This window comes from Carettochelys insculpta, chromosome 15, assembly GCF_033958435.1.
Source record: "Carettochelys insculpta isolate YL-2023 chromosome 15, ASM3395843v1, whole genome shotgun sequence".
Lineage (NCBI taxonomy): Eukaryota > Metazoa > Chordata > Testudines > Carettochelyidae > Carettochelys > Carettochelys insculpta.
Window position 1 is genome coordinate 30302818 of NC_134151.1, and position 62267 is coordinate 30365084.

At 43.1% G+C, this 62267-nt stretch overlaps 1 protein-coding gene across 4 annotated transcripts; it reads right to left on the reverse strand.

Moving 5' to 3' along the window:
• Nucleotides 1–3839: 3839 nt before the first annotated feature.
• MAPK9 (mitogen-activated protein kinase 9) lies at nt 3840–59503 on the reverse strand. Of its 4 annotated transcripts, none has more exons than XM_075009986.1 (12): nt 59388–59503; nt 53465–53639; nt 39092–39221; nt 37438–37496; nt 36322–36460; nt 34656–34821; nt 32980–33051; nt 26897–27079; nt 25591–25715; nt 24933–24996; nt 23748–23819; nt 3840–8657 (listed from the first exon to the last, which is right to left on the reverse strand). In XM_075009986.1, the coding sequence occupies exons 2-12, from the start codon at nt 53584–53586 to the stop codon at nt 8515–8517; spliced, it is 1275 nt and encodes a 424-aa protein (XP_074866087.1). In that variant the 5' UTR covers nt 53587–53639; nt 59388–59503; the 3' UTR covers nt 3840–8514. The 4 variants fall into 4 exon arrangements, with proteins under 4 accessions (XP_074866087.1, XP_074866089.1, XP_074866090.1 ...); XM_075009987.1 differs by having other exon boundaries at nt 8515–8662; XM_075009988.1 differs by lacking the exons at nt 53465–53639; nt 59388–59503 and adding an exon at nt 52784–52937.
• Nucleotides 59504–62267: the final 2764 nt, after the last annotated feature.

Genomic DNA, 62267 nt, shown 5'->3' on the forward strand with positions numbered 1-62267 from the left:
GATCTGTAATCTGTAAAAAATGTTTTACTGTACTTGAAACCAAAATCCAGCATGAAACAAAATAGACATTGCTGTTACACAGAACATTTTTCTATTGCACAAATGTCAAGAATGAGATACGGCAATCAAAGCCAAATTTATTAGGCAGAATAGGCCACTTTATGTATCTGTATAGTTAGATTTAAAAGCACATCTCTTCTGAAATCACATACCATAATGTAACAAAAATAAAGGCCATAAACTCTGAACAAAGTTTTATGCTAGGACTTGATGCTATTTTTCATGATAAGTGGTAAACCTACAGGAAGGACTTAGAGCATATAAATTTTGGTGGAAAAGAACACAAATGAACAAGACTTCTGAAAAAAATTCTCAGCAAGCAAAGTTCCAAAATTTGATAAGGCAAATTGTAAAACATCTACATTATGACACCTTATATAGAATGTTCTCATCAAAATTACACCTGCTGTACCTAAAGTAAACACAAACAATTTCATAAATATAAACACATTATGCTTGTGACCGAAATCAGGAAAATCCAGGAAATTCTGTTAAAGCTGATACAGTATTTCATTTTCAAAGCATTCAGTCACATTATAGACTGAATTTCCTGGACTCAACAGTTTGTATTTAAAGTTGTGAAAAAAAACAAACCATGGTAATGTACTTGCATTTGATGTCTATTTCTTTCTTGCTCAAAATGTCACTCAGATGGAAGCTATTAAAATCCTTGTAATTTATATCAACAGACTAGAAAGGCATCATTGTATGGGATAAATCATATTATAGTAACTTGGTGTCCGTCTCTATTTAAGCACACCTCTTACATGAAAGACTGGTACAACTCTTTTTTAAAAGTGCTATGTATGGATAACAAGAGATTTACAGAGTTCTGTTTTAAAAAGTATTTTATTGATCCAATAAATTTATGTCTTCAAAGAGGTATTAACTTATATAATGAAAATGTAAATAATAATTTTTCTGAATTTCATCTGAAAAAGTTCAAGATGCACGAGTCAGTCTAAACTTTTAACCATTCGAAAAAAATATCAAAAAAGTGACAACATTGTTATTCTGCCAATTTTGTTAAAAAATTAGCACCAATCCAAGCATGTGAAATTCACAAAATATTGCACACATGACCTTTAAGTTACTAATATTTTCCTTAGAAGACAGCAGTGAACACGTGCAGTGTGTTAATGTAAAGTTCTAAGATTTTGACTTCTTTTCCAAAAGACATGGAGGTAACAAATTCTCTCATCAGTGCTTCAACTATCATGCCTTCAACAGGGCACGTGAGAACAGAAAATAAGGTTGTGGCTGATTATTTTTCCTCAGATGATGATTCTCTAAACCCCGTTCCCCATTGGAAGCATTAGTACCACTCTCCACAGAATTTCTTTGAAGCAGGAATGATGCCTGCATGTGTTTGCACTGCACAATAAATCCTTGATGCTGATTAGAATGTATAGACATTACCATAAAGTAACTCTCCGTATGCACTAAGAGACTGGTTTCAACAAACAGCCTGCTGTTCTTAGTTCATCCTGCTCTTATAACCAAGAAAGTATAATATTTAAATAACCAGTGGCTAAGCAACAATGCTGCTAATCAAACCATTTTAGATTTGGGGAAATGGGTATCTTCTGACATTTTACAGTGTGTTAAAGTTTAATCTATTAAAAAAGCAAACCCAAATTTTTAAATCTCTGAAATACTTTATGTTTAAAGTACAATGTTGAGTCAACCTTCACCACAGGATCACAAAGAGCAATATTAATTGCAACATATTAAACAGTTTTAACATGCAAAACAACATAAACAGAATAAGGTTGTGTTCAGAAGAATCCTAAAGTGCTTCAACGCTGCTATTAAAACTGTTCCTCTTGTGCAAACCTGCAAGCACCTTTTCAAAAATGAAGCAGCGTGTCTGAATAAAAATCTTAAATATTAAATACATATTCAATATTCTGCTTTTGAATTTCACGACCCAATCAATTTACCACATACTCAGTAAGAGAGCCCACAAGAGAATCTTCTGCTTTGATCTGGTATTTGATCTCGTTAAATATATATGTTCTGATTATAAACAAACACTGCAGGCTTGCAGGATTTAAATCCCCATGAAGAATTATAGCTACAAAAATAAACGTTGTCATCTTAGATAAACATTTGTTGCCTCTCCATTTTCCTCTAATGCAAATATCAAGAGGAAAGCCTGCATACTTAAAGCACATTAACATCATTTAGCTCAAGAGATTCTCAGCATGCCTAGGTGGGCATAAGAACAGGTTTCAGTTGACAGATTTGTGCAATAATGCGTATTTAGAACATCACTATAAGTTATAGCTGGGTCTACACTACAGAAGTTTGTCGACGGAAGAGGCCTTCTGTTGACAAAACTAGGCAGCGTCCACGCTACAAATGTGTTGTCGAGAATCTGTGGACATAACAAGCAGTTTTCCCCACAGAATTCTGTCTTGACCATATGAGGCGTAGCACCTCTGTCAACAGATTCTGTCCACAAAAAAATAGTATAGACGCTGCAGGGGGCCCTCTGTTGACAAAGAAGGCTTCCGGTTCACTGGGCTGCCCTGTCTGCAGAGCTTTCAGCTGGATGTTCTGTCAACAGAGTACTGGGCAGTCTGGCTGCTCTCTGTCAACAGAGGGCATTGACAGGAAGAATCTTTATGAGGCACAGACATGTTCTGTAGACAGAGACTCTGCTGGGAAAATATCGGTCAACAGAACTCTGTCCATCACATAAACTGTCTATATTACAATCTAAAATAATATTTATAAGATAATGAATCAGAATACATTTACTTCTGCCTCACCCCCAATATCAAATGAACTCAAGGACATTCACAGAAAAGTAATGAAACAAGATCAGGTAATCAGCCATATGAAAATAATTTAAGTCCAAATTCTTCATTTGGATGCAAGTGCACGTAACACAGTAACTTAAAATGGGAGCCAAAGAGTGCACGTCCAAGGAAGGAATCTGGATTCAAGTACCCAGCATCACTATGTTTAGCATCAAGCCTTGATAGAATCCATTTTATATATAAGTAACATTTACAGACAAAGGCTGCTCCATGTTTCTTCACTTAAGAAGAACTTCTACTCTAAATTTCACAATTCAAATGAAACACTACAATACCAACTATATTGCTGGAATGCTGAACTTATCTGCCAACTTGATACTAAGTTCAGTAAAGATTTGTCTGCACTTGAACACCAGAGGAATTTTCTAGGAATTTACAATGCATACCAAATCACTACAGTGCACTTCTGCCATAGGCTATGACTAGATTAGAGGGTTCTGTCAGCAAAACAGCTGTTCTGTCAACAAAACACAAGGAGCATGCAGATTCCCAAGGGCATTCTACAGACAGTAAATCAACAGAATGCAGCACTTTTGTCAACAGCTGTACCCTGCTCACCACAAGAAAGAACGCCTCCATCAACAGATATCTGTTGATAAAAACCAGGTCTGGACATTTCAGGGGGTTTTCTGTCAACAGAAAGAGTTTCTGGGACACTGGGCAACCCTGTCTGTTGTGCTTCCAGTTTGCTGTTTTACCGAAAGAGCAGCCAGGCTCTTTCAATCCACCATGCGGTCTGGCTGCAATCTGACTCAAGAAGTTTTGTCAGAAGACACCTTCCGACAAAAAACTTCTGCCAACAAATCCCTCTAGTCTAGACATAGCCGTACTGATATGGGTCACTCCCTCCACTATTGCACAATGGACATATAAAGCTGTATTTTGAAGTTCTCAGCTCTATCCTATTTCTAAAATCGTAAATTTGACAAGAGTCAAGTAAAACTAGATCCAAAAAGAAAACTGGTTTATTATTAGGTAGAGGTCCATCTGAAAGCTTTATTTTAGAATTATTACTAAATTAAAGGAGGAATCCCTTTTTATGTAATTTTGAATAAACACCCACAGACTTAAGATTTAAAAGACCACCCCCACCACCCAATAACAATCTAGACCCTAAGGCCGTTTCTACACAGACCACTTCCTTCGGGAAATTTTTGGGAAGAAGGGGACTCCAAGAGGACTTCCTTCCAGAAGCACCCCCCCCCAGTGGCCGCGCTTCTATACGGCATTTTGGAGTCCGGAAGAACATCTTCCAGACTCCAAATCACGTGACATTATGCTAATGAGGCACGGGGAATTTGCATCCACACCTCATTAGCATCTTTCACTCCCTGTATTAGCATGCCACTTCCAAAGGAAGTGGCCTGGGTAGAAACGGCCTAAGAGGTTTAGATCTTCACAACCAACCAGTCAACAATTTCTAACTGAGTTTGAGCTTATCGAGCTTGTATTCTTTGGTAAGGAATTTTAAAGTCTTACCAGAAATCAGATATAACAAACTTCAAAGGCTTGCATTTCAGAGTGGTTAGACTGGTATATTTTATGTGATCTGTGCAGACAAACCTTATTTTGACAGGGTTCTTTTAAACCTAACGAAAGACAATCTTTCATATCAAAGTGTCTTCCCAAAGCACATTCTACAGACTTCTCACTCAGCTTTCAAAATGGCTGGTTTCTGAATTTAGTCACGTTTTGCGGAAAAGTTATATGCATACAATTAAAATGAAATCATCCTTTTAAAACACTCCATATCTGCAATGCCATTCAGTTACTCAGTGTTTACGTAAAGTGGGTTTTAAATATAATCTGAATATTAACCATTATCTCCTTCTCCTTTCAAGTGAGCAGTTAAATATAAAAACCGTAACTGTGTGTTTACAGAATCAGTTGGGTAGCACCCTCTCTCTCTCTCGCATGCACGCACACACGCACGCATTTTTATAAGTGCTAAACACGAGGCACAGAAAACTGGTCAACTGCATCACTTCATATGTATGATCAACATTGGAAATAAAAATTATTCTATTGCACTGTAAACTTAAATTCTAAATTTTAAACTACTCAAGATTACACAGGGAAGTACCAGTTTTCACATCAGAGATAGGGTTCTTATATAACATCAGAGATGGTGTGATAGCAAAATCAATTTTTGTATATTGGACACAGCTTGATTTGCACATAGTCAGGACTGCAACTGCATATTCAAAAATACATGAAGTGCATGTCTATTTTTCACACGTAAATACCCCAGTTTGTTTCTGCAAGTATGCACAGAAGTAGGCATACTGTTTAGCATGCATTTTTGTGGATACAGCTACACATCCAACTTCTCAATGTCAAGATGTAAGATGTAATTCAGTTTATAGGCAACTGTTTCTTTTCATTCTGAATTATAATATGCAAGCTTCTTATTTTTCATGCATGTTACCAATAAAGTTACAGATCTGCAGTCACAAGAGACTGCTTCTGTTAAAACAAGTGTTAAAAATCCTATCCATCATCATTATTATAATGAAAAAGATTACAGGGAAACAGGGTCACTTACTTAAAAACTCAGCTGCTTTTTATTCTAAGAGCACATTTTCAAGATTAGCCTATAAATCACTAAAAAGGTTATCCCCAGAAATTAATAATGGATATCAAAATATTCAGCAAGAACTTTTGCAAACAGAACAAGACCAATACTAGCAGGCAATAACTTACTAATAACTCATTTATTTTAACACTAAGATAACTTAATTGCATGTGCTGTGCACCAGTTCTGTGATATGCATCAGATTGCTATAGAATAGATATTTCAGCCCTTTATGACACAGGTATATAGTGGGAAAGTAATTCTTAAGAGCTCTTAGTGGTAGGATGCATCATTTTGCACATTTGTCCTATGATTTCAAATTTGTATGAAAATACTACATCCAAGATTTTAAAAAATAATTAGTGATTCTGGGTATTAAAAGCAGCCTGATTCTCAAGCTTCTAAAAAATCATTGTCACTTTTGAAAGTCTTCACCTGCATAGCTAAGCCTACATGCAATGAACAATGTGATGCTCTTTCTGGAACAAAATAGCAGTTTTTGGATCAACACACGAGAAAAGAGAGAGAGCGCTCTTTCAATTTTTCCTGTGAAGCAAATAGGGTGAATTTTTAAGATCACCAGAGTTTATTCTAAGCATTAGGTATCTTTGAACATTAACACCTCCGAACATCCAGAGATAAAGAGTATATACAATTCCATTGTGTAAGAACACAATGAGCATTTTACCATAGGTTTGCTCTAATGACAAAATAAATCAAATTTTGCACATTCCACCTGAAACACATGATAAATAATAATATATCTGTATTGTGAATTAAACAAAACTTTAAACAATGCTTGTTTAAAAAAAAAATCAAAATTAAGGTGCCAGATATGAACTCTAAAGATTTACTTTCTACAGCTTACATCATTAAGATAGTTTTGTCCAATTTTCCTGCCAAACTTTGCTGTTCTGAAAATTTCAAAGCTGCAGCAAATTAAAGTATTTAAAAACATTTATGGGGACACACTGCATTAACAAGAGAATTTCCACCTTTTAGAACATAACCAAGAGCATACAAAATCATAGACAATTCTTTTTCCTTTCCCAAATACTATATTGGCCAATTCAGCTTAATAAAACGGTTCAGTGAGAAAAGAGACACAGATAAATGTCACTAGGAAAGCAGTATGTTTTGCCTCATCTTTGACATTTTTTCATTATTATTTTAGTCATATAGTTTAACCATAACACACATGCACACAAAGATCCTTTAGGAAAGCATTTCTTACGTTTGTGCTTTCCAAAGCAAACGTGCTTTTATATGTTTGCAAATGCACAATTGTGTAATATTTGATAACTTAAGCACTACTGTACTGCACACACAATTTCTAATAATTCAAAATATTGTGCAATATAGAGGCAACATCTGTATTATTTAAATCTGATAGCTTTATTGATCAGCGTCTATTAAAACTGAAAAAGAGCTTCTTTGCTAACAGCCTCGCGGTTCCTAGGCAGCAACTTGATAAAAAATGTACATAGAATGCTTTTTGACAAAGAAAGATCTTTTTTTAATATGGAAGTAGAGTGTAGCTCTATGAATATAAGAAATACTTAAGAAAATAAGCTGTCAAATCAGTCAAAAGACTATCAAAATTTAGAAGTGTTCACATTAAAGAATGGTTCCATAAACAAGTAAAAACCAAAAACAGGGCAGTTATTCCAATGGGTACTTAGGCTATGTCTAAACTAGAGGGCAAGGCAGTTCTGCCGGCAAAAATCCATGGAGTACCCAGACTTCCAAGGCATTCTGTCAACAGTAAGTTGACAGAATGCAGCACTTCTGTCAACAGCTGTACCCTGCTCGACATGAGGAAGAATGCCTCTGTTGATAAAGTATCTGTCGACAGAAAGCCAGTCTGGACATTCCAAGGGGTCCCTCTGTTGACAGAAGGGCTTCTGGCACACCGGGCACAACCCTGTCTGCTGTGCTTCTGGTTGGCTGTTTTGCTGATAGAGTGGCTGGGAAGTCAGGCTGCTCTCTGTTGACAGAGCACATGCTCGTAAAGCAGTCCACTTGAAGTTTGCCCCCGATATGTTGACAGAAGTTTTGTCAGAAGATATCTTCTGTTGACAAATCCCTGTAATCTAGATCACAGCCTTAGGTTTCAAGTTCTCCCTATGGCCTTTGCACTTCATTAGATTTTGAAACTGAGACACAAGAATTAACGGAGAAAGCTCCAAAAGCGTAATTTTTGTTCTTCAAAGAAAACATAGGGAAAGGGTGGATTCTAAACATTTTTATTCACAAAAAAGACTAAAACAATGTATTAGCCATAAAATAAGGAAATAATTTAGCACTTCATCTCATTCAAAGAGATATGTTGCTTCAACAAACTAACCCATTCCATCTATTTCCACTAAAACTACTGAAAGGAAAAGACATTCAGAGAAGCATAGTTGCATTCATATGTAAAATATGAAATGAGGGCTATGCTATTTGATGTTCACAAGTTTGTTTCTTCTACAAGAAGATATACAGAATTATTTGGAGATGAGGAGGGAAAGGGCTCAATGGGAAAAAAGTGCTATGTGGAAGAACAATTGCTCCTTGAATACAGTACTAAATGTCTAATATGTAAAGTAACACTCACAAACAACATACTGGAGCTAAACAGCACAAACTTCTGCAGTCATATTTATGAAAATTATACTGACACTATACATTCAAGAAACCCAGTACAGGGTAAGGCAAAAATGTATTGACCATGTGTGTGACAGAAGTCTACTAAATGACACAAAAGCCCCATGAACTCACTCAGAAGGACTTAGTTATCCGGCACATATCTATTGTAACTGCTCACCTGAATAGGCTTAAACAAAAAAGCCTACAGTCGTGTCTAAACCGTAGTTTTTTTCCCCATTAGATATTGTTTTGCTTTCATTCTACAATATTAAGCAGGGAATTTTATTACAACTGAGTAAAACAGGCATTATTTTAGTAGAACATGCAGAACATGGAGTTTCTCTACTTGGTTCCATTAACTTACAAGCAATTCAGGCCAAAGAAACAAGGTTTTTTCCCCAATACTGCAATACAGGCTGATCAACGGCATCCTTCAAGGGGTCCTGTCAAGGCATCAAGGCTGCTGTCTGTATCTGAAGCCAATGTTTGCTCTGTTGACATGGATGAAATGTCATTGATAGATGATGACTGGGAAGGGCTGGTGTTGCTATTCACTGCTGCATCTGTGCTAAGTAAACCAAAGCATAATAAAATCTGAGGCAAGACATTACTGCAAATACAGATAATACATCTTTTGGATTCTTTACATCTCCTTCCACAGAGTACACAATTCATTACAATTCTATTTATTTAGGGACCTTCTGAGTTAACTCAAACCTTGAGCTCCAATATTTGTGCAAGATACATCTAACACTGCACGCATTCTTCCTCCAAAACAAATACAGTAAACCCTCAATTTAACAGACCCCAATATAATGGACTTCAGAAATAACGGATGCTGTCTGCCAGTCCCCTCCACCCCAACCTAAATAAATGCCAGAGACTCACCGGAGCTGCTGCTGGAGAGGCTGGGGCCACTGGGGCTGGAGAGGCCACGGCAGTAGCTGGGGCCACCAGAGCAGGAGTGGGAGGGGGGCTGTGGCTGAGCGCAGGAGCTCTCCTCCTCCAGCCCTGTGTGCATGGAGCATATCAGCACCTGGTCACCACTGCCTGCAATGGCACTGAGCAGCGGCCACGGTGTCAGAGACTGCAGCCCACTGGCAGGCTGAGGGTGGCCACGTTCTAGCTTCAAGCAGTCAGCTCGGAGCCAGGGGCTGGAGGAGCTGCAGCGCTAAAAGGAGCCAGGCCAGCATTCAGCTCCTCTCCTGGTAATTGGGAGAGGAAGATGGAGGTGTGAGAGGAAGAATGGGGTAGGAGTGGGGAAGGGGAGAGGGGGGAGAGAGGACAGAAGCAAGTGATTGGCTGATAAGGTTAGTGCTTCATCCCACAGTATAACCATCTGGATATAATGGACATTAGGAATTAAACACCCCGCCCCCCTGCATTAGTCCATTAAATCGAGGGTTTACTGTACTGTACTTTTCTTAAAAAACAAACACACAACAAGAAAAAATAAAGAAAAAACACAGATTATCATGTCTGAACAAAATCAGAAGAGCACATAGGTCTGCATCTAGTTCTGATAAGCAGATTTTAGTTTTGCATTTCCACAATAGTGTTATAAATAGTAGGAAACATTGTTCCATGCCCTTATGACATCTCATTTTGTCAATTTTATGTGAACAACATATAACTTTATTCCTGGAGAAGAAGGGAAGATCTCCATTTCACTCTCTTAACAGTAATGGTTTTTGCATTATGTAGTCAGATCAAGTAAATTTAGTATTAGTCAGTATAGTCAAAGCACACAACAGGTAACCAAGACCTCCAAGAACATATGGGTTTACTTATTTTTACAGCCACATAACACAGAACATGGTAACCTCTTTAAGGAGATGCGCTACTGGTTACTAAAGCTTGGTCCTCCAAACAGAACAAATTCTTTGATATGGAGTACTCCAGAGACAGCATGCATGCATGCAATGGGTCATGTGACCAAAAAAGGGGAATGTCATACGGCTATGCCAGGACTATAAAAGAATCAGGACATGCTCAAAAAGAGCTTTGTGTGGAAAAAGTAACTTCAGAGTTGGTTAGGAGGCATAAAACATCTGACAAAGCAGGTCTTTGCCCATGAAAACTTATGCTCCAAAAAGAGAAGTTACTCACCTGTGGTAACGATGGTTCTTCGAGATGTGTCCCCGTGGGTGCTCCACAATAGGTGTCAGGCTCGCCCGGCGCCGCAGATCGGAATTCTTCTAGCAGTTTCTATTGGATCGTGCATGCGCTGACGCGCGCCGCTCCCTTGCGCACCCCCAGCCATGTGCGCGATTCAGTCCCCGCCAGTTCCTTGACCAACCGCCTCGGATGCTCCTGAAAAACATCAGACAGAGATTCCGAAGTGGGGAGGATGGGCGGGTGGTGGAGCACCCACGGGGACACATCTGGAAGAACCATCGTTACTACAGGTGAGTAACTTCTCTTTCTTCTTCGAGTGGTCCCCGTGGATGCTCCACAATAGGTGACTACCCAGCAGTAACCCAAGTAAGGAGGTGGGTAATCGATTCACGTGCAGCTTGCCCCCGAGAGGACTGCTGTCGACAGACGGGTATCCTCCTCAAATACCCGATGTAAGGCATAATGCTTGGCGAAGGTGTCACAGGATGACCAGGTCGCCGCTCTACATATGTCTTTTAACACGATGCCCTTGAAGAAGGCTGTTGATGCCGCCACCACCCTGGTGGAGTGAGCCCTAGGCGGGGCCAGCAAAGGGGTCTTTCGAAGCTCGTAGCACATTTTTATACAGGACACAATGTGCTTCGAAATTCTCTGTGAAGAGAGGCCTTCCCCTTTTGACCTGGGAGTGAGAGACACGAGAAGCCTGTCCGTTTTCCGGAAGGACTTAGTTCTCTCTATGTAGAAGGCCAACGCCCTTCTCACATCTAGGAGATGTAGGCGTGCCTCCTTGCTGGAGCTGTGAGGCTTTGGGTAAAACGAGGGTAAAACTATTGGTTCGTTAAGATGGAACTCCGAAGAAACTTTTGGAACGAAGGCTGGGTGTAACCGTAAGGTTACCGCCCCCTTTGAGAATACTGTGCAGGGTAGCGTTGCCATCACTGCTGCGAGCTTGCTCACCCTGCGGGCTGATGTAATCGCAAGGAGGAAGGTTGTTTTCACGGTAAGGAGTCGGAGTGGTACCGTGGCTAATGGTTCGAAGGGTGGTCCCGATAGCGTGCTGAGCACCAAGTCCAAACTCCACGACGGTGGAAGCAGTTTTCGAGGAGGGTACAGGTTTACCAGCCCCTTCAAGAACCTTGTGACGATAGGGTGGGCGAATACAGTGGGCCCTTCTTCTGTATGCCGAAAAGCTGATATAGCAGTGAGGTGGACCTTTAGTGAGGATAGAGAAAGCCCGTCTCGTTTGAGGTCCAATAGGTATTCTAGTATTATGGTTATAGGAACGTCAAGGGGAGCTAACTGCTTGGCAGAACACCAGGCTGTAAATCGAGTCCATTTCTGTTCATAAGTCCTCCTGGTAGAGGTCCTTTGGCTACACTCCAGGACTTGTTGTACTCCCTCTGTACACATGCTCTCTAAGGCGCTGAGTCATGGATTAACCATGCTTGTAGATGCAGACCCTGAGGGTGCGGGTGCACTATGGACCCCTGAGCCTGCGTGAGAAAGTCCGGCGCCACCGGTAGGGGAAGTGGTGGGCGATCTGACATGCGCAGAAGCAAGGGAAACCACTGTTGCCGGTCCCAAGTTGGGACTATGAGTATCATGAGAGCTCTCCCCCTTCTGGCTTTCTGCAGAGCCTTGTGGGTAAGTGTTGTGGGGGGAAATGCGTAAAGTAGAGGGCCCTTCCATGAAATCATGCATGCGTTCCCCAGGGACCCCCGCCCTATTCCTGCTCTGGAGCAGTACTGGGGACACTTCTTCTTGTACTGGGTGGCAAACAAATCGACTTGGGGAAACCCCCATGTATGAAATATGCGCCGTAACAGGTTGGAGCGGATCTGCCATTCGTGCCTGAGTGCGAAGCACCTGCTCATCTGATCTGCCTTCACGTTGTGAGCGCCCGGCAAGTACGAGGCTTTCAATGTTATGTTGTTGGCGATGCACCAGTTCCACAATCGGACTGCTTCCGCACATAGCGCATGGGATCGTGCCCCTCCTTGTCGATTGATGTAGAACATAGTGGAGGTATTGTCGGTATTGATCCTAACTACTCTGCCATGCAGGTAGTCTCGAAAATGTCTGCACGCGTTGAACACTGCTCTGAGCTCCAGTATGTTTATGTGCAGTGTCTGTTCCACAGGGGACCATAGCCCTTGCGTCACCTTGCTGCCAATGTGCGCTCCCCATTCTATGTGGGAGGCGTTGGTAGTAAGAAAAATAGAAATTTGTGGTTGGTGAAAAGGCACCCCCACTAGCAGATTCTTGGGATTTTCCCACCACGCTAGGGATCTGCGCACCTCTGTCGTGGGTGACACTACCTTGTGGACAGTATGGGATGCCGGTTTGTAAACACTCGTCAGCCAATGCTGCAGGCTTCGCATGTGTAACCTGGCATTCTGTACCACAAATGTCGCTGCCACCATGTGGCCCAACAGCTGTAGGCACGTTAGGACCGGCACCGTGGGGCTGTACGTCATGACTTGCACCAGTGAGTTGATGGCGCGGAAGCGGGTGTCGGGCACGTATACTCTTGCTGTGATAGAGTTTATGCATGCCCCTATGAACTCTATATCTTGTGTGGGTTCGGTCTTTGACTTTGCGAGGTTGATAACTAGGCCCAGCGAAGTAAACGTGTCCACGGTGACACGTATCATGCGTAAGACCTCTGCTTTTGATGCCCCTTTCAGCAGGCAGTCGTCCAGATATGGGAAAATAAACACCCCCTGTCTGTGCAGGTAGGCTGATACCACCGCCAGGGTTTTGGTAAAAACTCTGGGAGCCGAGGATAGGCCGAACGGAAGAACCCTGTACTGGAAATGTTCCCTGCCGACCGTGAAGCGGAGGAAGCGTCTGTGTGCTGGGTGGATTGTTATATGAAAGTAAGCATCTTGTAAGTCGAGGGCTGCAAACCAGTCTCCATCGTCCAGTGCCGAAAGTATGGAGGCAACTGTGATCATCTGAAAGCGTTGCTTGCGCAAGTAACGACTGAGGCCCCGTAGATCCAAGATCGGCCTCCAGCCTCTTGTTTTCTTCTCTGTTAGGAAGTAGCATGAATAAAAACCTTTCCCCTGGAATTGCTCCGGCACTCTTTCCACCGCCCCTATGAACATAAGGTGATCCACCTCCTGCTTGAGCTTCGCCTCGTGGGCAGCGTCTCTGAGATGAGGCCTGGCGGGAGGCTTCGTCGGTGGAGGTGACTGGAAGGGGATCATGTAACCCGTGGCTATAATCTCTAGCACCCATCTGTCCATGGTGAACTTTTGCCATTCGGAGTGGAACGGTTTGAGGCGATGATGGAACATGAGATGAGAGTGGCATTGAGCGATGGTGTTGATAGTGCAGCCCCCGACATACCCGTCAAACTTGTTGTCTTTGGCCCTGCCCCAAGGGTGTACGGCTTTGTTGAGAACATCGCCTGGGAGTTCTGTACTGCTGCTGCTGTTGATGGCGCCCTTGGTTGTAGCCTCGCTGATATTGAACACGCTGTGGTTGGTAAGCGTAGCGTCTTTGCTGAGGATAAAATTTCTTCTTCTTGTATGGGGGAGTATAAATGTCCAAGGTTCTAAGTGTGGGCCTCGAGTCCTTGCTGGAGTGGAGGACCGAGTCAGTTGAGTCCACAAACAGCTTTTGTTTATCAAAGGGAAGATCCACGATCTTCGCCTGCAGGTCCCTGGGGATACCAGACATCTGGAGCCAGGATTCCCTATGCATGACCACTGGTGTAGTTGTTGAACGTGCCACTGTGTCCCCCGTGTCCAGGGCAATCTGGACTCCCGTCCACGACGCTGCATAGCCCTCTTGAACAATCGCCTTTAACACCAGCTTCTTGTCTTCCAGGAGTGAATCCATGAGGGAAGTAAGTCTGGAGTAATTGTCAAAGTTGTGGTTTGATAGGTGTGCCGCGTAATTTGCCACTCTCAATAATAGGGTAGAGGAGGAATATACCTTCCTGCCAAACAGCTCTAGCTTCTTAGCATCTTTATCCGATCCCTCCGATTTGTACTGAGACGCCTTCGACCTCTGCTGGAACGATTCGACCACCAAAGAATTTGGTTGTGGGTGACTAAAGAGGAACTCCATGCCCTTGGCTGGGACAAAGTACTTCTTATCCGCTCTCTTGTTCGTAGGCGGAATAGAGGCTGGGGTCTGCCATATGTTAGTGGGTGACTCCATAATGGCTTCGTCCAGCGGGATAGCGATTTTGGATGAAGCCAGGGGTCTCAAATTTTTCAGGAGTTTATGATGCTTCTCCTGCACCTCTGCTATTTGAATGTCCTGCATGAAAGCTACTCTTTTGAACAGTTCCTGGAATTGTTTAAGGTCATCTGGGGGGGGAGACATCCCCGGGGGCCATGGCTTCATCTGGGGAGGATGAGGAGGAACCACTGGGGTAAACCTCTCTCAAATCCTCTGGTTCCCGCGGTCGATGATATACTTGCTCCCTGGAGGATTGTGAAGGAAGGTCCCGGGATTCTGGACCTAACTCCCCCTGAGACAACCGTGTTCCCGTCCCAGAGCGAGAGTGTACACGGGGTATTGAGAAGCAGGGGAGGACCTGCCCCTGGATCTAGACCTGCAGTGTCTGTGTTTAGCATGATGAGGACGACCATAGCAGCATGGGCAAGGGCCCAGTGATGGAGACCTGGACCACGATCGGAGAGTGTAGCCATGATGTCTGGGAGAGCGGGACCTCCGCAACGACACAGATAGTGGTAAAGCTGGTTTGTGATAGTACTCAAGGGGATCCGTGCCCAGAAATGGTGAAGGTGGCCCAAGCCACGGCAAAATTAGTTGGAGGAACGGAGAGGGAGGTCCTAGATAAGCCGGTGGAGTCACAGCCCGCCAGTGTGGCGTGTGTATCTCGGGGGGAGGGCTAGGTGATAAGGGCAGCACAGCCCTGTCTGGAAATGGACTGCGGTGCTGAGCTTTTGCTTTTGCCTTGCCCCTCCCCTGCGGGGTGGGTGCCGCCCCTTCCCGTGCCGGGGATCTCGGCCCCGTTGTCGGCACCGTGCTCAGCACAGTCAGCTGCGGTGCCGCGCGGGTAGTTTCCTCCGGCACCGGTAGGCTCTGTGCCGGGTGCCCCTGCACCGTCAATGACGCGGGGGCTGGTGCCGCATGCATCGGCACCGCCGATTCTGGCGCTTGCCTCACTGGCGCTCGCGGCGCCTTGCGTGCCGTCTGTTGTGTAATCGGAGGCTCAGCCTCTGCCGCGTGTGCTGCTGTGCTGCTGCTTTCATGAGCTCGCAGATGGGGACTCTGCGTTCTGCTCGTCCTGCCCGCTGGGCCCTCCAGCAAGGATCGAGCCAGGGAGAATTTCCTCCTCTTCTGCACCAAGGGGGTCAAAGAGGCTGCCTTCCTCTTATGCAACCCAGAGGGCCCTTCTGCATGAGGCTTTTCCAGCGGTTCCGGCAGGAGAGCCTTATCAAACAAGAGCATTTTGAGCCTCATCTCTCTGTCTTTCCTGGCCCTGGGTGTAAGCTAAGCACAATGAGAACACTTCTGGTAACGTGTGATTCCCCCAGGCAGCGAATGCATTCGCTATGCCCATCGGAGGCCGGCACAGCTTCGCGGCATGACTCGCACTTCTTAAACCCCAAGGAGGCCATCGTGGTGAGTCTTTACTGTTAATAGGGTACTTAGCCTGTAATCAGTGCCTTTTTACCCCAAATAACAATCACCGGCCTGCAGAGCAGCAGATGGCTTAACTAGCCTTCTTGTCCACCCCTCTCTCCTTCGTTCCTCTTCTTTCTGTTAGCTGATATTCTCTCTCTCTCTCTCTTTTTTTTTTTAGTGACAAAACAAACACACTACACATAAAAACAACTATCTTATCTGACTCTGGCTTTAGCCTGAGCAGATTCCGTCTGCAGTCGATGGCGGTTGAGAAGGAACTGGCGTGGACCGGATCGCGCACATGGCCGGGGGCGTGCGAGGGAGCGGCGCGCGTCGGCGCATGCGCAATCCAATAGAAACTGCTAGAAGAATTCCGACCTGCGGTGCCGGGTGAGCCCGACACCTATTGTGGAGCACTCACGGGGACCACTCGAAGAAGAATATCTGTCAGTCTATAGGGTGCCACAGGACTTCTTGTTGCTTTTGCAGATACAGACTAACACGGCTACCCTTCTGATAGAACAAAATGGACACTATAGCCTGTAGGACACATGAGGCAACAGAGCCAGACTTCTGACTGAGAAGTCCAAACAGAAAGCAAAATCCTCTACACACACCACAGAGGAAGGTGAGTAGGTATCTCTTGCTGGAAGAAACTACACTAGAAGCCACTCAGATTTCCAAACAACAGTAAATTTGTGCATAAACTGCCTAAAAATATGATACGGTCACACTGATGACATAATTAGTTAGACAAAAATACAGTAAACCCTTGACTTAACAAGCCCCAATTTAACAGACTTCAGCAATGACGGACCGTCTATCAGTCCCTCACCCCCCAACTAAATAAATGCCACTGACTCATCAAAGTCACTAGGGCCACCAGACCCACTGGTATCACCACTGCTGGAGGGGCCACTGCAGTGGCCGGAGTTATCAGGGCTGCAGGAGCTGCCACAGCAGGTGGGGAAAGGGTGAGGGAGAGAGCTCTGCCTCCTCCCAGCAGGATGGGTGCCCAGACATGGACAGCTAGTGAGTGTCCTGCCAGCCAGAACCCTGGGACGAGGCATGCCTGCTCCAAGGAAATTTACTTTCTGCGGGAGTGCCCAGGCTTGGGTGGGAGATGAGTGACTCATGGCAGGCAAGCACAGAGGCTCTGCTCTGTAAATAGTCCCAAGTCTCAGATGGAGTACTTCCTAGTGCGCCTTGCAAGGTGCCTCTAGTCCTGCAGATTCAGATTTAATGGACTTTCAGCATTAATGGACACTCCTTACCCCCATTAGTCCGTTAAATCAAGGGCTCAGAGCAGTCAAGAAGCTGAAGCCTATTTCAGGGCTTGTAACCTATACAGCTCCTCCTGACCTTGTTAGATTTCTACATTACAGAAGTGTTATACTGAAGCAGCTTAAACTCATCCAAAAATTAAGCTTAAAAAGGTAAAAATCACTGGGGAAAAAAAATTCAGAGAACATTAAAAGATAGAGGATTACTTTCAATACAGTTGACACATTTTCAGAGAATAGCTCTTCATAAAGTGTTGAGGCAGAACACTGCCGGCAAAGTGCTATGTTTTGTCCATATACTATTGACAAAATGCATTTTGTATGTATGCACCACAAGTTTTGTCAACAAAACAGGAGTTTTGCTGGCAAAACTTGCTAGTGTAACTGTAACGGGCCTGTCTTAGAAAGCTGTAGTTTGTAAGTAAGTAAACCCAAAAGAAAGGTTACTCACCGTAGTAACGGTGGTTCTTCGAGATGTGTCCCCGTGGGTGCTCCACATTAGGTGTCGGGCTCGCCCGGCGTCGCAGATCGGATCTTCCAAGCAGTTTCTGCCGGACCGCGCATGCGCTGGTGCGCGCCGCTCCCCCCGCGCGCTCCCGGCCATGTGCGCGATCCGGTCCCCGCCAGTTCCTTGACCAACCGCCTCGGATGCTCCTGCAAAACACTAAACAGAGATCCGGAGCGGGGAGGATGGGCGGGTAGTGGAGCACCCACGGGGACACATCTCGAAGAACCACCGTTACTACGGTGAGTAACCTTTCTTTCTTCTTCGAGTGTCCCCGTGGGTGCTCCACATTAGGTGACTACCCAGCAGTAACCCAAGATAGGAGGTGGGTAATTGGATTATGTGCAGCTTGTCCCCGAGAGGACCGCTGCCAAGAGACGGGTATCCTCTTGGAATACCCTGTGAAGGGCGTAATGTTTGGCGAAGGTGTCACAGGATGACCAGGTCGCCACTCTGCAAATGTCTTTTAGCGCAACGCCCTTGAAAAAAGGCTGTTGATGCTGCCACCGCCCTAGTGGAATGAGCCCTGGGCGTGGCCAGTAAAGGAGTCTTTTTGAGTTTGTAGCACATTTTTATGCAAGATACGATGTGCTTAGAGATTCTCTGCGAAGAGAGACATTCTCCTTTTGATTTGGGAGCGATAGAGACTAGGAGCCTATCCGTTCTCCGGAAGGACTTGGTCCTGTCCATATAGAAAGCTAGCGCCTGCTCACGTCCAGGAGGTGTAGGCGCACCTCTTTGTTAGAGTTATGAGGCTTTGGATAAACAAGGGTAAACAATAGGTTCGTTAGTATGAAACTCAGAAAGAAACTTTAGGAACAAAGGCTGGATGCAGCCGTATGGTTACCGCCTCCTTGGAAAAACAGCACAGGGCAGCGTTGCCATAACTGCCTCAAGCTTGCTCACCCTGCGAGCTGACGTGATTGCGAGAAGAAAGGTCGTCTTCATCATAAGGAGGCGGAGGGAAACCGTGGCCAAAGGCTCAAACGGTGGTCCCCTTTTCACATTAAGCACCAGGTCCGAGTTCCACAGAGGTGGAAGCGGTTTCTGAGGGGGGTATAGGCTTACCAGCCCTTTGAAGAACCTGGTAACCATGGGATGGGCGAACACCGTGTGCCCTTCCTCTTCGTGTCTGAACACCAAAATGGCGGCCAGGTGGACCTGAAACGAGGATAGCGAGAGTCCTCCTCTCTTGAGGTCCAGTAAATACTCTAATATCACAGCCATAGGCACCGAAAGGGGGCTAGCTGTTTGGTAGAACACCATGCCATAAAGCGAGTCCATTTCTGCTTGAAGGTCTTCCTGGTGGAAGTCCTCCTGCTACTTTCTAGGACTTGCTGCACTTCCTCCGTACATGTGCTCTCTAGGGAGCTGAGCCATGGATTAACCACGTTTGTAGTCGCAGGCTTTGGGGGTGCGGATGCACTATGGACCCCTGGGCTGGCGTGAGCAGATCCCGCGCCACCGGAGGGGACATCGGTGGCCGGTCCGACATGCGCAGGAATAGGGGGAACCATTGCTGTCGATCCCACGTTGGGACTATCGGGATCATTCAGGTTCCTTCCCTCCTGGCTTTCTGCAACACTTTGTGGATGAGCACTGTGGGAGGGAAAGCGTAAAGCAGGGGGCCCCTCCATGAGATCGCGAAGGCATCCCTCAGGGACCCCCGTCCCAGTCCTGCCCTGGAGCAGAATCGTGGGCACTTCTTGTTGTGCTGAGTAGCAAACAGGGTCTATCTGGGGAAAAACCCCATGTGTGGAAAAATCGGTTGCAGCAGATCGGGACGGATCTGCCACTCGTGTGTGAGTGCAAAACGCCTGCTCAGCTGGTCTGCCTTCACATTGCGAGCGCCTGGTAAGTACGAGGCTTTCAAGGTTACATTGTTGGCGATGCAGCAGTTCCACAACCGGACTGCTTCTACACATAAGGCACGGGACCGAGCTCCTCCTTGCCGATTTATATAAAACATGGTGGAGGTATCGTCTGTACTGATCCCGACTACCTTGCCTTTCAGTTGGTCTCGAAAGTGTCTGCAGGCGTTGAACACTGCTTTGAGCTCCAGTATATTTGTGTGCAGTGACTGCTCCATAGAGGACCACAGCCCTTGCGTCACCTCTTCGCCCATGTGTGCTCCCCACCCTATGAGGGGGGCATCTGTAGTAAGAAAAACCAATACGTGTGGTTGGTGGAAGGGTACCCTTGTTAGCAGGTTCTCGGGGTTTACCCACCATTGCAGGGATTTGCGCACCTCCGTTGTGGGCGACGCCATCCTGTGAACAGTGTGTGCTGCCGGTTTGTATACGCTCGCCAGCCAATGCTGCATGCTGCGCATGTGTAACCTGGCGTTCTGTTCTATGAAACGTTGCTGCTGCCATGTGGCCCAGCAGCTGTAAGCACGTCAGAACCGGCACCATAGGGCTGAAGGTGAAGCCTTGCGCGAGGGAGCCGATGGCCCGAAAGCGAGTCTCTGGTAGATACGCCCTCGCTGTAATAGAATTTATGCGTGCCCTTACGAACTCTATGTCCTGTGTGGGGTCTGTCTTTGATTTTGTCAGATTGATAAGCAGGCCGAGCGAAGAGAACGTGCCTGCTGTGACACATATTATGCGTAGTACCTCCTCCTTTGAGGCCCCTTTGAGTAGGCAGTCATTCAGATACTGGAATATAAATACCCCCTGTCTGTGCAGGTAGGCTGACACCACTGCCAAGGTCTTGGTGAAGACTCTGGGGGCTGAGGAGAGCCCAAACGGTAGGACCTTGTAAGTCGAGGGCTGCGAACCAATCTCCATCGTCTAGTGCCGTAAGGATGGAGGCGTTTGTGATCATCCGAAAACGTTGCTTGCGCAGGTACCGGTGAGGCCTCGAAAATCTAAGATGGGCCTCCCCGTGAGGAAGTACCTCGAGTAGAACCCTCTCCCTTGCAGTTGCTCCGGCACTCTTTCCACTGCCCCTACGAGCATGAGATGGTCTACCTCCTGCTTGAGCCTCGCTACATGGGAGGTCTCCTGGAGGTGGGGCCCCGGGTGGAGGTCATGGCGGTGGGAGCAACTGGGAGGGGATGGCGTACCCCGTGGCTATGATCTCCAGCACCCATGTGTCTGTGGTGATCCTTTGCCACTGGTTATAAAATGGTCGGATGATGGCCTTGAGCACTGGTTTCGTGCCCTCTGGAAGCGAGTCCATGAGGGAGGTCAACCTAATGTGGTTGTTGAAATTATGGTTCACTAGATGCGCTGCGTAATTTGCCATTGGCAACAGTAGCGTGGAGGAGGAGTAGACCTTTCTGCCCAACAGCTCTAGCTTTTTGGCATGTTTGTTTATTCCCCCACGTTGCGACGACTCCACCACCAAAGAATTTGGTTGTGGGTGGCTGAACAGGAACTCCATGCCCTTCGTGGGCACGAAGTATTTTTTTTTTTTTTTTTTTTCGCTCTTTTGTGGACAGGCGGAATAGTCGCAGGAGTCTGCCATATCATAGTGGCAGACTCCAAGATTGCGTCATCAGCGGTATTGCTATTTTGGAGGAGGCCGGAGGTCTCAGATTTTTGAGGAGCTTATGGTGTTGCTCTTGCACCTTTGCTGTCTGGAAGCCTTGCGTGAAGGCCACCCTCGTAAAACAGCTCTTGGAACTGTCTGAGATCGTCCGGAGGATGGACGCCCCCCGGGGCCGTAGCCTCATCCGGGGAGGAAAGCGAGGAACCGCTGGGGTACGTCTTTCTGGACCCTTCCGGTTCCTGCTGATGATGGTACACCCTCTCACTAGAGGTGTGCGAGGAAAAATCTCGGGGTTCCATAACCAGTCCCCCCTGAGATGCTTAAGTCTCTGTCCCCGGTCACAATTGCCCTCGGGGGTACGAGATCGTTCGTAGGGATCTTTCCCTAGTAGATTGCCGATGGTGTCTATGCCCTGCGTGGTAGGGGCGACCACGGCAGTATAAGCACTGGTCTTGGGAAGGTGACCTAGACCACTCCCTTGGTGCATACCCTTTGCGTCTGGGGGAGGGAGACCGTCGAGACCCTGGAGAGAGCGACTTTGCCTAATAGTCCAGCGGTTCAAATCCCAGGAAGGGTGGAGGTGGTCCCAGCCAGGGTGAGGCTGGTTGCAGAAATGGAGAAGGGGGCTCCGGGTAGGCCAAGGGGGGGGGGACCCCTGCCTTCTAGTTGGAGTCTGCAACATAGCGGAGGGCTGTGAGAAAGCAACTACACAGCCCTGTGCGGAGAGGGGCTGCAATGCCTCCTCTTGTGTGCAGTCTTCCCCCTCCCTTGAGGAGGTAACTCCGCCCCTGACATACAGGGGATCCCGGCCCCGTCCGCACCGAGCTCGGCACACTCGAAGTCGGTGCCGCATGTGCGGTGTCCTTCGGTGCCGGCAGGCTGCGTGCCTGCGCGCTCTGCACCGCCGGTTTTCCGGGGGTCGGTGGTACCGGCGCTTGTTTAGCCGCCGCCCTGCCTGCGGTGCGGGGCGGCTGGCTGATTATCGAAGGGTGAGCCGCTTGCACGTGGCTCTCCATGCCGCCGCCGATCAGCTGTTGCTGCAGCTGGGGGCTGCTCGCTCCTCCCGTCCCGCTCGTTGTTGCTGCCGGCAGGGATCGGGCTGGGGGGCATACAGGGCATTCCGGCGTCCGCACCGAGCTCGGCACGCTCAAGGGCGGTGCCGCACGTGCGGTGTCCTCCAGTGCCGGCAGGCTACGTGCCTGCGCGCTCTGCACCGCCGGTTCCCCAGGGGTCGGTGCCGCTGCCCGCGGTGCCGCTGGTACCAGCGCTTGTTTAGCCGCCGCCCTGCCTGCGGTGCGGGGCGGCTGGCTGACTATCGGAGGCTGAGCTGCTTCCACGTGGCTCTCCGTGCCGCCGCCGATCAGCTGTTGCTGCGGCTGGGGGCTGCTCGCTCCTCCCGTCCCGCTCGCTGTTGCTGCCGGCAGGGATCGGGCTGGGGAGCATACAGGGGATTCCGGCCCCGTCCGCACCGAGCTCGGCACACTCGAGGGCGATGCCGCATGTGCGGTGTCCTCCGGTGCCGGCAGGCTGCGTGCCTGCGCGCTCTGCACCGCCGGTTTCCCGGGGGTCGGTGCCGCTGCCTGCGGTGCCGCCGGTACCGGCGTTTGCTTAGCCGCCGCCCTGCCTGCGGTGCGGGGCGGCTGGCTGAGTATTGGAGGCTGAGCCGTTTCCACGTGGCTCTCCGTGCCGCCGCCGATCAGCTGTTGCTGCGGCTGGGGGCTGCTTGCTCCTCCCATCCCGCTCGCTGTTGCTGCCGGCAGGGATCGGGATGGAGATACTTTCCTCCGTTTCTGCGCTGATGGAGTGAGGGAGGCAGCTTTCCTTTTAAGGGCCCCGGAGGGTCCCTCCTGCTGCGGCCGCTCCGGCGCTTCTGGCTGGAGGGCCTTATCAAGAAGCAGCATTTTTTTTTTTTTTTTTTAAAGCCTGAAGAGGACATTGTTGGTGAGTCTTTGAGTTTTTAAGTGGGTACTTAGCACCTTCTTTGTGCCGTTTTCCCCGTCCGATGGCCTGCCTTAGCAGGAGGGCTGATAGCCCTAGGTCCTGGCCTCCGGCGCTTGTTACTGGGACTGGCTGAGCTGTCCCTCTCCTAGCTTGTTCGTTGTTTTTTTTTTTTTTTTTTTTACAAAATAACAACTGGCTAGCTTATAGTAGCCTAAGTGCCTGAAAAAAAACTTTAAGAAAAAACAGATAAAGTCGTTGAATACACTACTTGGCCTTAGCCTAGTTGGATTCCGTCTGCAGCCGACGGCGGTTAAGAGGAACTGGCGGGGACCGGATCGCGCACATGGCCGGGAGCGCGCGGGGGAGCGGCGCGCACCGGCGCATGCGCGGTCCGGCAGAAACTGCTTGGAAGATCCGATCTGCGGCGCCAGGCGAGCCCGACACCTAATGTGGAGCACCCACGGGGACACTCGAAGAAGAAGCAATGTTTTTATACTCCTAGTCAGGGAAGAAGAGGAGCAGCATGTTTCCACAGTTCACTTCACAGCATGGCAAACTGTTGGTTTAAAAAAGCATCAGACACCAGAATGTTCTGGCATAATTGAACTGTTGATTCTGATTCATGTAATAAGAGCACCTCACCAAACATGTATCAGAGTTGCAAAAATATTTAAAAACTATTAAAACCAACGACTAACCTGAGGGCTGATCTTTTAACACCCCATTCTTGCTTCTTCCTTCCCAGTCCATTACTTCTTTGTATATTAATTCTTAAGGAAAATAAAAAGAGTGGATAGGGAAAAGATAATATTACACAAACAAACAAAAAAACCAAAAAGACAGACACTGTTTTCAGCCATTTGGTTGTATACTTTCAAAGGTGTATTTATAAGCTGTTTAGAAGTACAGTTTCCCAGGAGACAAACAACGGTTATAATTAACAGACTTTGCAAATTTACTTTTAAGAGCCTCAATATTTATCAAAATTTAAGAGACACGCATTAAAGGAAATACAATAGTTAATCCATAACAATAACTTACTATATGGCTTAACTACACTGAAATTACAAAAGGTCAGCAAAAAGTATGTCAGCTAAAAAAAAACCAAACAGACAACCTGTACAGGAGAAAAAAATCATAACAATGAAGGAAATTACTAATAAGTTCTTTTAAAAGTAATATTATGGGCATGATCCTGTACCCATAAATTGTAAAACTAATACTGCTAACGCAGTTGAGACTACATGAGTACGGGCTACCTAACCTCTCAGTTTCACCATTAGATGAAGTACAAAACACCAAAAAGGCATAATTATTATCTGAACACACAGTGTCCTTTGTCTTGTTGTGTAAATTACCATCATAGAAGCTGCTCAACAAAGAAAATGGTTGATTTACTATAAATACACAATTCTGCTAGCAAGATTCTTGTACTAGAACAGATTTGAGATTAGGTACTGCAGTTTGTAGGGCAAAAGGTGTATCTATCGGTTTTAAAGAACTCTTAATCAAGAAAAATATAATAGGGATCCACTATAAACAAATATTTGCCTTAGAAGGCTAGTTTCACAAAACAAAAGAGCTACAGCATTGACCCAGCCACAAAGAGAGCTAACAAAATACCAGAAATACAAATAAAACTTGCATTTGTCAATATGCTATTTTATTCCCTTTCCACATGTACTGTATACCAATCTATATACAACTCCATAATATGCTTTATGGTGTGTTAGGTATTTAATCTTTTTCATATTGTTGCATGCTATATTATATCATTAATCTGATTGGTCTGATCAGCCATGCAGTGCAGCACTTACACTACTTTAGTAGTGATGGTTAATAAATTACCACCATCTCTGTAATCAGTCATATTTGGCTGTTACCTTTCCATTCTTCAATGGCATGTTCTCTTTCTTCCAGTTGTGCATCATAGATTTGAGGAGGAGGCTACAAAGAAAACAACATATGAAATAGAACTGCAGCACTTCATTAGTATAGTTAGCCATGATGTCAAAAAGGTAGGTGAAATGCTATTTTTAGTTGCTAATCTTTGGGTGAGTCCCTTGCCAATATCTCCATCCTATTTATTTTGTGCCTCAGAATTATATGCTCCCAATTTCAAAACTAAAGCAAGCTACTGGAATCATGTACCAAAATGATTAGATTTGGCAGATGAAAACTGAATATTAAAAATCATGAGGCCTGAAGCATTTTCAACAATATTAAATGCTTTTATTCTAAAGCTGGTAGAATTTAAAGCCTGCCTAAAGTTCTGTTGCACTGGCAACTATATTTCTATGAAGAGGATATCAGCTATAAGAGACGTTTTTAAACCAACAGTATTGCCACTTCTTGGACTGTTTTGGAGAGCGCACTTCAATTATTTCAAGCTATTATCTTCTCACAATTATATACGCAATCTTTGCTAGCCTGAAAAGGAAGAATTCAGCATCAACTCTACACCTAACCTAATACACAAGCTACAGTCTCAAATATGAAGATTAATGTGATAGTCTGAGTAGAATTTTTATGCACACTTACTGCTTCTGCTTCAGCTGGATCATACCAGACTGTGATATATGGATGACGTAAGGCTTCATCTACAGAAATTCGTTTGTCTGGGTCTACTACCAACATTTTTGATAATAAATCTCTAGCTTGACTTGCTGGGAGTGAGAGGGAGGGAGGGAGGAGAGAAAAAACAAACATTTTTAGAAGCTAAAATGATAGCATATAACAAAAGCCATATGTTAGAATATAGCCTAACAAAAAGGTACACTGGAGCAAAAATTCATAAGAATGGCATTAATTCAAGTAGTTCTATTAGTGACCCAAAGACTCTTGGCCTTTAACCTTGTCTCACAATGCACAAAGATTAAAAAGGTCTCTTCTAACTTATTTAAGAGTTTCACTGAACATTATGCACCAAGATGAAATAGGGGTCTAGTACAACTACACTTCTGGCGGTACATATATAAGTATTAACTGTATTGAGAGAAGCTAGTATCTTCAAAAGTAAAATAAGAAGTTTATTTTTATTATATTGTTACATAGTAAGGTTACAATGTTTGACATGAAACATTATTTATGGCTATCCAAGTCATAGTCCTGCTCTTGCAAATACACCCAAGTAATTTTGCTCGTGTACCCAGTTCCATTGTGGCTGTAGGCAATGGTTTGAATGGCACTAAATAATCTCTCATATATAAAAGTGTAACATGAATTTTAAAAATAAGTATTAATATAGAGCTCTTGTGACTTGATGCCACTAATTCCTTTTGATTAAGTTATTGTTTATGATGCATTAGACACCTGTATCCTTATGGTCTACTACGAACACACGTGAAGTTAATAATGGTATAATACTGTTATAACAAATTTAAGCTGCCTGCTGTTGTGGCTTTTAAGTACAATTACAGTTACACATGGTCAAGAGGTAGATGCAGCAGGCAAGCTTACTATACCAGTAATTTAGGGAAAAGATATCTATTTAATTAATAGACATAGTTAAAATGAGCAGGACAACTAAAGAAAGGTCAATTTTCATTATAAAATGACTTTCACTTAAATTTATTTTTAAGTAAACATTCAAGCCATCAACTGTATCTTAATAGACTGGAATTTTAAGAATAGAATGTATATATGTAAATCAGGCTATTTTAATGACAACAGCAAGACATTTCACGGTGTGCTACCACTAACGAGAAAGTAAGGCCTCCAGCCTCCGAATGCAATGTAGCATGATTTATCACACCAGCATAGTACCATGTTTGCATTATCTGCCCATGCTGTATATACTTTAAGCGAACCAAGTTGGAAAGATCCCCTTGCCCTCCAAATACCTTACTTTTTAATTTGTCACGGTCAGATTCCGATGGAAATATCCAATCTGGGAACAGCTCTTCAAATTTGATACCTGGATATTTTGGTCTGTTTTCTACGTAATTCCTCACAGTAGGCTGTAGTTTCTTCATAAAATCTGTTGATGGTGTTCCTAACTGTTCAATAACTTTATTCCATTGATCAATATCTGGATGCTATCTTTAGGAAAAGAAGCTGAAAAATTCAACTCTGCACTTTGCAACATATTGCTCAAAAATAAACGTGCCACAAAGCATTTGTTCACACTTCAAATCACAGAAAACCCGGATTGTTATGATTGTCAAATCAGCCCTGTAACATTATTCTAGCAATAATAGCATTTTCAGCTCTCATGAACACAATAAATTTGGACTTCCAAAAATTAGACGTCCAATCCTAACAGTAGGGAGAACTAGAAGCACTACACTATGTTGCATATTCTAATTCTTGATCAACAAAATCTACTTGCCAGTTTTAAAAGGGACATTGACAGAATCCTAAAGGACTGGAGGCAGGAAAGAGACAGAAAAGAATTTGAAAGATGCTGAATCTTTTGGACCTGAGAAGTACAAAATACCTCACAAAGAAAAAAAGATCAGGACAAATCTGATCAAATAAAACCTGCCTCACATGCAGAGTTAAGAATTTTGAACCACTTTTCTTTTACTTAAAGTAACATCACAGTGATTTCTCATCAGAAAACTGTTTTCTTAAGAACTTGAAATGAAAATCTAACTGTAACGAATCATAATGGATTCTAAAGGAGAAAATCTGAATCTTCTAGTATTTTGTTTTCAGCTATGCCTTACGGTCACACCTAACAAAAACAGTGACCATTCGTCAATTATAGGCCACAATTACACCAGATAGTTCACAGTGGAGCAGCTCCACCAATGCTACCACATTGCTGTAAAGTCTGTGTAGTTGCTCTAAGTTGATTGGGAGAGCTCTCTCATCCATTTAATTCATCCACCCTCCAAAAGTGGCAGCAACAACATTGTCAAGAAAAGCTCTCCTGCAGCCTGCCAGTGCTTAACTCAACACAAGTTATGTTGCTCAAGTGGTGGTGAATTTATACCCAAGTGACATACGTTAACTTAAGCTGTAGTTTAACCATAGCTTATTAAGAGTTCAAACGTAATTTCACAAGAGGTAACACACTTAGAAAGAGGCATCTTCCCAACTCTGCGCTCGAGACTAGTAAATGACAATTGTGCACCTTCTCTGCCAAGCTGTCTCATTTATATCTGGCTTTTAAAACAGCACTTTGGTTAGGAATGTGAATCTCAGTTTGTTGTTGTATAAAGAGAATGCTTCAGGAGTTAAGCAAAACACACAGCTACAATATTTTATTGGAATTAAGTTAGAAATGTCATGACCTTTCTACTTATTTGCACTGAAAAAAGTAGAGGAGGGCAAGAACTGAGCCTCCGGTCCTCCCTGCACAGTCTGGGGTTCAGACTATATTCAGCAAGGAAGGATGGTAATTCAGCAAGGAAGGATGGTATATTCAGCAAGGAAGGATGGCACAGTCTGGGGTTCAGACTATAGTCAAAGGAAGGATGGTAATTAGGGTGTTGGGAGTTTACTAATGAAGTGCTGCTGTGCATAGGCAGCAACTCATTAAGCAAATTCCCCCCCACAGCAACTTCGAAGTACCGGCATGTGTTTAGCCATGGCTCACTTGCCGGTACTTCAGAGTGCCAGGGCAACTTCCAAATCCCATTTTGAGGAGAAAAGGGACTTCGAAGTTGCCCTGGCACTTCGAAGTACCAGCGGGTGAGCCGTGGTTAGACACATGCTGGTACTTCGAAGTTGAAAACTTTGAAGTTGCCATTGGGGGGCGGGGGATTTGCTTAATAAAATGCTGCCTATGCATGGCAGCACTTCACTTGTAAACTCCCAACACCCTAATTACCATCCTTCCTTCAAAGGAAGGTGGTAATGTAGACAACCCCGCTATGCAATAGAAGCATAGGAATGTCTGAAGAGGAATGTACAGATAAATTAATATTGTATTATTTTATCATCACTGACTGTGGAGCAGTTCTTGAGAATTCAGCTGGATCTAGGAAAATGGTAAATATGACTGAAGTTGCCTTGGACAGCAAATACTTTATGCAAGGTAGTTTATCTCAAAAGTTCTAACATTAGAGGGGGCCACCTTATTGAAAGAATTCTTAATCATCTTCTGAATCAGAAGAATTTGATATTCAATACAGTACTGCAATTTGCTGAACACCAACTCTGCCAACATTCAAAAGTTAAGACATATAGGCTGTGTCTACACTAGAAAGTTCTTTCAAAAGAAGGAAGGGGCTCTTTCTAAAGAGCCCATGGAACGTCTACAGACAAAAAGCATTCTTTTGAAAATAAATCAAAAGAATGCGGTGCTGCTTTCAAAATCATTCTTCCTTTCCTGTTTTAGGAAGAGCACCCCCTTTCGAAAGAAAGCTTGTGGAGACGCGCCACAGGGATCTTCTTTCAAATGAACAGTCTTCACTTTTGAACCCTGGCCTGTTCTTTCAAAATAGAGTGGAGTCTGTGTGGAGGCTCTCTCTTGATCCACTTTTGTGTGTATGGATGCACTCGTTCGAAAGAAGCTCTTCCAGAAGATCTCTTCTTTCAAACAGGGCTTCTTTCAAAGAGCTTCTTTCGAAAGATCTCTGTAGTGTAGACTTAGAGCTTCTTCTGAAACATCTATGTAGCATAGACGTACTCTTAGTTATGTTACATCAAAAAGTTTTCCAGAATACCTATTTATGTAGTCAAAGAATATAAAACAGCTTGTCTTTACACAAAAAGAATTCTATTTAGAAATTGTTAGAAGTGCTTAAATTTCAGTAAGTCTGCCAAAAATACAACTGAGAACTTTTAATACCTACAATATGCACTGATGCATATTAAAATTACAGACATCTAATGCAAAGACTATTCTAATGCATTATGTTTGTTTGTTCCATACATTCAAATGGAAAACTGATCGCAAAAGCACAGTAAATTTAAAAAAAAAACCACCACACACACACACACACACACACAAAAGTTAACTCATGCTAAAACAACATGCACACAAAGAAAATTGTTGAACACGCACAAAAATTATTATTCCCATCTGGAAAACTGGATTTCTGGTAGGAGCACTCCCCAATTACATTCAAATGGTTGTTCCTCATCAGAAGTATCACCAGTTATGGTTAATCAGTTAACTAAATAGAACTTACAACTAGCCTCTCCTCTCATAATCCTTACTTGTTTAGTCAATAACAGTCAGAGGAAAATTTAATGACCAACAGTAATCTAATAAAGAATTGAACAAGATCAATGAGTGTTTGAACTGGCGTTCTTCAAAAGGACCAAACCAATACTGAAAGTAGAAACATACTTCTGCTATGCTCTAGAACTGGACCCATTACAAACTTGGGTTTAATAAGCTATGCCTAACAGCATTTGAAACAGATCAGGTGGAAACTTGGTATGTTTCATTCACAGAAGCAGATGACAGCCTTTGGGGCAGAGGTTGAAGTTATCTTACCGACGTAAGACTTCACACCTACAAGTCCCTCCATGGATTTTAATACATGGCAAGTTTGCCTACCTACAGTGGCTCTATCAACTCTCTGACTCTTTTTGAAGGCAGCGAAGAGAGAATTGAAATTTTCCTAACATCTAGAAAAATATTCCAGTCCCCCAAGTCGCAAAAAGTCATAAAAAAAACAATGAGGGGTCCTGTGGCACCTTACAGACTAACAGAAATGTATGAGCATAAGCTTTCGTGGGCAAAGACCTACTTTGTCAGATGCAGGTAGTGCACATCTGCAGGTCGTGGAAAGTCATAATTAGTTCCAGGAAGATACTGATGGACTGAGGTCTCTGTTTTCCTCCACTGTGTTTGAATGAGGATGCCTCCTAATGTACAATACCATTCTCTGAAACTGCTGGACAATTTCAGCTAGACCTTTAAAATATACCTGAGGCAGATACTCAACATGGAAGATTTCATCCTTAAATGATTAGAGCTTGACAACATTAAAAGCAACTAGAAATGGAGCCTTAGAATGGAAAATGTTAGGAAACATTAACTACAGGTTGAACGTCTCTAACTCAGAATGCTCTCTTCTGGTAAACTCAATAAACCAGCATGATTTTAGTTAGCTGGACAACCACTTATCATGGGAGTGGCCAAGTTGTGTGGTCCCATAAAGTTTGTTCACAGCCACCAGTCCTAGCTCTCCATGTTTGGTGCTGTTATTTAGCAGTAATTTAGCTCTAAATGTCTTTTAAAGAGCATAGCAAGCAGTGGGCTCCACAATATGGACCTCCCATAGTCTGGCAAATTCTCTCATCTGACACTCGTCAGGTCCTGAGTGTGCCGGACAAGAGAGGTTCAACTTGCATCAGCATAGCCGCCAGCAATGTCTGTAATATAGACAGTATGTGCTATATTAAATCTAGATTGGTGGAGTTTTATTTACCCTTCCAAAAGGGAAACTGATTATACACATATTTGACAAACGTGGAAAAAATCCCTTGATTTATCCATGAATAAATCAAGACAGTCAACATCAACATGCAAGTGAGAAGCTATGCAACATATATGAAGAATTGTGTTAGGTTGGTCTAAAGGCTTGAAGAATAAAACAAATATGCAAGTGAGGAAGAGGTGAAAAAACTGTATATTAATTATTTTGTGCTGTTAAATTAATGCATGTTAATCAACTGCTGAAGATTAGTGTTATGAATTTAGCATTCAGTTTTAAATTCCTACATAATTACATGTTTATATTTTATAGAGGTTTTACCTCCACAAATTCTGCTTCATGTAGCTAAAAAACTGGGAAGAAAAAAAAATTTTTTTTGGTGCTGCAGTATCTAGATGCTCCACAAAATCTTTCATTTTTCAGAACAATTACATTTCTCTCCATTTTAGTCTCCTTTCCAATTTTTATATTATACACTGGAATAAGTAAATAAGCTATGTTTTATACATTTCCTGAAGAGAATGCTTTGAAATATACAGAATTAGTAATTCTTTACAATGTATCTGTTGGTGAAGATTGGCTAAGTTGACTTAAACTGATGTATTGAATGAGTTAAGAGTCCTCCCTGATTCAAACAGCTCTTGGTGACTTCAAACATCTCAACTTCACAGATTTACAAATACTAGTGACAGTAGATCTCCCAGAATTCCTGTTGCATATTAAAATAAGATATTATTGAGACAAATATGGTTAATATGTTAAGTTTGTAAGAACTTCTATAAAAATCAAAGACCAACAGAAATGTTTCTGCAGAAACAATGAGAAGTCCTGTGGCACCTTATAGACTAACAGATTTTGAGCATAAGCTTCCATGGGCAAAGACCCTCTTCAACAGATGCATGTGCCACAAAAGCTTATGCTCCAAAAAATCTGTTTGTTTAAAAGGTGCTACAGGACTTCTCATTGTTTTTTGCAGCAACAGACTAACTGGCTACCGCTCTGATACTTGACAAATGTTTCTCTAACATTAAATATATTCCAAAATAAAAGGTCTTTGCTTTTAAATGTTAAGTCCCCCTTTCTGCAGTGTTTGCAACTTAGATACTGCAGCACTGATTCTTGTACAATAGCACGTAAGACAAAAAAATCCTAAAAACCAAAACAAAACCACCTTTGCCTGAAATGACACTATTGAGAGTAGAATTATTTTCATTGTGCAAACACAAATGTCAGAAGCAAACTGCAAAAAATAAATTTGTAAAGATTTTAATTTTAACTATTTAATTAGTAACAAGATCAGCAAGGAAATTTTCTTTTTAATCTAGCAATATTTGTTTAAAGCTGCAAATTGTGACGTTGTTAATATGAATAGCAAGTGTTCAAGCAGTAAGGATTGTGTTAAATGATATCAAGAAAGTAGGAGAAAAAAAGGAAGTTCAGCTATTTGATTAACGACACTAATTTCAAGCATTACAATACATCCAATAATTATTTTGTTTTATTTTTTATTATTTTATATATAGATAAAAATAATTGTGCATCTTTGGTGGATGTGAATAAGGATTCCAGGATGACCAGGGAAGGATACGATCAGTGCCTTGGAATATCACACAACCTTTCACCAATTCTCCCATGATGCACCCAACTGACCAGATATCAACTGAAAGTAAAAATGAAATGATCAAATTATGAAGTGTCATGAACAAAAGTGGAAAACGTAAAAAAACAAATAAACCTACTACCTACAATACAAACACAAGTAAGGTGGGAAAACAAAGTGCTAACAATTGAGTTTCTCAATGGCAGAGAGCACCGACGTCACTTTTTCCCAAGTTTTGCAATTACACTAATTAAGATTTCGTGATGTAGATCTCACATTTTTGTGTTTTCTTTAATTCTACAAAATACTCTTCTGACCAGTTCTTAAATACTTCAAATTACTTGTAAATATTTATAGCACTTTACAATCCCAGAAACCACTGTGAAGGATACAATCTCTTCCTGGGAACAGGACCTTATGGAGGACCATTTCTGCCATTATGCACCCAACAGACCAGATATCCACTATCATATGTTAGGCGCAACAAGGACAAAAAATTAAAGAATTTTTTAAATGACTAAAATTTCAAGTGCACATTTACAGTTTTAGAGATTAGTTAACTACTCAAACGTTGTTTTGAATATTCTTGTCAAGAGTCAAGACCAATTCTACTGCATACATATTAAATATTTTTGATCCATACCAATTACTTTTTATCTTTATAATTACTGTACTGTCAACAGCCCTGCCTATTAGACAAAACCCATTATGACAGAACAAAGCAGCAGTCATGTAGCACTTTAAAGAGTAATATAATAATGTATTATGTGATGAGCTTTCGTGAAACAGACCCACTTCAGATCTGAAGTGGGTCTGTTTCACAAAAGCTCATCACCTCATAAATTATTTTGTTAGTCTTTAAAATGCTACACGACTGCTGTTTTGTTAGAATACAGAGTGACGTGGCTACCTCTTTGTTACCATTATGACAGTTCACTCTCAAATTCGAAAGCCATAATAAAGCTTAACAACTCAAAAAGACATGCTCTCAGGCCATATAATGCTAATCCAGACTAAGGATGACAAAGAGAAGAGATGCAAAGAGCTGAAGGTCTAAAACAGAGAGCAGGATTTCACCTGCCTGACAAATCAGCTGATCTTTTTTTTAAAATGAGGGAATGGCGTTCAAGGATATTGTCCTTGCTGAAAACTTTAAGATACTTAAAATGTACCATTAATAATACAGTCTCCAAAATGTTTCAGTGCTATCCAGCCCTAAGACCATATAAAGACACTCCCTGGCCCACAGAGATTAAACAGACAAGGCGAAAATGAAGCAACAAATAGGAGGATGGTAAATCAGGGGAAAAGAGAAGACACCTTATGACAAATTATCTGCTATGATGATTCTGCTAGATTTTTAAAATTTATGCATACTATTTTTTGAAAACAAGCAACATTAAGAAGAATAAGGAAGAATGTGGAGTGAAGTAAGTGAGAAGGGAAGGGGAAGAAGCCAGAGAAGTGGCAGAGAGAAGGGCACAAGGAATAAGACAAAAGCTATTCCTCAAACGTTTAACTCCATAAATCTCAGTATTCTCAACATCATGTTATAAATTATGCTAACATTAGAAATGGAAAACTTAAAATGACTTGCCAGAAAGATTCTTCTGAGAAAGTTGCATTTTAGATAATCGGTTTAATATTTCATTGCTGCAACTTACCATTCTCTTTGTATCCCATGCCTAGGATAACCTCTGGTGCTCTGTAATATCGTGTCACTACATATGGTGTCATCATAAAATTAGTACATGCTGTTCTTGCCAGTCCAAAATCAAGGATTTTGAGTGTACAATCTGATTTTACTACTATATTGCTGGGTTTCAAATCCTGAAGAAAAATTACTTCAGTTAATAGGCTCTACATACTGAAAGATCTCGTACATCTTTCCATGAAATAAATACGAGCTATCATCTTAAAATAAATTAACCAAAATTATGCATTGCAATAAATGTATGTACAAATTACATGCATACAAAAACACCTTGTAAGAGCATTACTAAGACTGCGAAGTCAAGCACTCAAAAGTCGGGAAACGTCACAATTAAAGTTGCCAACACAACCTTAATTAGGGCCTCTTAAGAATCATTCTTCAATTTCATGATCACATACTACATTTTCCACAGGAACTACCTCATTCAGTGCACAGAATGGACCTGCTCCGAGAATGAATCAGGTAGCCAAATTAAGGTTGCCCGGACAATCCTAGTTCAACCCTGTCCTAACAGTTGAGTGCTTGACTTTGCAAACTATGCTAAAAAAATATTGTAGTGTGCATAATTTCTAAGGTTAAGAAGTCAACCCAAAGACAAAACTTCCAGCAGGTGACATCATACCAGTGCTTCCTGTAAGATGTGTGCTTAAGTGACCCACCCAGGAGAAGTCAAATGCTGCCCAGCTGATTAGCTGAGTGCCCATAGCTAGGTTTAATTTCTAATGGTGGTGTACTTTCACATGCTTTGATGTGCATCAAAATTTATTCCACACATGAATGGAAGAGATGACAGGGAACACTGACTTGCATCCACAAGGGTTATCAGTAGGGAAGGAGTGCTTCCTACTGCTGAGTAACTAATGGCATAAACACCACCACCAGTAAATTGTCATCCTTTCTGTGCACCAGAACAAGAGGAATGGAACAGTGCCAGTGGGTTTTACAGGTATCTGTTGACAGCAGAGGAACAGTCATGGTAAGGAATCTTATGTTACATTCCAGCATTTATAAGCTTGCTTGCTTGCATTTTAAAAAGGGTCCCTAAGGAGGAGACGGTGAAGGCAAGAACTTCTAGGCATATGGTTGAATGGAAGAAATTAGGCAGGAATGCAAGAAACTGGAATCTACAAAAGGAGCAGGAGTGGGACAGCAAACAGGCCCAACAGAAGAGGAGAATGTCAGCTTTACTGGGTGTTCATCCCGAGCAACCATTTACTTATTTTAGCTTTAGTTGTAATGTTGTTGTATACAATTCTAAGACTTAATTTTAATATAAATTATTCCTTTGTTTTAATCATAAGGTTCTTGAAGCATCCTTACTCATGTACCTTCACCTATCAGTATGAATATCTGGTATTTTTACATTTTCCTTCAAATTAGTGATAAAATTTAGTCTTGTGTAAACCAAAATAATCTACAGAAAATGCTGCTTCATCACCCTCAGAACTAATACGTTTTTTGATTTTATCGCATACATCTGTCCGTCCTTGAACCAGATATGGTTTTCAAATTAAGAAATAATAGAATAACATTAGATAACCAGGAATAACAAATGTCATAAAAATGCCATTTTACAAGATGCACGTTGCCAATGTCACTATCAAAACACTACCTACTCTGTGGATGATACCAGCTGAATGGAGATGTTTGATACCACACAACATCTGGTAGAGAAGGTAGGACATTCTTTCATGATCCAACTCCATATGAATAACCTGGCACAAGTTAGCATCCATCAGTTCCATAACCAAATACCTACAGTATATGGAATTTTAAAAAGAACATTTTTATCTCAGATATTTTATAACCAACACTGAAACATTTCAAATAGGACCCCAAACAAGTCACTGAAAATTGAGTGTTGAAATGTTAGTAAAAGGCAAAAATATTGACTGTCATAATTTAAATTGTTAAAAACAGCAAAAATTTGAATAAAATGAACATATACTTTTTAACAGATTGACATTACAAGAGAGTGGAAATCCATTAAACCATCAATTCTACCGAACACAATTTAAGAGCAGGACTGAGAACTGATATTGTCTCTCTCAATGTAACAAATTATAGCCAGGATGAAGAAACAAACATGTCACATTGAGATTTTTTTCACTGTGTCCTGACTTCACATCAACAAGAGAAGGGAAGGCAGTCTGTGAAATAAAGAGCAATTATTAATTCTCAAGTTAACATGCTACGCCTTTCTTATTCCACTCATCAGCTGCAACAACACAGAAATTAACATCACATGAAAATATTCATAAGCTCCAATCACTATATCTCTTACGGCCACATACATCATCATCTAGGTTAAGAAATATATTCAGCCTGTAACTGACACTGAAGAGACTGTGGTTCTTCTGGGCTTGAGCTCAGAAAAGCACAGCAGGTTATCCACACTGAGTTACTTTCTTGAAGTGACTTACTTGACTGTCCTATCTAAAAAAAAAGAGCTATGAAAGTACAGATCCATGTGAAGTCAGTAAAAGCAGATGGTAAAAAGGTACGTATTCTTTTTAATTTGTCCATTATTTTATATTGCTACACACGTACCACAAGAACCTTAGCTACAGATTTTCTCAAGGAGATCACTAACATCTAAAGATTAATTACAGGCCAAAGATTCTACCCATAGTGCCAAATTCTTTCATGGCCCTAGAAGTTGTACCCATATGATATGGTTCTAACTTCAGGACAATGTTTATCAAAAAATGTCTAGGAATCACAGTACTTACACATCTTGAAATTCTTCCAGTGACTTCTGTGGTGTAAATACATTTAACAAACTAATTATCTATATAGAAAAATAAAACAAGAAGAAACATTAAATGTATGATTTTTTACACACAAAACGTAGAGCAAAACAATATAGTCAATAAAACAATTTTAAGAACTGAACTTTCTCTCATTCCACTGCCTATTTACTTTCACTGCCCAAGTTGAGTGATAAACATATTTCATTTTTTTATTTCTCTGGTCCGATTTCATACATACAAGCACAATTACTGCAGCATCTGTGTTGAAATATCACAAAAGATCCTGCACGTTTTTTAGAAGGTCATATTTAAGTTACATGAAACCTCTTCTCCTTCCAGTCACAAACTAAATAAAACATAAAATATTGAGCCTAAAATAATAGCTTGGTCATGTATAGTATCACTCAGAAATTCTGATATTTAACAGAAATAAAGTGGTGTGCAAGCACCTTCTATTCTTAGGAAAACAGCCTCCAAATAGTATCCAAAGATTCCCCATCAACCTGTTTGCTTCTTAGGTATATTTAGACAGCAAACAAAACCTCACAGCCGGACCATGCCAGCTGACTTGGACTTAAGCGGTTGGTGTATAGTGCTGTTTCATTACTGTGTAGTGCCGTCAAGGCCCCAGAACTCTTGCTGCAGCCCATACTTGGAAGTCTACACAGAAAAGAGACAGCCCCCCAAGCAAGAACAACATGAGCCTGTCTCAGCTGGCTTGGACCAATGGTGTGTGTCTAGTTGCTGGGTAGATATGCCTTATGTTTCAGGAAATAGTTTTTAAAATCTGTGAAAGTTTTATAATAATATGGTCCTGGAATTCATATCTTGGTACGCATGTAATTAGTACTGGCACCAGCATGATACTCTATGTTTTCAAAGCATTGTAAGGTTCAGGAAATATACAAATAAAATGTAACACATATTCCATATTATTCAGAAAAACTAGCAGCACCATAGTATCTCACTATTGCTTACAAGCATGTACTGTCAAACTATAATTCAGTCTCAAAATTTGCCCTTGGGCACAGACTGTTTAAAAAAGAAGGAAAGAAAGAGGGAAAAAAATTAGCTTAAACAAAAAACAACAGGTTGAAAGATAGAAGTGTGTAAAAGCCATTTTGCTTAGACCATGGAAACTTACATATACCACACCTATGTGCAAAACCCACACCAAAACATGTAAGATAGGCTTGGTACTATATCACTTTCAAGGGTAAAATGCACTGCAGCAACCCAGCTTCACACTGGTGTAATAAACATACTGTGGGTTCCATTAATGAAGTTGCATTGTGGTTTCAAAAATCTCATTCCTTCCCACCTCGAAAGAAAACAGTGCACATTCCCATCCATGAACCCAAATACAGATTGGGCCTAACTAAAAGTTTTTTTCTGGTTAAATACGAGAGATGTTAGTACATGTTACCAAAGTTCAAGCACTCTTTCATTTCTTTACATTTCAAATATTTAAGAAGAGTCAAAACTTTCACAATAGTCATTGCTATTTACATTTTTTAATCAATTCCAACCCACACACAAACACTTCTGACCTTTCTGTAATTTAGGCTTACTTTTATTCACTGATGTGCACTATTTGAAAATAAATTACATTCTTGAGAAATATAAAACTTACATTTTTGTGATTGACACATTTCAAAAGAACAAGCTCCCTATAAGCTCTTTTTGCATGAGTTTGGTTCTGAAAAGGACGACTCAGCTTCTTTACTGCAACATTTATCCCAAGGACTGTATCAAACGCAGCACTGAAAATTTTGAAAGAAACATCATAAGAGCAAACGTTATGGGGGAACAAGAAACAGTAGAGGCTTGAAATCATGCATATCCACAAACCTGGTCATATTCACATCTTTTCATCTCTGTTCACACACAAACAAAATGGAACCTGTGTACCCTTTAGCGGAGATGACTGAAGTACAAAAGGGAAGCCTTCAGTATTTGCACTGAAGTTTCAATAGTGCCTTCTGCAAGATAGTGGACACTAATCCCAGAAGTTTTACTTTACTTTTGCATTACTCTTCCTTAAAATATAAAGCTTCTCTGGTGATTAAATGAGTTTTTCCACACAGTGCCGCTGGAACTATTTTTCGGGTAGATGCACTTCTGCTGCAGGTATTAACTGTGCACTACTGAAGTCCTCACTTTAAATCCAAATACCTCAGTGAATCACTCCCCTGGCTGACACACAAGGCTCTTGAGACTGAGAGCCTGAAATGTGTGAAGTTTAAGATATTTTTGAAGCTTGTAAAATATGACAAATAAGTTAATTAATATTACTGAGTCCTTCAGTATTTTCTAGTTTTATGACTCTTTGGCTACGTCTACACGAGCCCCAAACTTCGAAATGGCCACGCAAATGCCATTTGCATGGCCATTTCGAAGTTTGGGGCTCGTGTAGACACGGCCTGTGGGAGAAAGGAGCTCAAACCCACAAACTGAACAAGAGGATTCACAGATTTTTAGAAACAAAAGGTTTCCAGATAAAATATTTACTTTTATTTCAAGAACTTTACTTTTTCCTCAGGAACCATCCGCCTCCATTTATACAGTATAAGCAAGTTTTGCAGGGGAGTTACAAATTTGTTTTCGATAGGTACAAGTATCGAACTCTGAGCATAGATAATCTGAGCTCATTTTGACTGATCAGTTAGTAACAAATAGATGTTCTGCTCTGCCACCTCTTTTTAAAACCACTTGTGAGCAACCTCTCTACTTCTTCTTCTTTAGGATACATCTAGCGGTACACATAAGAGCATCATAATGTCACCGTACTCCTGCATGCTAGTTTTCTCTTTGGTAGCTTCAACACTGAAATAAAACAGCACATGCTCTGTCAACATTAAATCACCGCTTCCCCTACACGGAAAGCAGTACTTTTCAAGAATAGAGGTGGCATTACCAGCAGTTTCCTGAAAGGGGAAACAAGAGCATGAACTGACATGATTCTGTGCTCAAATGCTGCTAATAAACATTTCTAATGTAAAATTAAAGTCTATTAGCAGTTACCTAATTTACATAACTGCTTTGTTTGAAGTCACCACAATCAGGTTTTTTTCAGTTGTTCACAGAGCCAAAGCTATGCATGCACACACCACATGCACGATTGTCAGAAAGTTGTACCCTAGCTTCTACTCATTGGGTCAACTGTGGAGCCCCCTGAAGTGGCACTGGTCAGTAGCCCTATATGTGACCCTGCCAACCCAACAACCCATCGGTTCCTTCCTTCCCATTACTCTGACAGTGGGGAAGGAGGTTGGGTTTTGATAGATATAAGTAACACATCTGGAAGAACAACAGTTACAATGGTAACTGTTTCTTCTTCTTTTTCTTCTTCTTGTGCTTCATCGTATCTATTCAGATTAGGTGATTCACAAGCCAAATGCAGGAGGAAGGGTTGGCGTCAATGTGTGGCTGACTCAAGGACAGCAGCTCCGAAGGTTGCACCCCATCTAGACTGCTGCACAATAGCGTAGTGCGATGTAAGTGCGTATACAGAAGACCATACTGCAGCTCAACAGATTTCCTGGAGAGGCACATGAGCTTGTGTAGCGTGCGCCATAACAGGCAGCAGGGTAACCTCAGTAAGGTTGTAACGTATTTGTATACAGGACATGATCCAGGAAGAGATGCCCTGTGACAAGACCAGAATCCCCTTCATTCAATAAACAGCCACAAAGAGCAGTGAGGTTTTGTGGAAGGGCGTGGTCCATTCCAAGCAGAAGGCAAGCGCTTGCTTCACATTGAGAAAGTGCAGCTGCTGCTATTGTTGGGAGCTGTGAGGTTTAGGACAGAAAGCAGGACGGAAAATGTCCTGGCTAGTATGGAAGCCAGGCACCACTTTCAGTAGGAAAGCTGGGTGAGGGCACAGTTGAACCTTGTCCTTATGGAATGCTATGTATGAGGACTCTGACATGAGGGCCCAGAGCACAGACTCTCTTCTGGCAGAGGTGATGACCACTTTCCAGGAGAGGCAGAGAAGGGAACACGTTGCCAATGGCTCAAAGTGGGGGCCCATAAGCACTCAGAGCACTAGATTAAAGTCCCAGGCCAGAACTAGCCAGGGGGTGGAGGAGGTCCTAGCCTTGAGAAACCCACCATGGGGTGCACAAAAACAGAGCACTCACCCTTACCCAGATAGTAGACCAAGATGGCCATAAGATGGGCGTGGAGTGAAGAAGTGAGACCTCGCTGCTTCAGGTAAACAAGGTAGCCCAGCATCTAGAGGATAGAGGTAGACATGGGTATGTCGTCATGCTGATGACACCAGCAAAAGAAGCATGTCCACTTAGCTTGCAGCTGGTCCAGTCTCTCTGATGAAAGCCACTTGGGCCTGCACTTGGCAGAATGAACAGCTGCACAGGAGCTAATCATGCAGGTACAGGTAAACCTGAATGCCACTGTGGTGGAGGAAGGCCACAACCACCGCCATGCCTTTGATGAACACTATGGAGGCCATAGAAAGCCCAAAAGAGAAGGGTTTTAAAAACTGGAGGCGCAGATGGCCCACAGTGGACCACAAGTAGTGCCGATAGGCAGGCTGTATCATGATATGGAAATATGTATCGTTTAAGTTGAGTGGCATACCAGTTCCCTGGATCCAGGGAGGGAATAATGGTGCATAGGGAGATCATGTGAAACTTGTGGTAAACGATAAACTTATTGGGTTCCGTGAGGTTCAGGATAGGCCACAGGCCTCCCTTTACCTCTGGGACTAGGAAATAATAGGAACAGACCTCTCAATCCCACTACGGTACTGAGGAGGAACCTCTTTTGCTGTACCCAGGGCCAGGAGTGAGTACACATCCTGGAGAAGATGCCCATGAGAGAGGTCCCTAAGCAGGATGGGGAGAGGGGCAGGAATGCAGGGGGAATGAAAAAGAATGGCACAGCCCTATGCGACCATCCTGAGGACCCATCGGTCTGACATAATGGCTGACTAGGCAGGTAGGAATGGGCATAGCCTGTTGAGAAACATAATGGAGGTATCTAGCAGCGCTCGTACTCCCATCTTAGGCACACCATCAAAAGGAGTGCATGATCCTGGAGGAGGGCTCGGACTAGCTGTGCCTGGCAGCAGACAGGAAGCCTTACAGCAGGAGTAGCAGGGCTTGAGATGGTAGAAGTCCAAGGGCCCACAAGGTTGGAAAGTCCTCAATTGGGGCTGTAGCTTAAACTATGTGCACTACACAGCCGGCATGTGCAAGCCCAAGGATTTCATGGTGTTCCTGGAGTCCTTGGGGCTATGGAGGTAGGAGCTGTTTTGTTCCAGAAACAGACCCACTCCATTGAAAGAGAGGTCCTGGATAGTTTGCTGAACCTCCAGTGGGAGACCAGGTGCCTGTAACCAGGTCACTCGACGCATGGCAATGCCTGAAGCAATAGCTCAGGCCACCACATCCCCCAAGTCCAAGGAAGCCTGAAGACAAGTACCAGACAATGTTTTACCTTCCTGCAGCACTCCTCTTGTAAATCCACAGGCAGCAAGTCCTTAAATTTAAGGAGAGAGGCCCAAGAGTCATAATTATAATGGCCGAGGATAACCAAAGGGTTAGCCACCCCGAGCAACAGGCCCCCTGGGTAGTATATCTTTTGTCCAAAAAGGTCCAGGTGCTTAGTGACCTTTGCTTTTGGAACTGGGGGTCTGTAAGCCCTGATGCTCCTTTTCATTAACTGCATCCATCACCAAGGAGCAAAGGGGAGGATGGGTGTACAGGTACTCAAACCCCTTACCTGGCACAAAATATTTGCACTTTACTCCCACCTCTAGGTGGTGGGAGGGATAGAGGTTAGAGTTTGTCAAAGGATGAAGGCAGAGGACAAGATAGTTTTGTTAAATGTAAGGGCCACACACGAAGGTCCCTCCAAGGTGAGGATGTCTACCGTGGGGTCATCCAACTCAGTAACCGCCTCCACAGAAACGTTGAGGCTGGTGGCCACCCAATGAAGGAAGTCCGGGAGCGCTTGGAAGTCCATAGGTTGAAGACCTGAAATGGAGGAACCTGTCACTGCCTTGTCCAGAGAGGAGCTGGAAGAAGACAAAGGAAGCACCACCTGTGCCAACACTCCTGGCTGATCAGGCGGTGGGATATGGGAAGCTTCCTCTGGAGGAGTAGAGGGGTGAGGGTCCGGAAGAGGATGGCTGATTGTAGCCAAGGGAGACAGAAAGGCAGAAAAAGGCTGAGGAGGAGGCCTGGTGCCCAAGGCACCCAGAATTACCACTGGTAAGGAGGACACTGAGGAGCACCCAAGACTCTGTCCAAGCAGGGGTCTGCCGGGATGGAGTGGTCAGACACAAACAAGGTTCCTCAAAGGGAGACAGGTGAGGCCAAGCAGGAGGTCCATAGTGGGACTCACCAGGCTGAAGCCATTGGTGGAGAGTAGTCAGTGTTGAACCAGGTGCACAAGAGCTTATGAGATTGATGAGGTGAGCAAGACCAGGGTAAGGAGTGAAACTGGCACCAAGATGAGAAGTGGTGCCAAGAACAGGACTGGTGCTGAGATGAAATGTGGCACTGAGAGCTGGACTAGTACCAAGATGGGGACTGGCAGAAGGTGGACGGCAAGAGCCAGACCCATGGGGAACCTAGCGTGTGGAGCTGGACCAGCACAGAGAACGGGACCTGGACATGGAGCAGCAATGATACAGAGAGGCATCTGAGCCTGCTGCCGGATGGGGCTGAGATGATTGGATTCCAGGACCAAGATAAAAAGCGAGAGCGCCCAAACTGGAACAGCACTGAGACAAGCGTGGGCTTAATTGCTGCCATGGGCAGAGCACGTCAAAGAGCCAGAATCACAACAGTCTGCCACGAAGTCCTCGAACAAGAGCAACCATTCATAGAACCAGATGCAGGTCAACGGACTCCGAGTGGCCAGGCACGCGCACTGGAACAGAAGTGGCCATAAGAGCAGTCTTCCCCTGGAGGGGAAGGGGAAGGGGAAGGGGAAGAGGCCTCAGGTCGCACCAGAGACTGCATCATTTCAGTAAGCCCCTGCACCATCCAGTATGTCAAGCATTGATGAAGGGTCAGCTGACACCAGATCTCCTCTTGGCGAGTCCAGGAAGACCAGGCTAGATGCATGTGATGCTAGGGCATCAGGGTCATAGGCCTAGGGTTGTCAGGTGCTGCCTGAATCAAAGACTTCAAGGTAGAAAGAGCTGGTGCCAATAACTTGGATGCCTTGGGGGTGCACACCAGAGAGTGAGAGCGGTGCCACACTGGGTACTTTGGGGAACACTGGTACTGGGAGGAGTGTTTTCTGAGTGCCAAGCCCAGAGTAGAGAACAGTGCATTGTGCACTGCAGAACCATACGTGTAGCCTCACCACAGATGTTGAAGTACGAACTGCATGAGGTGCTCATGGAGCTGAAACTGATGCTTCTTAGAAGTCCAGGGTTAAGTCCCCTGCAGATTCATTTCTTATCAGACAGGTGAGCTTTCTCCAAACGATGCAGACAGGAGTCGTGGGGGTCGCTCATTGGCATGGACTCCAAGCAGGAACTACACTGCTTAAAGCCCTCAGACGTTTTCATGCCTCAGCCCCTTGAATGGAACATGGGAGGAGAGGAGAGACCCTTCCCCACCCAATGACTACCTACCACTAACTAACTGGAGAACAATGGCTATGCTAAAGAACTATTTACACAAGAGTGAGCTATGGAAACATGGCAAAAAGTACTCAGCCACAGTTCCAACAACCTGCATGAGCTGTAAGAAGGAACCAAGGGGTGGTCAGGTTGGCAGGGTCATATATAGGGCTCCTCACCGGCTCCACAGCCAACCTCACAGGTAGCAGCTCGTGTAAAACTTTCTGACCTAACTTGAATAGATATGAGAAAGCACAAAGAAGAATTGGTGCTTCAGAGTTGAGGGCCATTGCTAGGAACTACTAGTCTCAGCAAAACCAAGCTCCCCAGCCTGCAAATAAGACACTGCCAAAAGGAGAGAAAACTGGAGAATTCCAGACAGCTGTGGTCCTGGCACACCTGGAAGAAAGGAGGCAGTGTGCAGGAAACTCCATACAAGCACAAGTCCTAACATCAGTCTGTTTATCCTGCTGGATCCCTTGGTTCTAAGGGACAGTGAATGTGTTTGTGTGACCTCAGAAGCTCCACAGCTGAGTTCTTAAGAAGGGAGAAGGCAGAGAAAGAGGAAGTGGGTTGTCGTAGGAGTTTCTTTAACTTTCTACCCCAGCTGGAATTTTTTGTAGTGGTCTATTGATACAAATATAGCTACTGACAGTTATTTTTAAACAAGCCACCAAAATAATTGAAACTGGCATAATTATATAATGTTATTTATACATAATTTTGAAGAACTTTAAAATATTGTGTGCAGATTTTTATTTTTTCTTTGAGGGGGCGCACAGAATTCCCTCAGTAACATCAAGTTCAGTCACAAGTAGATAAACTACCCCAATAGCTATGTATACATGCCTAATTTGAAAGGAGAGACCCTGACAACATATTTCTAATTAAATTGTGTACACTGTGCATACAGCCTTAAAAACAAAACCAAAAAACCAATATGCTGCTACAGATAGAAATAAATAAAATATATTATCACAGTTTAACCAGTATGAAAGTAGGTTTGAAACTGCAATACAGTAAGGAAAACTAAGAACTCCAATACATAGCAGTATAATAAACTGACACTTAAAAAAAATAGCCAAAAGACCTATACCATAATCAAGCACAGTGAAAGCTTTGTTAGCTGGCACTTTACTAACCAGAAAACTTTGTTAACCGGTATTGCCTCCATCCACAATACTGCTGCGTCTTCAGGAGCACGCACCTCACTCCTACCTGGCCAGCTGACCCATTGCGGGGCTTCTGACAGCTGGAACTGCTTCAGCAGGTGCTTCCTTCAGCCTCAGCCTGCCTCAAGCTGCTAAGAGCTGGATCTGCCAGCAGGGGACGAGTGCAGAGCAATAAGCTTTGTTATTGGCACATTCAACTAACCAGCAACCCACACTCCCCATGAGTGCCACATAAAGCTTTCACTGTACTCATTTTCAAATGTTCTATAGTTCACTATTTGTTTAGTAAGAATCATCACATAATCTTTCAGAACACTGAGCAAGTAGTATAGTTTCTTCACTGTCATTCTAAATTCAAGCACCTAGTTTTAGAAAGACAAGGAGGACACTGCAAGGAAAAGACAGATAGCTAGATGAAAACTGCTATAGGTATAAAATGTTTTGGAACTTCGTTTATTTTGCCAAAATCTGCTTACTTTTTCTGATCACCAGAGAGAATAACGGGAAGTCTAAATAAGTTTTTTTCCCCCCATGAATGGGATATTTTTTCAGCATCCTGTATCACCCAGTGATTCTCTTAGAAATGTTTGGAATTAAAAACATCCACCCATGAAAGTTCTTCACAAGTCAAATTTATATGAAAGGTTGTTTAGAACAGTGTTTCTTACACTATGTCCCATGGAACACTGGTGCTCCATGAATAACTCCCAGGTGTGGTACACGCATCTGACACTTTTTGACATCATACACTGATGGCATAAATTTTCTTTTATTAAAACCAGATACAATGTTACTATTCCATTGCTATGAGATACCGAATTAAATTGCTTCATTTGCTTTTGCGGTATGTTGCTGTTTGGTTGGTTTTTTGTTTGTTTGCTTGGTTAGTGTTTTTTTTTTGGTCTGACAATATTTTTTGGAAGAAAATTTTCATAGGTGTTCTTCACAAAAAATATTAGTTTGGTGTTCTGTGATCTCAAAAAGTTTAAGAAACACTTGTTGGAGCATGTACCACTTCAGCTGAACAACATCATTGCTTTCCTGCTTGAAGAGTAAACCATAATGCAGACTCAGAATGCATTTACAGTACCATATGAAAGATACGATATCGTATGATCATACAATATCACTGAATAATTTTATTATCAGAGTTGTATAAGGAAACATAACTTTAAGGAGTGACTTTTGGCAAATTAATAGAAGGGTAATTTTTGCTCAACTTACAGCCCCACACACAAGAAATTCAACATGCCATTTTCTGCCTTTATCTAAAATACATTCATATCCAAAAGATCCAAGGATTTAAACTCTCTCTGCCCCTACTCTTACCTACCTGGACACTGAAACAATTGTCACTGAGGTGATGACCAAGTTATTTCTTTTTAGTACATTGAGCATATCTATTTGAACTACAGCAAGCTATGAGGGATTCGTACACTGCAACTTTGACCCTTCCCTCTCCTTTCTAGAAGAGTTTACAAGCAGTGACACAAACCCTATGGTCAAGTGCAGAGCCAACAATACAAAGTAATTTGCTACTGTGTTGCTCTTATTGTTGGGCAAGAATAGTTCCCATTGACCTTCACAAATACAGGCTTTGCATTCTCCCCATTAACTAGAAACTGTGCCTGTACTCTCAACTAGACAGTGAAGGGTACTGGAATGAAAGAAACTATATACAGTAAGTTATTGCATTACATGCCTTGTGACCAATCTCAGGAAAGCAGCTCTTCAAGAATAAATGGGCTCCCACAGTGGCTGTGTCTACACTAGCCCCAAACTTCGAAATGGCCACTTCGAAGTTTACTAATGAAGCGCTGAAATGCATATTCAGCGCTTCATTAGTATGCGGGCGACCGCGGTGCTTTGAAATTGACGCGGCTCGTCCCGACGGGGCTCCTTTTCGAAAGGACCCCGCCTACTTCGAAGTCCCCTTATTCCCATGAGCAGATGGGAATAAGGGGACTTCGAAGTAGGCGGCGTCCTTTCGAAAAGGAGCCCCGTCGGGACGAGCCGTGCGGCCAGCCACGTCAATTTCGAAGTGCTGCGGTCGCCCACGTGCCATTTGCGTGGCCATTTCGAAGTTTGGGGCTAGTGTAGATGTAGCCCGTAAGTTTAATCTTAGGAGCCTATATTTTTAAATCTTAAAATATGCCATCTCTTTTTATAATACAGTTTATAAACATGCAATATGTCATTTTGAAATGTTTCTGCTAATACAGACACTTGCAGTCTACATCCCAGAAATTAAGAGAGCATAATCCTAAAGATAAGGGATTGGCTGCGTAAAGGGGCCTGATACAGTAACATATGTCAAATAGAGAAGAAGCTGAGCAGGGAAATTCAGTGAGTCAGGTGGGGGAACTTGAAGAAGAGAAGCAAAAATTCAGTCTCTAGAAAAAAGCTATTTCAGAAAGGAAAGAAAAGAAAAAGAAAAAGAAAAAGAAGAAAAAAAGTATGCTTAAAAGAGACTTCGGTTGAGTTAGTCTTACCATAAAAGCTCAAATACGTTAATAATTACCATCTAAGAAACCAAAGTTATCCTTTGTGGGAAAACCTGAGCTATACTTCGTCTATAATATCAAAGAGTGATGTGTGCCAAGCCCCTTAAAAAAGGGTAGGGAAGAAAGCTAAAACACTTTCTGAAGGAGCCAGATACAGGAATATTTTTAAAACAGGGAAGATGCTGTGTAGGAAAAATCTTTCTAAAAAATTTTATGAGCCGCAACACAAACCCTAAGGTCAAGTTCAGGCCAAGTTTTTGAGCTCCATCCAAAAACCTTTTATTTGCATTTGAAGTTTAAAAAAGACTCCCTCCACCAGGAAATACCAATAATCAATATTTGAACAAATGTTACTTCCTTCTGCATATTAATATCAATCAAAAGAAAAAGTCAAACAATATAAGCACAGATTCTTACTAAATCCTAGGCAACTCATTAGCTTCTTAGCATCATGTGAATAGAAACAACCAACTCCAAATCTCCTGTAGTAAAAAATAATGGACTGTGTAATGGGGATCCCCCAGCAATGATTCAGAGCTCAACTGGATTTTAACAGACTAATAAAAGTATTTTTAAAATGAACCTTATGGTTAACCAAAAAAGTTTTTTTAAAACGCCAAAAAAATCCTACTTCCTGGAAACTACTACTTTCTAGCAAGCAAACCAGGGGTACAACAATTAAGGGAACATATTATTTTTCTGTACTGTATTATTGGTGCTGAGTTTTGGCATGTTTCCATACATATTTTAAATATTCAACAAAATGCAGTTTTGGCAACTTCTTTAATTTGCAGGTGCATTCAGAAGATGAGAATTAGTGTACCTCTGAGTATATTCTTTTCCTGATTCTTAAATCCAGACTTTTCAGACCAAACTCTTAAATCAAATCATTCCTTTTTCCACTCTACAGCCTGACCTTAGTACTGGATTTTACCTGAAGGAAGCTGTTTGGTTTGAAACAACAGGGAAGCCGGACAGATCAGAAATGTATCATATCGAGAAGAGAAAAGGTGGTCATTTCCATCTTAAATCCCTCATGCCATCTAGTGCTCATATAAAGAAATGAAAGTTAACAAAAAGCTATATTAATGTGAAAAAATAAAAATTGTATAAGGAAGTTTTATACCTAATCACTGTTTTAGAGATATAGTAACAGAGAGGTAGCTGTGCTAGTCTGTATCCTATCAAAACAAAAAGCAGTCAGGCAACACTTTAAAGACTAACAAAATAATTTATTAGGTGATGAGCTTTCATAGGACAGACCCACTTCTTCAGAACTGGAGATAGTGCTGTACTGGAAATGGTGCTATAAGTGAACTGACATGACATAAACAGAGATACAGATAAAAAAACTGAAATGAAAACTGAAAATCAGATACATAGTACAGAAGGGGGGAGTAAGAGGGAAAGGGGGGAAGAGAAAATAAATATATCACAACTCTGACATTATACTCAAGCCAACTGACAAAGGGGGTGCTGTAGTCATCATGAATCAGTCCGACTATAAACAGGAGGCAGCTAGATGACCCTTCAACACCACATTTTACAGACTTCTTTCCTCTGGTCCCTCTTTAAAATACCAAAAGAAACTACATCATCATCTTAAGGAACTCCCTACCTCTACTTGGCACCGAATCCAAAGACATGCCTTCTGAACCATGGCCAGGACTATTCTATTTGCTTCGCAAAATACATGAAACACGAAAGCCCTGATGCCCTATCATTTCAGGTATTGGCACTAACAGAACATCCAGCTATGTAGACTCCCTCCTCAAACCCTATTATACCAACACTACTAGCTATCTCTGAGATGCCACCGACTTCCTGAGGAAAATTACAAAAAATCCAAAACCTTCTTGTAAAGCCATCCTTGCCATTATGATGTAGAAGCTTTCTACATCAATATTCCACATGAAGTACAAGCAATCAGGAACACTGTCCCAAATGTTACCATGGCAAATATGGTGACTGTCTTATGTAACTTTGTTCTCACCCACAATTATTTCCAATCTGGGGATAACTTATACCTCCAGATCAGTAGCACTGCTTATAGGCACTTGCGAGGCCCTACAGGATGCTAACATTTTTATGGCTTACTTAGGCCAACGTTTCCTCAGTTCCCATGGCTTATTACCCCTCCTTTACTTATGCTACATCGATGTCCTCTTTATCATTTTGGATCCATAGTAAAGAGACTCTGGAAAAATTCCACAGATATTTTAACAACGGGCACCCCACCATCAATCTCAGTCTTGGCCATTCCACACCAGAGATCCATTTCCTGGATGCAATAGTACAAAATCACTTATGGCCAAAACACCACCACTCTCTACTACACTTTTCCACATGCTTCCAGCTTCCATCCACGACATGCCACGCGATCCATCATTTACAGTCAAGCCTTCATATACAACTGCATCTGCTTCAAAGCCTCTGACACAGACCAAAAAAAAAAAACAAACCAATTACTTCAAGAGAGGCTCAAGAAGGTCAACAACAGAATACCATTTGTCATTACCTACAGCCCCCAGTTCAAACCCCTGCAGCGCATTATCAACCACCTACAACCTATACTGGAGCACTCTGACAGCCTCTGGGTGAGAGGCCTGTTCCCTCCTACAGACAACCACCTAACCCCAGGAAACTTCTCACTAGCAACCACAAGCCATACCACAGTAATGCTAATCCTGAAACTGTTCTTTGCAACAAACCCCGTTGCCAACTTTGTCCACATATTTATTCTGGAGACACCATCACTGGACCTAATCGGATCAGTAACAGGATCAGGGGCTCATACTCTTCTACCTCAACCAACGTTATGTATGTTATGTGCCAGCAATGCCCCTCTACCATGTATATTGGACAGACTGGACAATCACTGGCAAAGAATGAATGGACACAAAGCAGACATTAGAAATCTGAATACACATAAACCTGTCAGTGAGCATTTCAATGGAGTGGGCCACACTGTTAAAGGCTTGATAATATGCATCTTAAAACAAAAACTTTAACACCAGATTACAAAGGGGAACATGTGAACTAGACTTTATGCTCAAATTCGATACTTTGCGACTTGGTCTTAATAGAAACCAATTACCTTATGCATTGCAAAGGCAACTTCCCCATCTTTGATATGTGTAGTGATCTCAGGTAAGTCACTTAATTTACACTTGCAGTAAGTAATTTTCTCTTCCCCTCCTTTTTCCCCACACTTTGACCCTCCCTGCCGTCCCATGTATTGGATTTGTCAGTCTTCATCTACATTTTTTTTTGTCTGTATCACTCTGCTATACAATTGTCATGTCAATTCACTTTCAGCACCATTTACAGTACAGCACTATCTCCAGATCTGAAGAAGTGGGTCTGTCCCACAAAACCTCAGTTGAAAAAATGACTCAGTTTCCTAGAGGTCTTCATGTCTTGAACAACACTGATAAAAATGCTATGGCTTGGCTCAACCGGATTGCATACACCAAATAAACAAACAAACCTAATCACTAAAATTTAACATATAATGACCACACATTCCACTCAAGTACACTAATTTTGAAGAAAAATGAAAATTTCCATTTTAAATTTCTTTTACATCTTACCTAGTACTAAGACAATAGCATTTCAAACACATCCACAACAGCTGAAAACAGAAGAGACTAAACAGGTATGTTCCATATGTATATGGCAAAAAGTATAAAATTGTATTTGTTTGATGTCTGCTGTGAAAACATGCCTTCTAAAAGCTCAGTTACAAGAACACAAAAACAAGGACAGATGAAACAAAACAAAGTATTTTCTCCCTATACAGACCTCTACCCTGAATTCACTATCTATTAAGAACTCCCACTTGACTTCAGTAAAATTCTGGATGCACGAAAAAGCAGGCAGGATCTGAAGTGTAACTATGTCCCAGGCAATTATTCTAGCTCAGTACTGGTTAGTACAATCTGCTAGTACTAAATAAATTTTGCCCAATAAACTATGGGCCTGATAAGTAATATGGGTAGAGCGGAGAGCTGCAGTCTAAAAAAACATTTGAAAAGTTTTACCTTTAGCTGGCCCAGTGCTGTGGTGCCATACAAGAGACTAAGGCTCAGGATCAGACTAACGATTCGCACATCCTGGGGCAGTGAAGGCTGGACACATAGTTGAGGTGACACACCAAGGAAGAGACCGCCAGCCCAACCCCTCACACAGCATCCCTTTCTGGTTAATCCATGGAGTGACAATGACATTGATTTGCCTCATCCTGCCAGTTAATGGCAAGGCACTGCATTGATGGCTCCTAGAAATGGATAGGAGTGATTGGGAATAAAAGGGAAGGGAAAAAGGGGCCATGATGAAGAAACGAGTAAAACCCAGAATCTCTCACCATCTCATTGTCATACCTTAAACTGTAAAATCATAACTACATGGGGAATGTAAGAACTAGAAATAAAAGCAAAATGGTTAATGAGAAGGAAATTTACTACCCATTTTAACAGCTTATGCAGATATCTAAGAATTTAAGTTTTGTTTCCTAAAACAAAAATTCAATACTAGAAACTATAGCAAGCAGCTATTGTAGAGCCTGCTTAGCTCATAATCCTGTAGCAAGAGATGATATTAATTACAATTGGTATTTTACATTCTGACACCTGTACTGGTCACTTTTGTATTATAGCAAGAGTATGTTCATGTTACAGTTTGTATCAAAAATTGTTTGTTTAAACAGAGTTTTTGTTACTCACCAAACAATGCCCTGAGCCCCAGATCCTATGGGCTTCAATTGCTGGTACCGTTTTAGTACGGTGAATGTGGAATCTGCGACTTGAACACTGTAAAACTGACTATCACGTTTACTGTCACTCATGTTGCAGTGTCATGTAGGTTTTTTCCAGAAGGGCCTGGCACAGTTTTAAAGATCTTAAATGCAAAAAGAGAAATTGAACAATTGTTTACTCTAAACAGGGAAATCTATTCAACTCTTTTCAATATACTCTCTGTACAAATATACCATTTAATGATTTTTTCATCAGAAATTATAAATAATAAAGCAAAGCAGTAATAAGAAAGTACACATATGCAAAATGACAAAAATAAATGGAGTCTTCAGATTTAAAAAAAAATTAGGCATTAGTTATCCAGCTATCTGTTGTTGTAAAATCTATTATATATTTGAAAGAGTTTGCCTGTGAGTCAGTCTGTCTGTCCATTTGTTCACGAACTCCTCCTGAACAGTAAGAGCTTGAACTACCAAATTCTGTATATGGCTCCCTCTTCTCATAACTTAAAGCAAGGTCTAGTTGTGTGGGAGCGGAAGGGGCGGGAGCATGTGCTTCAGCACTCTCACTCCCAGATTTGTTGCTTGTTGGTCCCCTTGCTCACTGTCAGGGAGTGAGAGAAAAGTGCACTTTGAGGCATTCCTCACTGTGGCTGAGGCAGGCATGAGGCAGGGGGCAGGAGAGCTGTGCATTTTACTTTTGCTACCTGGCAGGAACAGGAAGGGGAACAGCAAGAGGTTGGGAGTGAGGAGGGGCTCAGGGCAGGAGGCCGAGGTGTATGTGGAAGGGAACAGAAGTCAAGACAGGGGGTCAGAGCAGAGGGTTAGAGGAAGCAAGAATCAGGGTTAGGTGTTTTATGTGGTATATCAACTTTAGTACAGGTTTTGATGTAATCTCAGATATAATCTCGGATGAGTGTCTCATAAACAAACTAGGAAAATACGATCGAGAAGAAGTTACTACAAGATGCATACCTAGTATATTGGAAAATTGAGAGAGTAGGTGTCAGTGGCTCACAGTCAAGTTGGAAGGGCATATCAAGAGGGATCCAATAGAAATTAGTTCTGGTTCAGTTCTGTCCAATATTTTCTTCAATAATTTAGAAAATAAATAAATTTCTATAAAGTTACAGACCCACCAAGCTGGGGTTGCAAGTGCTTTGGATGACAGGACTACCTTTAACATAAAATTTGGAAGGTGGCGGGGTTGGGGGGGGAGCTTTGGATTTTCAGGTTTGCTTTGTTAACCAATGCCAAAAAGGCCCTATATCTTGCAAAATTCATGGCTGCAGATGCAGGTAATAAAAAAACTTTACCATGGTCAATGAACTACTGAAAAGTCACATTATTTAGAACCACAAATCCTGAAGTTTTCTTATAAAAAGACTAACTTCTCTTACTCCTTTCACCTATCTTTCTACAAAAGAAAAGCTTCATGAACATTTAGTTGAGAATAAATTTTTGGAAAATTTCAAGAGCTAAACTAGAAATATAATTATAACCACTTAAAACCATGGAAAGAAGCATGAAATTTGTTGTACAACAAATGTAAAGTACTGCCCCAATAATAAATTTATCAAGTCACCAGGGAAGACAGCCAAGACACACCAGATTAAAAATGAACAGATCTTCACAAAGCAGTGTCTAAACAATGAAAAGCAAGTATCAGACAATTCCTCACCAGCTGTGTGACCTCTACATATGACACCTCCCCCACCCATCCCCAGACCCTCACACAAGCTGGGCAGGGGGTATGAACAAACAGAGAGAGACAGACAGACAGACAGATAAAACAGTGCAGCCTGGGAAAGTGCAGTGCCCTGCTCCCTCCCTTTCCTGACTGGGACTTTGGAGAGTGCTGTTGCCCCAACCCCTCCCCATCCCAACACATTACCTGGCAGGGGACGGAGGCGGGTGAGCTCTCTGTCCTGCTACTCTGCACCGTGCCAGACAATGACCCCTTGCAGGCAGCATGGCCAGAAGAGGAGAGGATCTGGTCTTGCCAGCTGCTGGCCCCTACCCACTCTTACTCCCATGTTTGTGAAGGGTCATGTGACCCTTTCTGACCCTCCCATTTATCACCCTTGTCTAATAAGATGTAAATACACTATACAAACTATTTCTACATTGTTTAGACTGGGGTGGGGAACCTAAGTCTTGGCTTGGCCTCCCCACACCCAAAGCCTGGAGCCCATGCTGGAGCTCCTGCCCTGCACCAGCACCAGCTCCCTGCTGCTGGGTGGGGGGTGGCAGTGGGAGGAGCCTTGTGGGCCAAGTCCAGGAAAGCTGGGGCCTGTATCAGCCCACAGGCTCTGCCCAGTGGGGAGAGGAAGTGGCTCCATATGCTACTGTTCCTCCTCCCACCGGAGCTGGGGGAATGGCAGTGCAGGGATTTTATCCTGAATTAGCTAACTTGAGTGAAGAACCATTTTTTAATTTTTTGCTGGCATTAAAGTCATTAAACAAAGGTGAAAACTACAAGCTCAAAAGGCATTTTGACAAGATGGTTTTACACACACAAATTTTAAAATTAAGCTGATTTAGAGCCAGGGTAAAGGCTCGTTCAACTCCTGACTGTGGAAAACTGATTTGTGTTTTGATGGGATTATTGGGTTTTCAGTCAACTACATTTCTTGACTTTCAAATACCAGTCTCTTAACTAACAATCGTTTATTTGACCTATCATATATGTCAGAGGTGTGCATAACACATTCTGAATAGCCTGACCAGACCAATACAGTAGGATCAACACTGATACGGTGAGAAAAGGACTCCACTGGAATTTGGCATCACAATCAATTTCTTTAAAAAGAAAAAAAAAAAATCCTTCAATTTTTGGTATCCTTATTTTATTTAGTACAACAATAAATATGACCAAGATAGAAAAAGGAAACCAAGTACTGGTGCTATGAAAAACTGACACTGAATCTCACCAACATCTTCACAAACTGAAGTGTCCCTTGGATCAATATTATGTACCACCAATTCAAAAGAACTATACGAAGGTGATAAAAATATGAACACAGTGGTATGGAGAAAAAAAAAAGCAGTTTACATACAAGGGGTTGTCTAATCTGAAAGCTACTCCACTTTCCAACTAGCCATTGCAACCATGCAATTCCAGAGCATGAGGCTAATATAATATTTCAAATGAAGTAAACCTGTGAATACACTGTAGCAAACATGCATTATTTGAAGTGTAATTACAGTCAGGAGACTGACTATGCACAAGTGCCATGTTCTCACTAAACTGGTGCATTCTTTGTAGATCTTCAAATTGCATCTGCTTACTTTATAGACAAACCAAGTTATTAGTATTAGCACTGTGGAATGACACAGCTACAACACTAATGTTTTTGTTAAAGAATCTTTATTGTTGTTAATGAGGGGAAAAAATCTCAAGGATCATAACTTGATTTTTAAATCCAGGCTGATTCCAATCCTGACAGTTAAGATAAAAAAAAATTATATATAAAGTTTATAAATTAAAAGATGACTGACAATATGTGGAAAGCCTCAGTGTCACTTTTTTGTGCCTTAAATGCACTTAAAGCTAGCCTGTACTTTACTCTTAGGTTGGGATCCCCAATGTGTAGGGTGCACACCCCAGGTGACATAGAGAAACATTTGGAGGCACAGGATGGTGGAAGGGAAGCATGAGCCAGCTCCCATGGGTAGCACGGAGGGAGCACCGCCCAGCTCTCAGCTCTACTCTGCCCCAGGCATAGCCATTGCTATCCTCTCTCAGCCGTGGTTCAGGCTCTATTCCCAGCTGCAGCTCCACTCCCAGCTACAGCTATGGCTCCTGACAACAGCTCTGCTCAAGGTTGCTGCCCCAGCCCTGCTTCCATCTGTGGTCCCAAGAGCTCCTCCTATCCCCTGGCTCCCAGCCACAGTTTTGGCCTATGCTGCAGACCCACTCCCAGCTATGGCCCCATTCCTGGTGCCCCAATCCACAGGCCTGGTCCCAGCTGTGGCTCTAAGTATCCTGGAATTTTAGATTTTTTAGAATAAGCAGTTTTCAAAATAATAATGGACAGTTAGTTCTCGAAAAAGCAGTCGAGACTGCATCTTAGTTCAGAGGGTGTTTACTGTATCACAATAGATGAGATCAGACTAAATGGTTATAATGATCTCTCTTAGTCTTGAAATCTATTCACTTTTTATACCACCTATCAACAACATCCAACAAACAGGTTGAACCTCCCTCATCTGGCACCCTCAGGACCTGATCAGTGCCAAACAAGAGAATTTCTTGGACTACCGGATGTCAATATTGTCTAGCTCATTGTCTGTGCTTCCACTGCTTACTGGGCTCTTACAAGACATTTAGTTACATCTAAACAACAGTACAGAACACTGAGAGCCAGGACTCGTGGCTGTAAACAAACTTTACAGGACCATGGGAAGCTTGGCCACCCCTGTAACTGGTTATCTGACTAACTAAAATCATGCCAGATTACGGACGTTGCTGGACTACACAGTTCCAGATTAGACTCAACCTGAAATGGCAAGCAGTTGGAATAAAATGGTATACATTCCTAGAAACTCAAAATATTTTCCATTTAGATATCTGACAACTAAACCTTCTGGACTGCTGCAGTGAGAGTACCTTCTCCAAACAAAGGGCTAGTCAGCAGTTACCTCTGAAGTACATTTTAACAGGACAGCCCAGGACAACAGAGTGGACTTCCCAAGCATGGCAAGACTTGAGAGAGCTCTCAAATGTGTATATTCCATACCAGCTTATGCTGCCACAAAGTGATTTAACAGATTTAAAGGGGGCTTCTTTTTTAAATAAAAATTAATTTGGGTTATGAAAGCTGAAGTCATGGGATGACAACTTCTTTCCAGATCAGTCACACTAAATGTACTTTGCTCAAGAAGCCAGGGGCTTTTATGCTGATTTCAAGTTCCAGAAACATGCTGACTGGCAACTGGACAATTGTATGCCTGCTGCACTGACAAGCGCTTCTTTTAAAATGGGGGTGGGAGGAGAGGCGAGCATGCCGTCCACCTAAGCAACACAACCAGACCATCAGTCCGGGAACTGCGAGTTGGGACCCCAAAGGTGGATTATGACCCAACCCCCTTTTAATGGGCTCACCAGAGCTGGCGTTAGACTTCCTGCACGCAAAAGGCTCTGGAAAAATTTAGACAGGGGGGTGCTGAGAGCCACTGAACCATACTGCAAACCCTGTATGCAATGGTAACCGCTTTTAGCCAGGGATGCGGCGGCGGCACCCACGGCCGAAGCTCCCCAGCCGGGATTGTGGGCTGATTTTTGGTGCCCGCAGAGGGATGCAGTGCAATGAAGTTTGAGGCCCCCCGAACTAAACCAATAGCTCAGAACAGCCCCTAAGTCCCACCCCTCCGCTCACGGAGCTGCCAGGTTCTCTGGGGACCTATCACCAGCGACCGCCCCGCGGTTTATTACACCCAGGGACACCAGCCGACCCCTGCCCTCCTCATGCAGTTCGGCTACGAGCGCGCCCCTCCCTCGGGCGGCGCAGGCGGAGACTCCGGGCGGGCGCTCACCTGAGCCGCTGCCCGCTGCACTGGGAAGGAGGCGGCGACCTCAGAGCAGGGGGCAGCGGGCCCCTGCTCGAGGATGTGACCGAATGCGGCAGGCGGCAACTGGGGGGGGGGGGGGGGGCGTAAGACCACGCGCCGCCGCGGGCCGAGCCCCCGAGCCAGCCCGCCGGCAGAACGCGGGAGGAGGGAGCGCAGGGAAAGTTTCCGGAGACAGCTTCGCCCTCATGGAGCGAGCTCGGCCAGACGGAGCCGCGGGCGGGGTCCCAGGGTGCAGTTCCCGCGCAGCGGACCCTCCAGGCCTGTCTACAGGGCCCGCCCGGCCGCAGGATCCCCCTTCCCGCCACCCTCCCCCTCACCGTGTCCTCCTGCGGCTCGGCGCTGGGGTCCCGCGGTAGCTGCGTCGCTCCTACAGCCTCCCTCCCCACAATGGCCTCTCTCGTCGCAGCCCCCTCACGGGCCGCGCCAGGTCCGGACCAGAGAACAAGCAGCCACGCCGACCAACCACGCCTCAGCGTCCGCCGGCTGTAGCCAATCCGCCTACGGGGGTGGGACGCGCTAGCCACTACACTCGGAGGCGCGGGGGGAGTGGTGACTGCAGAAGAGGTGGGGAGGTTCGGGTTAGCCTCAGCCCCCAAGACACCGTGTGACGTCACTAATATGTGCTAACGTGTCACCCGATTTATGATGTCACAAGTATGTCACCTCACACCACAGTGTCATCACTTCAGGGCAAAGCATGATTGGCAGCGGGGGTGATGTCAAGCTCCTCACAGCAAATAGCACTAGTGCCCAGTGGTGAAGTCAAAACAGACCCCCTCCTACAGGGAGGTCTCCTCATGCTCATTACATCACAAAATGGTCACTTTCCATTAATCTCTTTAGGAGACTGTGGTGGGAGTTGACCACTTCTGCCACTTCAGAAAAACCTCCAGTTACTTCTGCAATGTGCAGCAGCCATATTTTAACACGCAACCACTACCCAAAAACAGAGGTGGTCAGGACAGGGCATATAATACAGCTCTGTTCACCCAGCTGCAAATTTTTAAAATATATGAATAGCTGTTGTAAACCACAGCATGTGTAAAATGCCAGTGTTCATAAGACTGTCTGAATACTAAAATGGCCCCAGAGAGCAATATTTGCCCCCAACCAACAAACCCTACAGTACATGGTTGCTCTTGCATATTTCTTCCCTGCCCCCCCCCCCCAACTTTAAGATTTCTTGCTTTTTAAGACCACTCCTGACCTAAAAATGAAAACTTCATGTAATATACAGCAGTGGGGGCAGGGGTAAATGTCTCAATGATTGTCATAGGTTAGCGCCCCCCCCCCCCCCCCAGTAGCATCTGACGAGCTTGGATATCACTAAGCCCACCTTTGCTGCCACCTTGGGCATCTTTTAACCCTGTCTTGCTGTCCCAAGCTCTCAGCTCTCCTCCAGATCATACAGGGTAGGGTTGCACCCAACTGCAGAATGATAGACACAGACCAGCTCTAGTTAACAGACTTGCTATAGCATGCAGGTGCCCATCTTCTTGGAGTACAAGCCCAAAATTATGACATTTACCCCCTCCATTGATGTGGAAGAAAATAGGTACAATTTCTTCCCCCGCCCCATTACAAATTACATAAACTGGAATATATTGCAAAGAAATAAAGTTTATTAATTGCAACAGGTAGATTTTTAAGTGTTTAAAGAGGTAGCAAAAAGAACAGCAGATTAAGAAAATACCACATATGCAAATAGATTGAGTCACTTAGTTGGTTAAATAATAATGCCCCACACTGCACATTGTTTTCATTAGATTCTTTTTCAGGCCAAGTATCTTTCCAGCTTGGATCAGATAGGTCTCCCACTCCCACCCCATTCCAGTCCTTTTATTTGCAGGTGTTTTCAAGTATCTCTTTAGATGCAAGAGGTAGAGGACAAGCAAGCTGAAGCCCTGTTTCCCCGCCCGCCCCCCCCCGCCATATAGTATTGCCATGGGGGGGAAAAATCCTCTATTTCCCCAGCAATCTCCCCATAGAAAAGATCAGCAGTCAAAGATGGATACTATCAGGTGACCAGGATGAGTCAGTGGCATTACAGTATGTCCACAGACAATCCGAAACTTTTCTAGAGTCTATTGTTCCTCACTGATGGACAACCTGAAGTGTTAGCCATGGGAGTCACCCAAAGTAGTACAGTTGGAATAGTCAATATTCCTAACTTGAGATACAAACTATGATACAAGCATATACAGTGGAGCACATCCAGTAAGTCTTGAACCCTATTACCTAAAGTTTGTCAGCTATAAGCATTTGTATAAATATGAAATGTAACAATGCTTTTTCTACCTCACCCCCTCCCCTCACTAAGATTTTCAAAATTATTTAAAACTGAATTAATGTGCTTTACAAATTGCCAACTTGCCTTAATACGGCATTTTTTTTTTTGCAATAAGAAAAGCAGCACTTTCTACCATCGGCCAAGAATTACTACCACCAGGGCTGCTTTGGACCCTGGAGCACCCAGAGCTGCTGCAGGTGGGGGGACAGGGGAGAGGCTGTTCCAACCCCTACTCATTAGCCTTAGTTTATAAGCCTAGCTTTAAAAGGCTGAGGCTTACCAGTTAGCCATTAACATTCCTAATAAGCTACTGCAGCACTGCCAAGTCCTTCAAAAAAGTATTAAAACAGATCTATTTGTGGGTATGTGCATGCACAAATTTTTTGATGGCTCATGCACCAAAAACTTGAGTTAGTTCTTGAAGTGGTCTGATACAACCTATTACAAAATTTCACTCTTAGTTACCAAATTCCCTTGATGTTTGTAATAGCTCATGTATCAAAAATAATTTTTGCACCTATGTATAGCTTAGAGTATTAAAAGATTAGGTATTGTTTTGAGAACATAAAGCATCTCATTTTCATATTTGCTGAGAAACAAACTCCAATGTAGGGTATTATGAATGGATTCTACTGTTGATTTCCTATTTTAAAGAGCCCCTGCAGGTGAAGATCATGTCATCTTTCAAAGATGGGCTTCTGGTTTCTATCAGTGAGATGACAGCAAGGTTTTGTTGACTCTAGCTTACAGGTGTAGGTAAATGTTTTCTGGCATGAGTCAAATAGAGACTTGAAGTTGTTTTTCTAGTTTAAACCATGTGCAAGTGAGTTTTCTTTGTGCAATAGGCAAATGTTATGAATGTAAGTAGTAAATATTACTTCCTCCTTAAAAAATAATTGTGGGAAGT

Coding starts and splice junctions, on each gene's coding strand:
- MAPK9 (XM_075009986.1), bottom strand. CDS start 53,586: ATGAGTGACAGTAAACGTGATAGTCAGTTTTACAGTGTTCAAGTCGCA. Junction 37,497..39,091: donor AATGTGTCAATCACAAAAAT/GTAAGTTTTATA, acceptor TTTTCTATATAG/ATAATTAGTTTGTTAAATGT. Junction 8,658..23,747: donor GTTAAAAGATCAGCCCTCAG/GTTAGTCGTTGG, acceptor TACTTAGCACAG/ATGCAGCAGTGAATAGCAAC.